We start from the raw sequence: 72,089 nt of genomic DNA, 5'->3' as shown, positions 1-72,089 counted from the left end.
ATATATATATAGATACTGGACCTCAATAGTGACTGTCGCCATGAAGCCCTAACCTCATATATATATATAGATACTGGACCTCAATAGTGACTGTCACCATGAAGCCCTAACCCCATATATATATATAGATACTGGACCTCAATAGTGACTGTCACCATGAAGCCCTAACCTCATATATATATATAGATACTGGACCTCAATAGTGACTGTCGCCATGAAGCCCTAACCTCATATATATATAGATACTGGACCTCAATAGTGACTGTCACCATGAAGCCCTAACCTCATATATATATATAGATACTGGACCTCAATAGTGACTGTCACCATGAAGCCCTAACCTCATATATATATATATAGATACTGGACCTCAATAGTGACTGTCACCATGAAGCCCTAACCTCATATATATATAGATACTGGACCTCAATAGTGACTGTCACCATGAAGCCCTAACCTCATATATATATATATAGATACTGGACCTCAATAGTGACTGTCGCCATGAAGCCCTAACCTCATATATATATAGATACTGGACCTCAATAGTGACTGTCACCATGAAGCCCTAACCTCATATATATATATATATAGATACTGGACCTCAATAGTGACTGTCACCATGAAGCCCTAACCTCATATATATATATAGATACTGGACCTCAATAGTGGACTGTCACCATGAAGCCCTAACCCCATATATATATATATAGATACTGGACCTCAATAGTGACTGTCACCATGAAGCCCTAACCTCATATATATATATATAGATACTGGACCTCAATAGTGACTGTCGCCATGAAGCCCTAACCTCATATATATATAGATACTGGACCTCAATAGTGACTGTCACCATGAAGCCCTAACCTCATATATATATATAGATACTGGACCTCAATAGTGACTGTCACCATGAAGCCCTAACCTCATATATATATATATAGATACTGGACCTCAATAGTGACTGTCACCATGAAGCCCTAACCTCATATATATATATAGATACTGGACCTCAATAGTGACTGTCGCCATGAAGCCCTAACCTCATATATATATATAGATACTGGACCTCAATAGTGACTGTCGCCATGAAGCCCTAACCTCATATATATATATAGATACTGGACCTCAATAGTGACTGTCACCATGAAGCCCTAACCTCATATATATATAGATACTGGACCTCAATAGTGACTGTCACCATGAAGCCCTAACCTCATATATATATATATATAGATACTGGACCTCAATAGTGACTGTCGCCATGAAGCCCTAACCTCATATATATATATAGATACTGGACCTCAATAGTGACTGTCACCATGAAGCCCTAACCTCATATATATATATATATATATATATATATATAGATACTGGACCTCAATAGTGACTGTCACCATGAAGCCCTAACCTCATATATATATATATAGATACTGGACCTCAATAGTGACTGTCACCATGAAGCCCTAACCTTATATATATATATATATAGATACTGAACCTCAATAGTGACTGTCACCATGAAGCCCTAACCTCATATATATATATAGATACTGGACCTCAATAGTGACTGTCGCCATGAAGCCCTAACCTCATATATATATATAGATACTGGACCTCAATAGTGACTGTCACCATGAAGCCCTAACCTCATATATATATATATAGATACTGGACCTCAATAGTGACTGTCACCATGAAGCCCTAACCTCATATATATATATATAGATACTGGACCTCAATAGTGACTGTCGCCATGAAGCCCTAACCCCATATATATATATAGATACTGGACCTCAATAGTGACTGTCACCATGAAGCCCTAACCTCATATATATATATATAGATACTGGACCTCAATAGTGACTGTCGCCATGAAGCCCTAACCTCATATATATATATATATAGATACTGGACCTCAATAGTGACTGTCACCATGAAGCCCTAACCCCATATATATATATAGATACTGGACCTCAATAGTGACTGTCACCATGAAGCCCTAACCTCATATATATATATATAGATACTGGACCTCAATAGTGACTGTCACCATGAAGCCCTAACCTTATATATATATATATAGATACTGAACCTCAATAGTGACTGTCACCATGAAGCCCTAACCTCATATATATATATATATATATATAGATACTGGACCTCAATAGTGACTGTCGCCATGAAGCCCTAACCTCATATATATATATAGATACTGGACCTCAATAGTGACTGTCACCATGAAGCCCTAACCTCATATATATATATAGATACTGGACCTCAATAGTGACTGTCACCATGAAGCCCTAACCTCATATATATATATATAGATACTGGACCTCAATAGTGACTGTCGCCATGAAGCCCTAACCCCATATATATATATAGATACTGGACCTCAATAGTGACTGTCACCATGAAGCCCTAACCTCATATATATATATATAGATACTGGACCTCAATAGTGACTGTCGCCATGAAGCCCTAACCTCATATATATATATATAGATACTGGACCTCAATAGTGACTGTCACCATGAAGCCCTAACCCCATATATATATATAGATACTGGACCTCAATAGTGACTGTCACCATGAAGCCCTAACCTCATATATATATATAGATACTGGACCTCAATAGTGACTGTCGCCATGAAGCCCTAACCTCATATATATATATATATATATATAGATACTGGACCTCAATAGTGACGGTCACCATGAAGCCCTAACCTCATATATATATATAGATACTGGACCTCAATAGTGACTGTCACCATGAAGCCCTAACCTCATATATATATATAGATACTGGACCTCAATAGTGACTGTCGCCATGAAGCCCTAACCTCATATATATATATAGATACTGGACCTCAATAGTGACTGTCACCATGAAGCCCTAACCTCATATATATATATATATATATATAGATACTGGACCTCAATAGTGACTGTCACCATGAAGCCCTAACCTCATATATATATATATATATATAGATACTGGACCTCAATAGTGACTGTCGCCATGAAGCCCTAACCTCATATATATATATATATAGATACTGGACCTCAATAGTGACTGTCGCCATGAAGCCCTAACCTCATATATATATATAGATACTGGACCTCAATAGTGACTGTCGCCATGAAGCCCTAACCTCATATATATATATATAGATACTGGACCTCAATAGTGACTGTCACCATGAAGCCCTAACCTCATATATATATATAGATACTGGACCTCAATAGTGACTGTCACCATGAAGCCCTAACCTCATATATATATATAGATACTGGACCTCAATAGTGACTGTCGCCATGAAGCCCTAACCTCATATATATATAGATACTGGACCTCAATAGTGACTGTCACCATGAAGCCCTAACCTCATATATATATATATATATATATATATATATATATATATATATATAGATAGATACTGGACCTCAATAGTGACTGTCACCATGAAGCCCTAACCTCATATATATATATATATATATATAGATACTGGACCTCAATAGTGACTGTCGCCATGAAGCCCTAACCTCATATATATATATATATAGATACTGGACCTCAATAGTGACTGTCACCATGAAGCCCTAACCTCATATATATATATAGATACTGGACCTCAATAGTGACTGTCGCCATGAAGCCCTAACCTCATATATATATATATAGATACTGGACCTCAATAGTGACGGTCACCATGAAGCCCTAACCTCATATATATATATAGATACTGGACCTCAATAGTGACTGTCGCCATGAAGCCCTAACCTCATATATATATATAGATACTGGACCTCAATAGTGACTGTCACCATGAAGCCCTAACCTCATATATATATATATATATATATATATATAGATACTGGACCTCAATAGTGACTGTCACCATGAAGCCCTAACCTCATATATATATATATATATATATAGATACTGGACCTCAATAGTGACTGTCGCCATGAAGCCCTAACCTCATATATATATATATATAGATACTGGACCTCAATAGTGACTGTCACCATGAAGCCCTAACCTCATATATATATATATATAGATAGATACTGGACCTCAATAGTGACTGTCGCCATGAAGCCCTAACCTCATATATATATATAGATACTGGACCTCAATAGTGACTGTCACCATGAAGCCCTAACCTCATATATATATATAGATACTGGACCTCAATAGTGACTGTCGCCATGAAGCCCTAACCTCATATATATATATATATATATATATATATATATAGATACTGGACCTCAATAGTGACTGTCGCCATGAAGCCCTAACCTCATATATATATATAGATACTGGACCTCAATAGTGACTGTCACCATGAAGCCCTAACCCCATATATATATATAGATACTGGACCTCAATAGTGACTGTCACCATGAAGCCCTAACCTCATATATATATATAGATACTGGACCTCAATAGTGACTGTCGCCATGAAGCCCTAACCTCATATATATATAGATACTGGACCTCAATAGTGACTGTCACCATGAAGCCCTAACCTCATATATATATATAGATACTGGACCTCAATAGTGACTGTCACCATGAAGCCCTAACCTCATATATATATATATATAGATACTGGACCTCAATAGTGACTGTCACCATGAAGCCCTAACCTCATATATATATATATAGATACTGGACCTCAATAGTGACTGTCACCATGAAGCCCTAACCTCATATATATATAGATACTGGACCTCAATAGTGACTGTCACCATGAAGCCCTAACCTCATATATATATATATAGATACTGGACCTCAATAGTGACTGTCGCCATGAAGCCCTAACCTCATATATATATAGATACTGGACCTCAATAGTGACTGTCACCATGAAGCCCTAACCTCATATATATATATATATAGATACTGGACCTCAATAGTGACTGTCACCATGAAGCCCTAACCTCATATATATATATAGATACTGGACCTCAATAGTGACTGTCACCATGAAGCCCTAACCCCATATATATATATATAGATACTGGACCTCAATAGTGACTGTCACCATGAAGCCCTAACCTCATATATATATATATAGATACTGGACCTCAATAGTGACTGTCGCCATGAAGCCCTAACCTCATATATATATAGATACTGGACCTCAATAGTGACTGTCACCATGAAGCCCTAACCTCATATATATATATATAGATACTGGACCTCAATAGTGACTGTCACCATGAAGCCCTAACCTCATATATATATATATAGATACTGGACCTCAATAGTGACTGTCGCCATGAAGCCCTAACCTCATATATATATAGATACTGGACCTCAATAGTGACTGTCACCATGAAGCCCTAACCTCATATATATATATAGATACTGGACCTCAATAGTGACTGTCACCATGAAGCCCTAACCTCATATATATATATAGATACTGGACCTCAATAGTGACTGTCACCATGAAGCCCTAACCTCATATATATATATAGATACTGGACCTCAATAGTGACTGTCGCCATGAAGCCCTAACCTCATATATATATAGATACTGGACCTCAATAGTGACTGTCACCATGAAGCCCTAACCTCATATATATATATATATAGATACTGGACCTCAATAGTGACTGTCGCCATGAAGCCCTAACCTCATATATATATATAGATACTGGACCTCAATAGTGACTGTCACCATGAAGCCCTAACCTCATATATATATATATATATATATATATATATATATATAGATACTGGACCTCAATAGTGACTGTCACCATGAAGCCCTAACCTCATATATATATATATAGATACTGGACCTCAATAGTGACTGTCACCATGAAGCCCTAACCTTATATATATATATATATAGATACTGAACCTCAATAGTGACTGTCACCATGAAGCCCTAACCTCATATATATATATATATATATATATATAGATACTGGACCTCAATAGTGACTGTCGCCATGAAGCCCTAACCTCATATATATATATAGATACTGGACCTCAATAGTGACTGTCACCATGAAGCCCTAACCTCATATATATATATATAGATACTGGACCTCAATAGTGACTGTCACCATGAAGCCCTAACCTCATATATATATATATAGATACTGGACCTCAATAGTGACTGTCGCCATGAAGCCCTAACCCCATATATATATATAGATACTGGACCTCAATAGTGACTGTCACCATGAAGCCCTAACCTCATATATATATATATAGATACTGGACCTCAATAGTGACTGTCGCCATGAAGCCCTAACCTCATATATATATATATAGATACTGGACCTCAATAGTGACTGTCACCATGAAGCCCTAACCCCATATATATATATAGATACTGGACCTCAATAGTGACTGTCACCATGAAGCCCTAACCTCATATATATATATATATATATATATATATATATATATATAGATACTGGACCTCAATAGTGACTGTCACCATGAAGCCCTAACCTCATATATATATATATATAGATACTGGACCTCAATAGTGACTGTCACCATGAAGCCCTAACCTTATATATATATATATATAGATACTGAACCTCAATAGTGACTGTCACCATGAAGCCCTAACCTCATATATATATATATATATATATAGATACTGGACCTCAATAGTGACTGTCGCCATGAAGCCCTAACCTCATATATATATATAGATACTGGACCTCAATAGTGACTGTCACCATGAAGCCCTAACCTCATATATATATATAGATACTGGACCTCAATAGTGACTGTCACCATGAAGCCCTAACCTCATATATATATATATAGATACTGGACCTCAATAGTGACTGTCGCCATGAAGCCCTAACCCCATATATATATATAGATACTGGACCTCAATAGTGACTGTCACCATGAAGCCCTAACCTCATATATATATATATATAGATACTGGACCTCAATAGTGACTGTCGCCATGAAGCCCTAACCTCATATATATATATATAGATACTGGACCTCAATAGTGACTGTCACCATGAAGCCCTAACCCCATATATATATATAGATACTGGACCTCAATAGTGACTGTCACCATGAAGCCCTAACCTCATATATATATATAGATACTGGACCTCAATAGTGACTGTCGCCATGAAGCCCTAACCTCATATATATATATATATATATATAGATACTGGACCTCAATAGTGACGGTCACCATGAAGCCCTAACCTCATATATATATATAGATACTGGACCTCAATAGTGACTGTCACCATGAAGCCCTAACCTCATATATATATATAGATACTGGACCTCAATAGTGACTGTCGCCATGAAGCCCTAACCTCATATATATATATAGATACTGGACCTCAATAGTGACTGTCACCATGAAGCCCTAACCTCATATATATATATATATATATATAGATACTGGACCTCAATAGTGACTGTCACCATGAAGCCCTAACCTCATATATATATATATATATAGATACTGGACCTCAATAGTGACTGTCGCCATGAAGCCCTAACCTCATATATATATATATATATAGATACTGGACCTCAATAGTGACTGTCACCATGAAGCCCTAACCTCATATATATATATATATATATAGATAGATACTGGACCTCAATAGTGACTGTCGCCATGAAGCCCTAACCTCATATATATATATAGATACTGGACCTCAATAGTGACTGTCACCATGAAGCCCTAACCTCATATATATATATAGATACTGGACCTCAATAGTGACTGTCGCCATGAAGCCCTAACCTCATATATATATATATATATATATATATATATATATATATAGATACTGGACCTCAATAGTGACTGTCGCCATGAAGCCCTAACCTCATATATATATATAGATACTGGACCTCAATAGTGACTGTTACCATGAAGCCCTAACCCCATATAGATATATATAGATACTGGACCTCAATAGTGACTGTCACCATGAAGCCCTAACCTCATATATATATATAGATACTGGACCTCAATAGTGACTGTCGCCATGAAGCCCTAACCTCATATATATATAGATACTGGACCTCAATAGTGACTGTCACCATGAAGCCCTAACCTCATATATATATATAGATACTGGACCTCAATAGTGACTGTCGCCATGAAGCCCTAACCTCATATATATATATAGATACTGGACCTCAATAGTGACTGTCACCATGAAGCCCTAACCTCATATATATATAGATACTGGACCTCAATAGTGACTGTCACCATGAAGCCCTAACCTCATATATATATATAGATACTGGACCTCAATAGTGACTGTCACCATGAAGCCCTAACCTCATATATATATATATATATATAGATACTGGACCTCAATAGTGACTGTCACCATGAAGCCCTAACCTCATATATATATATATATATATAGATACTGGACCTCAATAGTGACTGTCACCATGAAGCCCTAACCTCATATATATATAGATACTGGACCTCAATAGTGACTGTCACCATGAAGCCCTAACCTCATATATATATATATATAGATACTGGACCTCAATAGTGACTGTCGCCATGAAGCCCTAACCTCATATATATATAGATACTGGACCTCAATAGTGACTGTCACCATGAAGCCCTAACCTCATATATATATATATATATATATATATAGATACTGGACCTCAATAGTGACTGTCACCATGAAGCCCTAACCTCATATATATATATAGATACTGGACCTCAATAGTGACTGTCACCATGAAGCCCTAACCCCATATATATATATAGATACTGGACCTCAATAGTGACTGTCACCATGAAGCCCTAACCTCATATATATATATAGATACTGGACCTCAATAGTGACTGTCGCCATGAAGCCCTAACCTCATATATATATAGATACTGGACCTCAATAGTGACTGTCACCATGAAGCCCTAACCTCATATATATATATATAGATACTGGACCTCAATAGTGACTGTCACCATGAAGCCCTAACCTCATATATATATATAGATACTGGACCTCAATAGTGACTGTCACCATGAAGCCCTAACCTCATATATATATATAGATACTGGACCTCAATAGTGACTGTCGCCATGAAGCCCTAACCTCATATATATATAGATACTGGACCTCAATAGTGACTGTCACCATGAAGCCCTAACCTCATATATATATATATAGATACTGGACCTCAATAGTGACTGTCGCCATGAAGCCCTAACCTCATGTATATATATAGATACTGGACCTCAATAGTGACTGTCACCATGAAGCCCTAACCTCATATATATATATATATATATATATATATATATAGATACTGGACCTCAATAGTGACTGTCACCATGAAGCCCTAACCTCATATATATATATATAGATACTGGACCTCAATAGTGACTGTCACCATGAAGCCCTAACCTTATATATATATATATATATATATAGATACTGAACCTCAATAGTGACTGTCACCATGAAGCCCTAACCTCATATATATATATATATATATATAGATACTGGACCTCAATAGTGACTGTCGCCATGAAGCCCTAACCTCATATATATATATAGATACTGGACCTCAATAGTGACTGTCGCCATGAAGCCCTAACCTCATATATATATATATAGATACTGGACCTCAATAGTGACTGTCACCATGAAGCCCTAACCTTATATATATATATATAGATACTGGACCTCAATAGTGACTGTCACCATGAAGCCCTAACCCCATATATATATATATAGATACTGGACCTCAATAGTGACTGTCACCATGAAGCCCTAACCTCATATATATATATAGATACTGGACCTCAATAGTGACTGTCGCCATGAAGCCCTAACCTCATATATATATATATATATATATATATATATATATATATAGATACTGGACCTCAATAGTGACTGTCGCCATGAAGCCCTAACCTCATATATATATATAGATACTGGACCTCAATAGTGACTGTCACCATGAAGCCCTAACCCCATATATATATATAGATACTGGACCTCAATAGTGACTGTCACCATGAAGCCCTAACCTCATATATATATATAGATACTGGACCTCAATAGTGACTGTCGCCATGAAGCCCTAACCTCATATATATATAGATACTGGACCTCAATAGTGACTGTCACCATGAAGCCCTAACCTCATATATATATATATATAGATACTGGACCTCAATAGTGACTGTCACCATGAAGCCCTAACCTCATATATATATATAGATACTGGACCTCAATAGTGACTGTCACCATGAAGCCCTAACCTCATATATATATATATATAGATACTGGACCTCAATAGTGACTGTCACCATGAAGCCCTAACCTCATATATATATATATAGATACTGGACCTCAATAGTGACTGTCACCATGAAGCCCTAACCTCATATATATATAGATACTGGACCTCAATAGTGACTGTCACCATGAAGCCCTAACCTCATATATATATATATAGATACTGGACCTCAATAGTGACTGTCACCATGAAGCCCTAACCTCATATATATATATATATATAGATACTGGACCTCAATAGTGACTGTCGCCATGAAGCCCTAACCTCATATATATATAGATACTGGACCTCAATAGTGACTGTCACCATGAAGCCCTAACCTCATATATATATATATATATAGATACTGGACCTCAATAGTGACTGTCACCATGAAGCCCTAACCTCATATATATATATAGATACTGGACCTCAATAGTGACTGTCACCATGAAGCCCTAACCCCATATATATATATATAGATACTGGACCTCAATAGTGACTGTCACCATGAAGCCCTAACCTCATATATATATATAGATACTGGACCTCAATAGTGACTGTCGCCATGAAGCCCTAACCTCATATATATATAGATACTGGACCTCAATAGTGACTGTCACCATGAAGCCCTAACCTCATATATATATATAGATACTGGACCTCAATAGTGACTGTCACCATGAAGCCCTAACCTCATATATATATATATAGATACTGGACCTCAATAGTGACTGTCACCATGAAGCCCTAACCTCATATATATATATAGATACTGGACCTCAATAGTGACTGTCGCCATGAAGCCCTAACCTCATATATATATAGATACTGGACCTCAATAGTGACTGTCACCATGAAGCCCTAACCTCATATATATATATATATAGATACTGGACCTCAATAGTGACTGTCGCCATGAAGCCCTAACCTCATATATATATATATAGATACTGGACCTCAATAGTGACTGTCACCATGAAGCCCTAACCTCATATATATATATATAGATACTGGACCTCAATAGTGACTGTCACCATGAAGCCCTAACCTTATATATATATATATATATATATATATAGATACTGAACCTCAATAGTGACTGTCACCATGAAGCCCTAACCTCATATATATATATATATATATATATATAGATACTGGACCTCAATAGTGACTGTCGCCATGAAGCCCTAACCTCATATATATATATAGATACTGGACCTCAATAGTGACTGTCACCATGAAGCCCTAACCTCATATATATATATATATATAGATACTGGACCTCAATAGTGACTGTCACCATGAAGCCCTAACCTCATATATATATATATAGATACTGGACCTCAATAGTGACTGTCACCATGAAGCCCTAACCCCATATATATATATAGATACTGGACCTCAATAGTGACTGTCACCATGAAGCCCTAACCTCATATATATATATAGATACTGGACCTCAATAGTGACTGTCGCCATGAAGCCCTAACCTCATATATATATATATAGATACTGGACCTCAATAGTGACTGTCACCATGAAGCCCTAACCTTATATATATATATATAGATACTGGACCTCAATAGTGACTGTCACCATGAAGCCCTAACCCCATATATATATATAGATACTGGACCTCAATAGTGACTGTCACCATGAAGCCCTAACCTCATATATATATATATAGATACTGGACCTCAATAGTGACTGTCGCCATGAAGCCCTAACCTCATATATATATATATAGATACTGGACCTCAATAGTGACTGTCACCATGAAGCCCTAACCCCATATATATATATAGATACTGGACCTCAATAGTGACTGTCACCATGAAGCCCTAACCTCATATATATATATAGATACTGGACCTCAATAGTGACTGTCGCCATGAAGCCCTAACCTCATATATATATATATATAGATACTGGACCTCAATAGTGACTGTCACCATGAAGCCCTAACCTTATATATATATATAGATACTGAACCTCAATAGTGACTGTCACCATGAAGCCCTAACCTCATATATATATATATATATATATATAGATACTGGACCTCAATAGTGACTGTCGCCATGAAACCCTAACCTTATATATATATATATAGATACTGGACCTCAATAGTGACTGTCACCATGAAACCCTAACCTTATATATATATATATATATATATATATATATAGATACTGGACCTCAATAGTGACTGTCACCATGAAGCCCTAACCTCATATATATATATAGATACTGGACCTCAATAGTGACTGTCGCCATGAAGCCTTAACCTCATATATATATATAGATACTGGACCTCAATAGTGACTGTCGCCATGAAGCCCTAACCTCATATATATATATATAGATACTGGACCTCAATAGTGACTGTCGCCATGAAGCCCTAACCTCATATATATATATATATAGATACTGGACCTCAATAGTGACTGTCGCCATGAAGCCCTAACCTCATATATATATATAGATACTGGACCTCAATAGTGACTGTCGCCATGAAGCCCTAACCTCATATATATATATAGATACTGGACCTCAATAGTGACTGTCACCATGAAGCCCTAACCTCATATATATATATATAGATACTGGACCTCAATAGTGACTGTCGCCATGAAGCCCTAACCTCATATATATATATAGATACTGGACCTCAATAGTGACTGTCGCCATGAAGCCCTAACCTCATATATATATATATAGATACTGGACCTCAATAGTGACTGTCACCATGAAGCCCTAACCCCATATATATATATATAGATACTGGACCTCAATAGTGACTGTCACCATGAAGCCCTAACCTCATATATATATATATATAGATACTGGACCTCAATAGTGACTGTCACCATGAAGCCCTAACCTCATATATATATATATATATATAGATACTGGACCTCAATAGTGACTGTCGCCATGAAGCCCTAACCTCATATATATATATAGATACTGGACCTCAATAGTGACTGTCGCCATGAAGCCCTAACCTCATATATATATATAGATACTGGACCTCAATAGTGACTGTCGCCATGAAGCCCTAACCTCATATATATATATAGATACTGGACCTCAATAGTGACTGTCACCATGAAGCCCTAACCTCATATATATATAGATACTGGACCTCAATAGTGACTGTCACCATGAAGCCCTAACCTCATATATATATAGATACTGGACCTCAATAGTGACTGTCACCATGAAGCCCTAACCTCATATATATATATATAGATACTGGACCTCAATAGTGACTGTCACCATGAAGCCCTAACCTCATATATATATATAGATACTGGACCTCAATAGTGACTGTCACCATGAAGCCCTAACCTCATATATATATATATATAGATACTGGACCTCAATAGTGACTGTCGCCATGAAGCCCTAACCTCATATATATATATAGATACTGGACCTCAATAGTGACTGTCGCCATGAAGCCCTAACCTCATATATATATATATAGATACTGGACCTCAATAGTGACTGTCACCATGAAGCCCTAACCCCATATATATATATATAGATACTGGACCTCAATAGTGACTATCACCATGAAGCCCTAACCTCATATATATATATATATATATAGGTACTGGACCTCAATAGTGACTGTCACCATGAAGCCCTAACCTCATATATATATATATATAGATACTGGACCTCAATAGTGACTGTCGCCATGAAGCCCTAACCTCATATATATATATAGATACTGGACCTCAATAGTGACTGTCGCCATGAAGCCCTAACCTCATATATATATATAGATACTGGACCTCAATAGTGACTGTCGCCATGAAGCCCTAACCTCATATATATATATAGATACTGGACCTCAATAGTGACTGTCACCATGAAGCCCTAACCTCATATATATATATAGATACTGGACCTCAATAGTGACTGTCACCATGAAGCCCTAACCTCATATATATATAGATACTGGACCTCAATAGTGACTGTCACCATGAAGCCCTAACCTCATATATATATAGATACTGGACCTCAATAGTGACTGTCGCCATGAAGCCCTAACCTCATATATATATATAGATACTGGACCTCAATAGTGACTGTCACCATGAAGCCCTAACCTCATATATATATATATAGATACTGGACCTCAATAGTGACTGTCACCATGAAGCCCTAACCTCATATATATATATATAGATACTGGACCTCAATAGTGACTGTCGCCATGAAGCCCTAACATATATATATATAGATACTGGACCTCAATAGTGACTGTCACCATGAAGCCCTAAGCTCATATATATATATAGATACTGGACCTCAATAGTGACTGTCGCCATGAAGCCCTAACCTCATATATATATATATAGATACTGGACCTCAATAGTGACTGTCACCATGAAGCCCTAACCTCATATATATATAGATACTGGACCTCAATAGTGACTGTCACCATGAAGCCCTAACCTCATATATATATATAGATACTGGACCTCAATAGTGACTGTCACCATAAAGCCCTAACCTCATATATATATATATAGATACTGGACCTCAATAGTGACTGTCACCATGAAGCCCTAACCTCATATATATATAGATACTGGACCTCAATAGTGACTGTCGCCATGAAGCCCTAACCTCATATATATATATAGATACTGGACCTCAATAGTGACTGTCACCATGAAGCCCCAACCTCATATATATATAGATACTGGACCTCAATAGTGACTGTCGCCATGAAGCCCTAACCTCATATATATATATAGATATTGGACCTCAATAGTGACTGTCACCATGAAGCCCTAACCTCATATATATATATATAGATACTGGACCTCAATAGTGACTGTCACCATGAAGCCCTAACCTCATATATATATATATAGATACTGGACCACAATAGTGACTGTCACCATGAAGCCCTAACCTCATATATATATATATAGATACTGGACCTCAATAGTGACTGTCGCCATGAAGCCCTAACCCCATATATATATATATAGATACTGGACCTCAATAGTGACTGTCGCCATGAAGCCCTAACCTCATATATATATATAGATACTGGACCTCAATAGTGACTGTCGCCATGAAGCCCTAACCTCATATATATATATATATATATAGATACTGGACCTCAATAGTGACTGTCACCATGAAGCCCTAACCTTATATATATATATAGATACTGGACCTCAATAGTGACTGTCACCATGAAGCCCTAACCTCATATATATATATATAGATACTGGACCTCAATAGTGACTGTCGCCATGAAGCCCTAACCTCATATATATATATAGATACTGGACCTCAATAGTGACTGTCGCCATGAAGCCCTAACCTCCTATATATATATATAGATATTGGACCTTAATAGTGACTGTCACCATGAAGCCCTAACCTCATATATATAGATACTGGACCTCAATAGTGACTGTCACCATGAAGCCCTAACCTCATATATATATATAGATACTGGACCTCAATAGTGACTGTCACCATGAAGCCCTAACCCCATATATATATATAGATACTGGACCTCAATAGTGACTGTCACCATGAAGCCCTAACCCCATATATATATATATAGATACTGGACCTCAATAGTGACTGTCGCCATGAAGCCCTAACCTCATATATATATAGATACTGGACCTCAATAGTGACTGTCACCATGAAGCCCTAACCTCATATATATATATATAGATACTGGACCTCAATAGTGACTGTCACCATGAAGCCCTAACCTCATATATATATATAGATACTGGACCTCAATAGTGACTGTCACCATGAAGCCCTAACCTCATATATATATATAGATACTGGACCTCAATAGTGACTGTCGCCATGAAGCCCTAACCTCATATATATATAGATACTGGACCTCAATAGTGACTGTCACCATGAAGCCCTAACCTCATATATATATATATAGATACTGGACCTCAATAGTGACTGTCACCATGAAGCCCTAACCTCATATATATATATATATATATATATATATATATATATAGATACTGGACCTCAATAGTGACTGTCGCCATGAAGCCCTAACCTCATATATATATATATAGATACTGGACCTCAATAGTGACTGTCACCATGAAGCCCTAACCTCATATATATATATATAGATACTGGACCTCAATAGTGACTGTCACCATGAAGCCCTAACCTCATATATATATATATATAGATACTGGACCTCAATAGTGACTGTCACCATGAAGCCCTAACCCCATATATATATATAGATACTGGACCTCAATAGTGACTGTCACCATGAAGCCCTAACCTCATATATATATATAGATACTGGACCTCAATAGTGACTGTCGCCATGAAGCCCTAACCTCATATATATATATATAGATACTGGACCTCAATAGTGACTGTCACCATGAAGCCCTAACCTTATATATATATATATATAGATACTGGACCTCAATAGTGACTGTCACCATGAAGCCCTAACCCCATATATATATATAGATACTGGACCTCAATAGTGACTGTCACCATGAAGCCCTAACCTCATATATATATATATATAGATACTGGACCTCAATAGTGACTGTCGCCATGAAGCCCTAACCTCATATATATATATATAGATACTGGACCTCAATAGTGACTGTCACCATGAAGCCCTAACCCCATATATATATATAGATACTGGACCTCAATAGTGACTGTCGCCATGAAGCCCTAACCTCATATATATATAGATACTGGACCTCAATAGTGACTGTCACCATGAAGCCCTAACCTCATATATATATATATATATATATATATATATATATATAGATACTGGACCTCAATAGTGACTGTCACCATGAAGCCCTAACCTCATATATATATAGATACTGGACCTCAATAGTGACTGTCGCCATGAAGCCCTAACCTCATATATATATATATATAGATACTGGACCTCAATAGTGACTGTCACCATGAAGCCCTAACCTCATATATATATATAGATACTGGACCTCAATAGCGACTGTCGCCATGAAGCCCTAACCTCATATATATATATATATATAGATACTGGACCTCAATAGTGACTGTCGCCATGAAGCCCTAACCTCATATATATATATAGATACTGGACCTCAATAGTGACTGTCACCATGAAGCCCTAACCTCATATATATATATAGATACTGGACCTCAATAGTGACTGTCGCCATGAAGCCCTAACCTCATATATATATAGATACTGGACCTCAATAGTGACTGTCACCATGAAGCCCTAACCTCATATATATATATATATAGATACTGGACCTCAATAGTGACTGTCACCATGAAGCCCTAACCTCATATATATATATATATAGATACTGGACCTCAATAGTGACGGTCACCATGAAGCCCTAACCTCATATATATATAGATACTGGACCTCAATAGTGACTGTCGCCATGAAGCCCTAACCTCATATATATATATATATAGATACTGGACCTCAATAGTGACTGTCACCATGAAGCCCTAACCTCATATATATATATATAGATACTGGACCTCAATAGTGACTGTCGCCATGAAGCCCTAACCTCATATATATATATATATATATATAGATACTGGACCTCAATAGTGACTGTCGCCATGAAGCCCTAACCTCATATATATATATAGATACTGGACCTCAATAGTGACTGTCGCCATGAAGCCCTAACCTCATATATATATAGATACTGGACCTCAATAGTGACTGTCACCATGAAGCCCTAACCTCATATATATATATATATAGATACTGGACCTCAATAGTGACTGTCACCATGAAGCCCTAACCTCATATATATATATATAGATACTGGACCTCAATAGTGACTGTCGCCATGAAGCCCTAACCTCATATATATATATATATAGATATTGGACCTCAATAGTGACTGTCACCATGAAGCCCTAACCTCATATATATATATAGATACTGGACCTCAATAGTGACTGTCGCCATGAAGCCCTAACCTCATATATATATATATAGATACTGGACCTCAATAGTGACTGTCGCCATGAAGCCCTAACCTCATATATATATAGATACTGGACCTCAATAGTGACTGTCACCATGAAGCCCTAACCTCATATATATATATATATATAGATACTGGACCTCAATAGTGACTGTCACCATGAAGCCCTAACCCCATATATATATATATAGATACTGGACCTCAATAGTGACTGTCACCATGAAGCCCTAACCTCATATATATATATAGATACTGGACCTCAATAGTGACTGTCACCATGAAGCCCTAACCTCATATATATATATATAGATACTGGACCTCAATAGTGACTGTCACCATGAAGCCCTAACCTCATATATATATATATAGATACTGGACCTCAATAGTGACTGTCACCATGAAGCCCTAACCTCATATATATATATATATAGATACTGGACCTCAATAGTGACTGTCACCATGAAGCCCTAACCTCATATATATATATATATAGATACTGGACCTCAATAGTGACTGTCGCCATGAAGCCCTAACCTCATATATATATATATATAGATATTGGACCTCAATAGTGACTGTCACCATGAAGCCCTAACCTCATATATATATATATATATATATAGATACTGGACCTCAATAGTGACTGTCACCATGAAGCCCTAACCCCATATATATATATATAGATACTGGACCTCAATAGTGACTGTCACCATGAAGCCCTAACCTCATATATATATATATATAGATACTGGACCTCAATAGTGACTGTCACCATGAAGCCCTAACCTCATATATATATATAGATACTGGACCTCAATAGTGACTGTCACCATGAAGCCCTAACCTCATATATATATATAGATACTGGACCTCAATAGTGACTGTCACCATGAAGCCCTAACCTCATATATATATATAGATACTGGACCTCAATAGTGACTGTCACCATGAAGCCCTAACCTCATATATATATATATAGATACTGGACCTCAATAGTGACTGTCACCATGAAGCCCTAACCTCATATATATATATAGATACTGGACCTCAATAGTGACTGTCACCATGAAGCCCTAACCTCATATATATATATATAGATACTGGACCTCAATAGTGACTGTCACCATGAAGCCCTAACCTTATATATATATATATAGATACTGGACCTCAATAGTGACTGTCGCCATGAAGCCCTAACCTCATATATATATATAGATACTGGACCTCAATAGTGACTGTCACCATGAAGCCCTAACCTCATATATATATATAGATACTAGACCTCAATAGTGACTGTCGCCATGAAGCCCTAACCTCATATATATATATAGATACTAGACCTCAATAGTGACTGTCACCATGAAGCCCTAACCTTATATATATATATATATAGATACTGGACCTCAATAGTGACTGTCGCCATGAAGCCCTAACCTCATATATATATATAGATACTGGACCTCAATAGTGACTGTCACCATGAAGCCCTAACCTCATATATATATATATATAGATACTGGACCTCAATAGTGACTGTCGCCATGAAGCCCTAACCTCATATATATATATATAGATACTGGACCTCAATAGTGACTGTCACCATGAAGCCCTAACCTCATATATATATATATAGATACTGGACCTCAATAGTGACTGTCACCATGAAGCCCTAACCTCATATATATATATAGATACTGGACCTCAATAGTGACTGTCACCATGAAGCCCTAACCTCATATATATATAGATACTGGACCTCAATAGTGACTGTCACCATGAAGCCCTAACCTTATATATATATATAGATACTGGACCTCAATAGTGACTGTCACCATGAAGCCCTAACCTCATATATATATATATATATATATATATATAGATACTGGACCTCAATAGTGACTGTCACCATGAAGCCCTAACCTCATATATATATATATATAGATACTGGACCTCAATAGTGACTGTCTCCCCTTTATTATTATTCAAGATGGCCGCCTGCTGATGGTTGTGACATAGATCAGAGTCATAATAAGAAGGAAGAAGAGACGCACGCTACATGACAGATATTTGTGTGGTAACAGGAAGTTTTTGATGATTATTTCGCTGTCACTTCCTTTTCCACCGAGCGCATATGTTACCCGGCGTCAGCTCTGTGGCTAAAGATAATCGGTATGTAGGGATAGGACATAAGATGAGGAAGGAGGATGAACATATGGCAGCAGGAAAGTATGTGCCCCCCATGTGTATTACATGTATCGGAGGCTGGCCAAAATTTAATGGATCCTTTTCCTGATGATAGGTGTATGTGTACCCGTCCAGGTGACCCCTGCGCTTCCCTAGGGTGCTGTTAGTTTGGTGCAGTGGACGCGGGTACATTACACCCATCTGAAGGATGCCACACGTGAACAGACATTCAATATTAATACATGACCCCAATTATCTGCAGAGGAAACCTCAGTGTCAGAGCTGTACATAGAACAGAGGGGGGCGCATAGCAAAGCATAGAATGCCCCTCATTATGCTGCTGGTTTTTGCCACCCAAGACACAGGGGTCTGGTTTATGTGACCCCCCTGCTAACAATGCAGTTCCCCTGTAGAGAGGAGTCCTGCACCTTGTAGCAAAGGGAATAGGACCAACTAGGACTGGGCCCCCTATGTCCAAGGGCCCCATAGCAGCTGCCGGGTTTGCCTCTATAGTAGGTACGCCCTTGAACAGTGAGGCTGAGTTCATACACCCTATTTACGGACGTAATTCAGGCGTTTTAACCTTGTATTACATCCGAAAATACGGCTCCAAAGCGCCGGCAAACATCTGCCCATTCATTTGAATGGGCTTTACGATGTTCTGTGCCGACGGTCATTTTTTTTACGTAAAATGACGGCGCGTCAAAGAAGTGGCTGTCACTTCTTGGGACGTAATTGGAGCCGTTTTCCATTGACTCCATAGAAAAACAGCTCCAATTACGTCCGTAATGGACGCAGCGAAAACGCCCGCACATGCCATTACGTCTGAAATTCAGGAGCTGATTTCTCCTGAAAACAGCTCCGTAATTTCAGGCGTATCGGACGTGTACGTGTGAACATACCCTTAAAAAGTAACTGAAAGGGAATAATCTGATTATGTATATAAGGGGGGGGGGGGCAGCCATCACAGCGGTGGGAAAACAGCATTGTGAAACCCTGATAATTAGCAGTAAGGGTATGTTCACACGCTAGCTGTCATTTACGGCTGAAATGACAGCCTGTTTTCAGAAGAAAACAGCTGCGTAGTTTCAGCCGTAAAAGCAGCTCCTCGTAATATACGAGGCGTCTGTGACGCTCGTATATCTTGAGCTGCTCTTCATTGAGTTCAATGAAGAACAGCTCAAATTACGTTGCATAGAAGTGCCCTGCATATACTGTATATAAGTGTCCCGCATATAATGTATATAAGTGTCCCTCATATAATGTATATAAGTGTCCCGCATATAATGTATATAAGTGTCCCTCATATAATGTATATAAGTGTCCCGCATATAATGTATATAAGTGTCCCGCATATAATGTATATAAGTGTCCCGCATATAATATATATAAGTGTCCCGCATATAATGTATAGAAGTGTCCTGCATATAATGTATATAAGTGTCCCGCATATAATGTATAGAAGTGTCCCGCATGTAATGTATATAAGTGTCCCGCATATAATGTATATAAGTGTCCCGCATATAATGTATATAAGCGTCCCGCATGTAATGTATAGAAGCGTCCCGCATGTAATGTATATAAGTGTCCCGCATATAATGTATAGAAGTGTCCCGCATATAATGTATACAAGTGTCCCGCATATAATGTATAGAAGTGTCCTGCATATAATGTATATAAGTGTCCCGCATATAATGTATATAAGTGTCCTGCATATAATGTATATAAGTGTCCCGCATATAATGTATATAAGTGTCCCGCATATAATGTATATAAGTGTCCTGCATATAATGTATATAAGTGTCCCGCATATAATGTATATAAGTGTCCCGCATATAATGTATATAAGTGTCCCGCATATAATGTATATAAGTGTCCCGCATATAATGTATAGAAGTGTCCCGCATATAATGTATATAAGTGTCCTGCATATAATGTATATAAGTGTCCCGCATATAATGTATAGAAGTGTCCCGCATATAATGTATATAAGTGTCCCGCATATAATGTATATAAGTGTCCCGCATGTAATGTATAGAAGTGTCCTGCATATAATGTATATAAGTGTCCCGCATATAATGTATATAAGTGTCCCGCATATAATGTATATAAGTGTCCCGCATATAATGTATATAAGTGTCCCGCATATAATGTATATAAGTGTCCCGCATGTAATGTATAGAAGTGTCCCGTATATAATGTATATAAGTGCCCCGCATATAATGTATAGAAGTGTCCCGCATGTAATGTATATAAGTGTCCCGCATATAATGTATATAAGTGTCCCGCATATAATGTATATAAGTGTCCTGCATATAATGTATATAAGTGTCCCGCATATAGTGTATATAAGTGTCCCGCATATAATGTATAGAAGTGTCCCGCATATAATGTATATAAGTGTCCCGCATATAATGTATATAAGTGTCCTGCATATAATGTATATAAGTGTCCCGCATGTAATGTATATAAGTGTCCCGCATATAATGTATATAAGTGTCCCGCATATAATGTATATAAGTGTCCTGCATATAATGTATATAAGTGTCCCGCATGTAATGTATATAAGTGTCCCGCATATAATGTATATAAGTGTCCCGCATATAATGTATATAAGTGTCCCGCATGTAATGTATAGAAGTGTCCCGTATATAATGTATATAAGTGTCCCGCATATAATGTATATAAGTGTCCCGCATATAGTGTATATAAGTGTCCGGCATATAGTGTATAGAAGTGTCCCGCATATAATGTATATAACTGTCCCGCATATAATGTATATAAGTGTCCCGCATATAATGTATATAAGTGCCCCGCATATAATGTATATAAGTGTCCCGCATATAATGTATATAAGTGTCCTGCATATAATGTATATAAGTGTCCCGCATATAATGTATATAAGTGTCCCGCATATAATGTATATAAGTGTCCCGCATATAATGTATATAAGTGTCCCGCATATAATGTATATAAGTGTCCCGCATATAATGCATATAAGTGTCCCGCATATAATGTATATAAGTGTCCTGCATATAATGTATATAAGTGTCCCGCATATAATGTATATAAGTGTCCCGCATATAATGTATATAAGTGTCCCGCATATAGTGTATATAAGTGTCCCGCATATAATGTATATAAGCGTCCCGCATGTAATGTATAGAAGTGTCCCGCATGTAATGTATATAAGTGTCCCGCATATAATGTATAGAAGTGTCCCGCATATAATGTATAGAAGTGTCCCGCATATAATGTATATAAGCGTCCTGCATATAATGTATATAAGTGTCCCGCATATAATGTATATAAGTGTCCCGCATATAATGTATAGAAGCGTCCCGCATATAATGTATAGAAGTGTCCCGCATATAATGTATATAAGTGTCCCGCATATAATGTATAGAAGTGTCCCGCATATAATGTATATAAGCGTCCGCCATATAATGTATATAAGTGTCCGGCATATAATGTATATAAGTGTCCCGCATATAATGTATATAAGTGTCCCGCATATAATGTATATAAGTGTCCCGCATATAATGCATATAAGTGTCCCGCATATAATGTATATAAGTGTCCCGCATATAATGTATAGAAGTGTCCCGCATATAATGTATATAAGTGTCCCGCATATAATGTATAGAAGTGTCCCGCATGTAATGTATATAAGTGTCCCGCATGTAATGTATACAAGTGTCCCGCATATAATGTATAGAAGTGTCCTGCATATAATGTATATAAGTGTCCTGCACTTCTTTGCCGAGGCAGTCAATTTACGCGTCGTCGTTTGACAGCTGTCAAACGACGATGCGTAAATGACAGGTCGTCTGCACAGTACGTCGGCAAACCCATTCAAATGAATGGGCAGATGTTTGCCGACGTATTGTAGCCCTATTTTCAGGCGTAAAACCAGACATAATACGCCTCGTTTACGCCTGAAAATAGGTTGTGTGAACCCAGCCTAAAACTCTGCGCGATAATTCGTATTGTTATAAAATTATTATTACAATTACTCGTATTATACATCTAGGATTATTATGTTATTATTATTTGTATTATATATCTTGGAATATTATTATTATTTTATTATTATTTCATATTATTGTTATTACTATTATTATAATTTTTTATTTGTATTATTGCTAGTAGTATTATTGTTATTATTGTTTGTATTATTATTTTATTATTATTTATATTATTGTTATTATTTTATTATTTTATTATTATTTATATTATTGTTATTATTTTATTATTTTATTATTTTATTATTATTATTTGTATTATTGTTATTATGATTTGATGATCAAAAAGTTTTCTGGGAACGGCGTCATGTGATCCTGGAGTGGTCACATGTTTCGCTGGAGGGGCGGGGCCGTGGAGTGAGTGACGTCAGAGGGTGTACGCGGAAGTGTCGGGAGTGATGGCGGGGGAGCAGCGCTGGCCGAGGAGCTCCGGGGCGGCCCGGGATGTGGACCCCATGGAGCGCTTCATCTGCCCCATCTGCCTGGAGGTGTATCAGGACCCGGTGCGGGTCACCTGCGGCCACACGTAAGACCCCGGCGGATCACCTGACGCTGTGTTACATTGTATCATTCTGGGGCTGTTATGTATCTATATGTATCCCGAGTCCCCCTCAGTGTGTCTCAGGGAATGCTGGGAGTTGTAGTTTCATTACAGTTGGCGGGGGGCGGCTCCCAGGGACCCGCCTGCCCGGCCCCTGTCCTCTTATGTGAAGTGAAAGTGAAGGTCTGTGGTGACGTCTGCAGTCCTATGTAAGAGGTGATGGAGAGCGTAGTTGTCATTAGTCCCATCTTCATATCATCAGTGAATAATAAATATCAAGAAAAGATAAATAACGATCCCCATCATCCGCAGTCACGACTCCTCAACACTTCTACTTCTCTCATTGGTGACATTGGGGGCCCAACCGGCACAAGGGCCCGACCACAACCTCTGTGTCCCCTGTAACTACAGGCCCCAGTATAAAGTGTCCATGAACTCCTCGAAACCTCAGCAACAGAAGTGAGAACGATCTGACGTAAGATAAAAATGGCGTCATAAATAAAGTGGCGTTTGGTGCATTTTTTTTCTCTGCACTGTAATGAGGATGTAGCAGAGCTGGGAGGGTTCAGAGGCTATACATGGAAGGAGGATGGGAAGAAGACCTTATCATTGTATACAAGGAGTTCTCACATGAACGAGTCATTGCGAGGACCCGGCGACGTCACGTGAGGGAAGGACAGAAAGAGTTCTTTGCAGTAAGAGCGGTCGCACTATAGAATGTCGCCGAGAGCCGGTAATGGGGAATACAATGACATTGTTAAAGGATGAGACTAGAAAGGACTGAATCTATGACCATCTTCTCTGGTCCTCGGATCACCGGCCAATTATTACCATTCACTAATTTACAAGCGATCAGAACGATAATCTCTCCAGTCACGATGAAACCTGATCAAGTAGCTGCAGTACCAGGCACAGCCCCTAGGGATACACAATGAAGAGGACCCGGCGCTCGCAGGAGGTTGGATCCTACCGATCTAATATTCATGCCTAGCAACAGTCCTAAATCATGGAACACCCCTTTAAGCTGCCTGAAGATCCCCACATAATGTCATCTTCCATGTAGAGGGGTGCAGTGCGTGGGAGCTGAGCCGCAGACATGCGGGGAGGGGGAATCTCTGTCCGTCCCGTGGTCCTGGATGATCCGCTGTCGTATATTTTATGGGCTGGGATTATTGCGGCACTCCTTAGGGGGATTCACAGCGCCCCATGGTTTCGGGGTGCAGATGATCACTGGTGGGGACTGAAGTTTCATGCTCTGAATTGAAACCGAAAGTTCTGTGACTATGAGGAAGTGATGGCGGCTGACGCTTGGCGTGCGGGGTATTCTCTTATGTTATAGGAATATCAGACAAGGAGTAAGAATGAATGGACTGAGCGGCCGCAGCTGCTGCGACATTCTGGCTGTCCGTTCCGTGTATCCAGCTCTCTGCAGGCGCAGTCCGGGATGATGATCAGCTGCGGCCCCTTCCACACTGCGGTTCACGGCCTTCATTTGTTGTAAACGCCGGGAAAAGCTACCGTTAAATGGATGCCCATGATGAACACCGTGGCATCCGTCACCCATAAATCACATATACGTTTTTTCTACTGGATTCCTCTGGATAGAATGGCGTAGTTTAGTGCGCTATTCTATCCAGCAAAAAAAACGGTACTCCACGTATGGAGCCTGAAAGAACTCTCTCTGTAAGTCCTTGTGTCAGGACTTCATTCTATTCATCTGGTTCTTGGAACGCTGGGTGAAGACCAATGTGGCCCCTACATCTCCCTTCTGGGTTGTCATCCAGCTTTTCATGAGCCCTGAAAGGCTTCGCTGCTGATCAGAACATTATGGCGGCCATGTTTGTCGTAACGTCCAGAAGCAGATCTATTGAACACAGTGGTTGGACTTTGCGTCCGCGGATGACCTCTGACCTTGTGATTGTCTTCTCCCTCCAGGTGTTCCGCAGTCCGTGGCTCCCAGCATGCTGGGTGTTGTAGTCTCCCTACCACAGTTGAGGTCCACGGTTCTATCTAATGTCGTGGTGTCTTCTTTGTCTCAGCTCTTTTCGTTTTTGCTCCACAGATTCTGCTCCACCTGCCTCCAGCAGTGTATGAAGCAGAAAAGCCCCATCTGCGCCGTGTGTCGTTCTGCCCTGAGCCCCAGCAGGAAGGCCTCCGACCTGGAGAGGCAGATGCGGGACGTCCAGGCCTCCTGTAAAGGTTGTCATTTACAAGTGAGTGAATCAGATGGCGGTGTCCGTGTGCGCCAACAACGGAAATCTAATCTACTTACCGTGCCTCATTATGACATCTACACCAGTCACATCCAGAGCAGCAGTCACTATTCTGCTGGTTTCTTGGCTTTTTATGTGCCCGTACGTATTAGATGAATGTCGGCCTATTACCTATTGTGTATGGTGGTGTCCCCTGACGGCATATTTTGGGGGAAAGAAGGATCAGACATGTTGGGTTTCAATGTGCCCGGTCCTTTATTCTCACGTTGCATACACGTGAATACTCGTTGGGCGTGCGTATATATGGGAATCGGGTGGCATCACTGTCGGCCGAATTAGCATCCAGCTGACCGCTGTTTAAGGTGTATGGGCACCTTTAGGGCTCGTCCACACGCTGCAGTATTGCTGCGTTTTTTCCGGGCGGAATTTTAAATGGGAAAAACGCAGCAGAATACAGTACCAGCAAAGTGGATGAGATGTAACAAATGTCATCCGCACGCTGCGTAAACGTTCCGAGCCAAAATTGACCTGCGGTGCGTATTTTTCGGACCGCAACATGTCCATTCCTGCCGTGGAAAGTGTCCGGAGTTGCCGCGTTTTTCAGAGGAGACGTCACCATCTCCTAACACCGAGAAAAACGCCACAATTTACGCACCATTTTCTGCCGCAATGCAGGAAACGGTGCATTTTTGCCGCAGCCTTTGATTTTAAACTGAACTGCGGCAGAAATGTTTTGCAACAATTCCGTTGTGTGTGGACAAAGCCTTAGAGTTCACTCCGCAGTGGTGCATTGTGGGAAATTTAGGGTTTACATTGTTCAGTGTGTTTAAGCAGGCAAGCTGTTTTATTCTCCAATCACATCCACAGCTGCGTTTACAAGTCTACTATTGTGCCTTGCAAACAGACAGTAATTTATCTAGAGACCGTCCTGTAAATAAACAACTCAGATTTAACAGCGACACTTTATACGTCCGCGCAATCTACTGCATTCAGGTTAAAGGGAACCAGTGAATTTGCAGCTTTGGATGTGACTAGCGTATAATAAAGGCTGTAAGCGTACAGGATAAGTGTAGCGATATATTTACAGAGTTATTTAACCATTATAGGTAGAGATTATCTAAATGTAAAATGTCTTGAGCGGCTCCTTTAAATCCTAGGATGAGATTCGGGAGCGTCTCTCTCAGTGCAGCGGCGCAGTCAGAGCGGAGTTCCCCTTGAGACTGAGATAATTCAGATCATTAGTCGTGAGAAAGTTCTGGACTTTCCTCCTTGAGGAGTCACTTTTGGGGATTTCCAGCCGGTCTTGCAGCTTTCTTGTACGCCGCCGTCGCCTGAGAGATGTTTCCTGACAAGTCATGTGATCGTTTACTTCACAGATGGCGCTATCAAACATGCGCACCCACTCCGCCACTTGTTCCAAGTATGACAGCTACGTCATGGAGGGGATCAAGTCAGTGAAGAAGGAGCAGCCACCGGTTGTCAGGTGAGTGTCCTGTACGCCGGCGCCACCTCCTGCATAGCCAGAGCAAGGACACCCCATCCATCTATACCGGACGCCACCCCTTCCATATATACTGGATGCAGGCGCAGCGTCCCCATGCCTGCCTAAATATCCAGCTGTATATGGGGCGCTTTCTCGGCGACCTCATGCCTGCCTATTTACTGTATGTGTGCCCTCTGACTCAATGTCTATATACCGGACGCATGCTCTCTGACCCCATGTCTATATACCGGACGCGTGCTCTCTGACCCCATGTCTATATACCGGACGCGTGCTCTCTGACCCCATGTCTATATACCGGACGCGTGCTCTCTGACCCCATGTCTATATACCGGACGCGTGCTCTCTGACCCCATGTCTATATACCGGACGCGTGCTCTCTGACCCCATGTCTATATACCGGACGCGTGCTCTCTGACCCCATGTCTATATACCGGACGCGTGCTCTCTGACCCCATGTCTATATACCGGACGCGTGCTCTCTGACCCCATGTCTATATACCGGACGCGTGCTCTCTGACCCCATGTCTATATACCGGACGCGTGCTCTCTGACCCCATGTCTATATACCGGACGCGTGCTCTCTGACCCCATGTCTATATACCTGATGCGTGCTCTCAGACCCTGTTCCTGTATATCGGACGTGCGCTCTCTGACCCCATATCTATATACCGGACGCGCGCTCTCTGACCCTGTTCCTGTATGCCGGACGCGCGCTCTCTGACCCCATGTCTATATACCGGACGCGCGCTCTCTGAACCTGTTCCTGTATGCCAGACGCGCGCTCTCTGACCCCATGTCTATATACCGGACGCGTGCTCTCTGACCCCATGTCTATATACCGGACGCGTGCTCTCTGACCCCATGTCTATATACCGGACGCGTGCTCTCTGACCCCATGTCTATATACCGGACGCGTGCTCTCTGACCCCATGTCTATATACCGGACGCGTGCTCTCTGACCCCATGTCTATATACCAGACGCGTGCTCTCTGACCCCATGTCTATATACCTGATGCGTGCTCTCAGACCCTGTTCCTGTATATCGGACGTGCGCTCTCTGACCCCATATCTATATACCGGACGCGCGCTCTCTGACCCTGTTCCTGTATGCTGGACGCGCGCTCTCTGACCCCATGTCTATATACCGGACGCGCGCTCTCTGAACCTGTTCCTGTATGCCAGACGCGCGCTCTCTGACCCCGTGCCTGTATGCCGGACTCTCTGACCCCATGTCTATATACCGGATGCGCGCTCTGACCCCGTGCCTGTATATCGGATGCGCGCTCTCTGACCCCGTGCCTGTATATCGGATGCGCGCTCTCTGACCCCGTGCCTGTATATCGGATGCGTGCTCTCTGACCCCGTGCCTGTATATCGGATGCGCGCTCTCTGACCCCGTGCCTGTATATCGGATGCGCGCTCTCTGACCCCGTGCCTGTATATCGGATGCGCGCTCTCTGACCCCGTGCCTGTATATCGGATGCGCGCTCTCTGACCCCATGCCTATATACCTCATGCCTGTATGCCGGACTCGTGCTCGGTAATGAAGCTTCATTTTTGTTTTTTCTGCAGCGATGTCCCAAACCGCTTCACCTTCATGTGTCCGTATTGTCGGCAGCAGAACCTGGACCAGGAGGGATTGGTGGAGCACTGCAATAAATTCCACTTCTCTGACTCCACCCCAGTGGTAAGGCCTCGCGTTCCCGTCACCCTCTGTATACCCTCTGCCTGTCTTCTGCCACCTCACCGTATTCTTTTTCTTAGGTTTGCCCTATCTGTGCATCCATGCCCTGGGGAGATCCCGGCTACAGGAGCGCAAACTTCATGGAGCACATCCACCGCCGCCACAGGTTTTCATACGATACGTTTGTGGTTAGTAGATCTATATATTAAGACATAAGAACTGACGGTGAGAAACAGTGCGACATTCATTGGTCACGCTAAGGCCCTGTTCACATCACGTTTTCGCCCTGCGTTTAGTGTGCAGGTCGAGTAGGCTTCTGATATACAGGCTGAACGTCAGTACAGAATGGAATAGTGAAGTAGAATACGCTATTTCATCACGCCGAATCCCCGAATGTATACTGTGCGGTTTATGTCTCTTCAGCATGGGTGACTTCTACCCCTGTATGGCATTCATCACAAGTATACGTCATGGGCTTTTCCTGATGTATACGATACACTGATACCATTCTAGTCTATGGGTGATGTATACGAGAAGCGGATGGCTGGTTGTGGCATCCGTCACCCGTAGACTATAATTGTATTTGTTTAATGGATATATCATGATGTCGCCACTCCAGTTCATGACCTATCCGTTTAACAGATACCATTAAAGTCTATGGTGACTGATGCCACTGTCCTCCATCATAGCCCAAAAAACATAATGTGAACATGGCCTCATGTGGTCGTGCGGCTCCTTAAAGGGTGAATAAACGTTCAACAAACTTCTGACATGTCCCCAGATAAATGTAGGCTTAGTCCCAGTTCTGGGTGTATGTGCGGCGTAGGTTCCCATCTATAGAGGACGCCTTGTCGTGGCAGGTGGGCTCACACAATTTGATCAAAATGTGCGCTAAGAACCTCCCTATTGTAAGTAGATTTAGCAGTAATGCAGATTTATTTATATTTAGTGGCTTACGTGGCATTAGTGTTCGCAGGGTGCGGTCGCCATTTGCTTTTGTGATGTCATAGTGACATGTCAGAGGTTTGGATTGCTGGGGGTCCGAGCACTGAGACCCCCACCGATCGCTAGAAAGCCGATGTATCGGAGGACGGGCTCATAGACTTTATATTGACTCCGGTCACCGATACATTGATTTCCGGAAAAAGCCAAACAGACACGAAGCGGCCGAGCGATCACACGAGACCTTCAGCTGCTTCGTTCTAGCGATCGGTGGGGGTCTCAGGGCTCGGACCCCCAGCAATCCAAACGTCTGACATGTCACTATTATATCTCACTACGACATGTCAGAACTTTGTTGAAAGTTTAGTTACCCTTTAACAGAACTAACATGTAGAATGTTAGAGAACTTACAAGTGGCTGTCCACCATCTTAGTAAATACGGCGTCTGAGGTCACAGAATCGTCACCTGCAGTCGTACAAAAATCGCCTTCTTCCTCAATCTATCCAACGCCTTTCGTGATCTTGTGCTCGATAAGATATTGTTACATCTTCTGCTGCCCCCTGGTGGAATTATTGGTGAATGACTCGTCACTCTCGCCCAATTCAGACATAGAAATCCTGAGATTTCAGCTACAAATTTCTCACAATTTCTCACAATACAATTATCTCTGAAGATCTTATGTCTGTAATTTGTCAGGCATTTCATTTGAATCCTATCACTGCCCGGGCAAAATCATGTCATGTCTGATGGTATGAGCTAGAATCCAGCTGTTTACAGAGTGCTGGGTGTGTGATTTAGATGACGCTTTGCAGTCTGATGATCAGAACCTCTCCTGCTTGACATGGCAGCAATTTATTATATCTTCATATTAGGCAATTGCTCGAAATGCAATTCCCTGACATAATAGCCCTGAAGGGTCTTTAAACTCTAAATAGCAATTCATTAATAAAGTGTTAATTGTATGATAAAATACAGCAGGAAATAGCTCTCCCTTCAGATCCGTCAGCAGAATACAGACTACCCCTCACAAGGAATGGTATCCAGAGTACAAGCTGATATAAAACAGCCTGCACGATGCTGACAGGTTTGCAGATAGCCCATGGGGTGTTAAGAATCATGTTCTGTTACAATCTGATCACTCCTGCAGGTAAAGGGGCAGTAATGATTTCTGGAGAGTGGCTTTGTAGGCGCAGCTTAGTTTTTGGACATCCCCCTATACAGTATATTCAGGGTTTGTCACATTTTTGCTGCTCTGTCTCCCTCTAGTGGTGCACATGGTAATTACAAGCATTTTGCATTCCTGTTTCTCTCTCATGTAGGATTACAGCGCTGATGAAGACGCCATGATGCGTGAAGCTATGGTCCGATCCCTAACGGACAATTGAGAATAGCGGCGACCGAAGATTCCATACACGTTGTCTGACTCCACAAATTCTGCTGATCCTCCTGCTCCCTGCAGCCGGATGACCCTGTAACTGGACAGGCTGCTGACGAGCTGAAAGCGACTGTTCTCTTAAGACATTGAACTTGTTTCTTCAGCGCTCGGTGTGTCCAGGTGATGTCTGTGTATGTCAATCGTTTTCACCGTCGATCATGAGGAGGACGATGGTTTTCGCTATAGCTGAGGCCCCTCCCCTATATTCTGTTCTAATAACGGCAGTGTACAGGTCTCTGTGTGTTCATGTATTTTGTAGGCCGGGAGATAATGATACGGAGGTCTTTGTATAATGTATACCGCTGGATTTTATATCGGATTTCTTATCGCTTTCACTTTTTATTTTATTTTTAATTGATCGTTAGCGTTTTTTTTTTAACTCCATAGAATGTGGTCTCCAGTCTGAGTTCATCATGTGCGACCTCAGGGCGAGATCTATTCCACGTATTCAAGGCGGATTTTATTCTGCAGTTTCATGTAAAGATCTAATGTTTGTATGAACAGTAAGACATCGTCATTGTATTTAAAGGGGTTCTCCCAGCCGCACAACTACTGTCCGTGAGACGTTCGGGACTAGGGGACCCCCCCCCCTCTATTAGCTAAAGCCACTTTATTATTACACCCACTTATTTGAATGGCCATGTGTAATATATTCCCTCTGCGGCTGCCCTCGGCTTCACGTTTTGGGGCTACCTCTTCATAGTGCCTGCCCAATACATCCAACAACCAGTGGGGCATAGCACATGGTATAGTGTCCCAGGCATCTTCCTTCTAGTGATTGGTGGGTCTCCGCTCACAGACCTGGGGTAGTAACAGGGGATGTGGACGTCACAGTTGCACCCAGGTCATCCACATAGGAGGACAGTAGTGTTATAAATGGCAGGTGATAGATTGGGGGGGGGGGGGGGGGACCTTGGTAAAGATTTTGCACGAGGTCCGGGATTGTCAAATTTTGTCTTTGACATGTCCGAATATAGTTTAAAAATAATAATGAACGTCCCCTTTAAATCTCAGTTTAAACTCGTCCTGTAATTGTTGCCCCCTCTAAACTGTTGCAGCGAATAGGAAGCTTTGTTATAAATCGTACGTATTCTAATCCACGCTATTTATGATTTGTTTCTGTCTAGGTTTGTTGTATAATAAGTGGGGGAGGGGAGTTCTTCTTCAGGGCCGGAGTTGACACTGACACCTTCTCACTGGTCTCTTCCGCGATATGTCGCCTGCGCCGTCGGCTTTGTACCTGGAGATCGGGGATTTCTTCTTTATATTTGTAGCATCTTAGAATCTTTTGCAATAAATTTCGTTTCTGGGAATTGCTCAGCGCTGGGGGAGGAGCGTCAGCGAGCGGTGGACGTTGCGGCTGCTGGTGGTGGTTGTTGTTGATTTGAACGTCCCTCTTCGATATTTTGATCTCTTTTCTTGCCCGTTACGTTGTATCCCAGTCACTAAAGACTCGGGGTCAGGGTTTTGCTCGGAGGCAGAAACATGTTGGTTTCCCTTAAAGGGCAAGTGCACCTTTTAATGTATCATGTGACACATCTACCATTATTACGTAACGCGCGTCTATATTCCCCGTGGTGTCCGGCCGGTTTCCTCGTTTTGTTCTCCGCGGCTGCATTGGGGGTCGTGTCTCTGTTTGGAACATATTTTATGTCTTATTAATGTAAAGAAGGAAGAAAGGAACATCTGGATTTCCAAAACTGCTCCATCTAAAGCCCGTCAGCGCTGGGCACAATTTACTTTTTAAAAAAACTTTTAGTTACAGGTAAAGGTGGAATTAACCCTCCAATATTTAAAGAGATTACTGGTTACTAAATGTTATTCATTGTATAATGAAAAGTTCTGCAACTCTTCTAATAGACTTTTTGTGTTTTAATTCCTCACCATTTTAAAGATCTCTGTTTGCTGTCAGTGAGTGGGAACATTCTGGATGATATCCGGAGGCTGAATACCCATCCAGACGTAATGTTTCCCACAGCTGAGTTTGTTACAATGTGTCAGTGTAAACAGCAGAGCTAAAGGCTCATGAGCCACACACAATGACTTGCAGGTCTGATCTGATTGATGGTCCCAGAGCTCCTTCCCTTCTCCTGCGGACCAGCTATTTAATTATTGAACCAGTCGGCAGTTTAAGCGCCCCTCCCCCATTCAGATCCCGCTGATCACTGGAGGTGAGGACGGCTTGGAATGGGGTTCAGTTCCAGTGATGTTAAGACCTCGGCTGAGACCCCCATAGCCACTCCACTGGTGGACAGCACGGCCCGTCTTCCGGATTTTGTGACTTTTTTTTTTCTTAATTTAATTAATTATTTTCTTGGCTTATTCTGGGAACATTCCCCACAAATGTTGGGGACTCTGTTCACACTATGCAGTCAAATACTGTGCACTATTATTTTTTTCTAGTATTGACTTAATTAGCATTAAAATCAACTACATCTGTTTTTTCAAAACCTGCCCGTGTCACCTCCCGTGTCTCCCCCCTCCCGTGTCCTCCCGTCGCCCATGTCACATCCCGTGTCGCTCGTGTGTCCCCCCCCCCTCCCCGTGTCTCCAGGTGATCATGTCTATGTGTGGCGGTTGATTTCTCCCCTCCGGTGCTGAGCACTCGTCTTTTATTTGATTTCCCCTGTAGGGGGCGATGTACATGAATAGTAACAAATCAAATGACGATTAATATGAAACGTTCTCTGAGCAGCCGGACGTCACATTTCAGTTTTCCGCTGATTTCTCTCACTGCCCCGGGGATGGTTGACGTCAGAAAACTTCTCCGTACTGTCACATTATTTATGCAAATAAATGACTCAATGTATCAGCAATTTACACAAATTTTACAAAACAATGTTTGTAATTCTGAGCAGCAATAAAGCACTTAGAGGAATCCGTCATCTGTGTCCATTCCTTGTGTGCCCTCCGGGGGCTCCGCACCAGCAACACGTTCCATACAACACAGTCCGTCAGTGTGTCTCTGTCTACTACCAATTAGTCACTTCTTACCAAGATGGCTGCTGGAACCGCTGGATTCTAGGAAAGCTGAATGACAACCCCTATGTGAACTCAAAAGGGCTGATTCAGACGAACGTGGCGTTTTTGCGAACGCAAAACACACGGCGTTTTGCCTGCGCGAAAGCCACTTACCTGCTCCGTGAGGCAGCAGCATATGTTGTGCGGTTGTGTGGTTTTCGCTCAGCCGCCATCATTATGACACGCCATTTGGATGTTTGTAGCACGTGGTGCTTTTCTGGTTACATTCATCCTTTTCACAGCTGGTGCGCTGTTTCAGTCGGTTCGCACAGAAGTGCTTCCGGGCGACCTGCGTGGTTTTCACGCACCCATTGACTTCAATGGGTCCGTGATGTGTGATATACGCTGAGATATTGAACGTGACGCGCTTTTTACGCAGCGGACAAACGTTGCGCAAAAACCACGGACTGTCTGTACTGCCCCATAGACTTCTATTGGTCCATGCGAGCCGTGTGAAAACCACGCGGCCTGCACAGATGTAATTCACGTTCGTGTGAATCCGCCCTAATGCTCCTTGATAATCGGCTTTGTTCACACAGTGCAGATTTTTTATGCATGTATTTTTTTTTTTAAGCTAAAACCAGAATTGGATCCAGAAGAGGGGACCTAGAAGACCTTCCTTTATATGTCTCTTCTGTTTAGGTTCCATTCCTGATTTGGCTTAAAAAAAATAATTGCAAAATCTGCGTTGTGTGAACAAGGTCTTAGCGTGCACCTTGCTGCTTGTTCCTGGGATTCTCCCTCCGTCCAGACACAGAAATCTACACCTGTTCTGTATATTGATCCTCGGCTGACAGCAGGAAGTGTGGCCGCCGCCTCCCCAACACCTTCATTTGCATCTCATTGTTCCCCAATCTTTTGTGATCACCCCCCCTCAGTCTGCGGGGATAATGAGTGAGCGGCAGGTGCCTGGGACTTGTGGATTGACTTTGCATTTCATTCATATATGTGCGGGTGTTAAATGTTTCCAGGGGGGAAAGTGATGAGTTAATTTGGTTTCTTAAAGGGCCGGCTCGTTTGACGCTGCCGCTTCCCCCGCTCCACATCCCATGTGACTCCACAAGGTGTATCGGCTGCGTCACTCCGGTCATAAGATCAGCGCAGAATCATCTGTCCCATGAGGCCGGGGCTCCACGGCGACTTATCACATGCAATGAATCTGTTCTCCGCACTGAATCGCACGCGTGTATAATCACTTGCCGTTTTCTGAGATTTAGGGGAGGAAACTTTTTTTTAAGGTCAAAATATTAAAATGACTGTCGTGTAACATCGATGTTACATAATTTTGCACGCAATTTGCCAATTTTTCTTCAAATCAAATCCTGGATTAGTGTTTCAGATTGCGGCTGTATTGTTACGTCTATGGCGTCCCGTACTGATTCTGGAAGGAATACATTCACTGCGCCAACCTCATCCCGTAAACTGTAAGGCTCTGTGCACACACAAAATAAAAAACGGCTGAAAATACGGCGCTTCAAGGGAAAACGGCTCCTGATTATCAGACGTTTTTTAAGCCACTGGCAATTTTCACTGCGTTTTTTACGGCCGTTTTTGGAGCTCCTTTTCTATAGTCCATGAAAAACAGCACCAAAAACGTCCCAAGAAGTGACCTGCACGTCTTTTTCGCGGGCTTCTTTTTACGTGCCATTTTTGGGAAAGCGAGGTGTAAAAAAAAAAAAGCCCTATCGGAACAGAACGCTGTGTTTCAATGGGCAGATGTTTGTAGGCGTTCTGCTTCTGTTTTTTTCAGGCGTAAACACTCCGTAAGGGTCTGTTCTCGCTCAAAATAAAAAACGTCTCAAAATACGGAGCTGTTTTCAAGGGAAAACGGCTCCTGATTTTCAGACGTTTTTTAATCAGTCGCATTTTTCTATAGAGTCTATGAAAAACGGCTCCAAAAAATAGCTGAAGAAGTGACATGCAATTATTTTTCGCAGCTGTTTTTTACGTGGTCGTTTTGAAAAATGGCTGCGTAAAAACGCCCCATCGGAATAGAATTCCGTTTTCCACACTGATATCAATGGGGAGATGTTTAGAGGCGTTCTGCTTCTGATTTTTCAGCCGTTTTTTGGGGACGTTTACGGCCCAAAAAAAGAGCAGAAAACACTCCGTGTGAACATGCCTTAAGAGACGATGCGGTTCTCGCAAGGAAAGTAAACGATCAAGCCTCGAGTCGTTCTGTGCAGGTAATATTATTAGAAATGGTTTATATCACATTCCATAAATCTATGACACAAAACGGGTAATAACACCAGCGACGATGGTAAAGAATGCGACTAATAAACCCGCTGCGATGTATCGGAATGTTCCTGTGTTATTACCACTTTCATCCACCAGAGGGCAGTGGTGTTTGTCATTTTTTGGGGCACTTTCTCTTGGGAAGTCAAATGTCAGGATGTGATTCTCAAGTCAGAGAAGTTCTAAATATTACAAATCTCGTTCATCTCATAAGGAATGGAACAATTTTATTAGGAAACTTAAGATTTTAGGATTCCAGCCTGGTCATTGCCCTCCGCTCAGTACCAGTTGAGTTTAAGACCTGTGTAATCTGATACAGACTGGTTGCTAAGGACATTTGCCCTGATGACTGGTTGTTAGGGAGTTTATCCGTAGCAACCATCCTGTCTCAATTGCTCACATCAAAGCCGGCAGAGATGGGATGTAACATGGCAGCAGAGACACCGTGCCAGTCCTCACCTCAGTCATCTAATTGGTCTACAGAGGTATAATCTGTTAATCAAGATCAATTTTCCCAGTGCTTGTTGTACCACAGTTTTACCACTAGGTGGCAGGATCGCTGTAAGTTTTGCTGTACCTTTAACTTTGCCATTTAACTTTGGGCTGTGTCTCATGTGCAGGTTGATAAGTAAAGATAAAGGTTTAACCTGCAGTCCTATGTAAACCCACAACCAACATGTCATAACCAGTACCAAGTGACAAACTCAATACTGCTCTATATATATTGCAGATAAAAATTTATTCATGTTCATGAACAGAAATCTAAATGAGTCCCCTAATAAAAGTGAAGAGTCCAGTTACCTGTGCCCTCAGAACATCTCCCAGCGCAGCGTCCCGCGGTGAAGGGTCCGTCCGCTGCTGCAGGGGTTTCCTTGGGAAAGTTGATCCCTTTTATCATTGTTTGCGCTGCTGTCCGTGATTTGAGGGGACAGTTCAATAATGTTAAATTCTCCAGCGCTGATAGAAAATGGACTAGACCCACATACGTAAAATGGTTGGCCTTGTCCTCATTGGGTGGCAACAACCGGCACACGGCTCCCCCTACAGACACTTAAGGCTTTGTTCACATCTGCGTTGTGGCATCCGTTGAAAAACGTACAGACTGACGGATGCCAAACTGAAGGCAACGGAAGGTAAAATATGTTTGTTTTTAACGGATCAGTTTACTGGATCCATCAAAAAACTGATTCTTTTCTTTCAGTTTGTGTGCGTTTTTATCTTTGCATCTTTCTTGCTTTCATCTTACGGCTCTGTTCACATTTGCGGCTCTGTTAGGGGCCTCTGTCGCTGATCCGGCAGGTTTTGCTGGAGACTCACAGAGACCCCGACGGTAAGCCGACGGAATCCATTAAAGTCAAAGGGGCTCCGTGGGCAACCGGCGGTATCCATTGTGCAACTGAACCGTTGGCTCCGTCATTCCCTTGTTTTGCACCTATGACGGAGCAGAACATCGGAAAACACCAACGCAGGTGTGAACACAGCCTTAGTCTGCGCATGTGCAGAAAAAACCCGGATCCGTTAAACGTAACGCTTCACTGATATAAACGGATAACATCAGTTTGTATCCGTCATCTTCTCTTTGATGATAAAAAAAACCCCGGAAAGCTCCTTTCCGTCAGGTTTCTGTAATTTTTGATGGAAACAGCGCAGCAGAATACGGTATTTCTTCTGTCAAAAATAAACCGGAAATGTAACGGAGCCCGAGCCCAACTGATAAACAAATAAAACCCATTGAAATCCATGTTTTTTTTTTTTGATGGAAACGTTACCTCCCGTTCTTGTGCTCCTCTGACGGATCTGCCAGAGTGGAAGCCACAACGCAGATGTGAACGCGGCCCAAGGCTTTTACACGAGCCGATGATTGGTCTAAGGAGCGCACTTTCCAGCGCTTGTTCCCGATCATTCCCCCGTGTATATACGGCGCTGGGGAGACAACAATCGAGCACGTTGTTTGTAGGCTGAGCGGATCTTTTATGTGGTGGTTTAAATCCTCACTTGTCGGCCGCACATCTTTCTGTGTAAACAGGATCACGCCGGCGATCACAATCAGTACCGATGATCGATCCATGTAAACAGCGATAGCGCCAATTGGTTCTAGTTACAGCCAGTGTAAAAGTAGCTCAATCCAGGGGAACAGGCCGAGGGGCCCCAGCACCCGCCTCCCTCACAAGAGATGGAAAGTGGGCAAACAAGTGCTGGGCGGATGGAGCAGGATGCGGTGCTGCACGTTTTGGCTTTGGTGCCCCCGGCTATGTCTCTGATCGCTGATCTGTTTCACTCCTGCAGTTATCGCGTTGTATCATGAAGGCTTGTGTATGATTTATCCTCATAAGTCGGGGGGTTTACACTCCACTTGGTGATCTGGAATGTTCCTCTTGGGCTCCATCCAGGGGTCTACGCTGCCTGTATCTCTGCACTCAGATAAAGGACCCCGTCTTTTCCCAGCCACCCATGGACAACATGAGAGACTCTGCAAAGTTAAAAGTGACCTGCAGGAGCCGGGGTCACCTGTCCATACTGCAGGGTCACCTGTCCATACTGCAGGGTCACCTGTCCATACTGAGGGGTCACCTGTCCATACTGCAGGGTCACCTGTCCATACTGCGGGATCACCTGTCCATACTGCAGGGTCACCTGTCCATACTGAGGGGTCACCTGTCCATACTGAGGGGTCACCTGTCCATACTGCGGGGTCACCTGTCCATACTGCGGGTTCACCTGTCCATACTGCGGGATCACCTGTCCATACTGCAGGGTCACCTGTCCATACTGCAGGGTCACCTGTCCATACTGAGGGGTCACCTGTCCATACTGCGGGGTCACCTGTCCATACTGAGGGGGTCACCTGTCCATACTGCGGGATCACCTGTCCATACTGAGGGGTCACCTGTCCATACTGAGGGGTCACCTGTCCATACTGCGGGGTCACCTGTCCATACTGCGGGTTCACCTGTCCATACTGCGGGATCACCTGTCCATACTGCGGGGTCACCTGTCCATACTGCGGGTTCACCTGTCCATACTGCGGGATCACCTGTCCATACTGCGGGGTCACCTGTCCATACTGCGGGGTCACAGGAATGCGGAGAGGCAGGTGGCATCTGGCGACACGTGGGAGCCCGTCTGGGGCACCGTTCAAAAAGGGCAGGAGAGCTGGGGGGGGGGGGGCGAGATTAAAGAGAAACCCCACCCTCAACTGACCACAACTACATCAGCAGGTCCAGATCTGTGCAGATATTCCACAATATCATTATTATTTTCACTCTGATATTGTTATTGTTCCTGTGGGATTCCTTTAATCTGGCATCCTATAATCCAGACATTGTGATAATCCGGCGAGCGCAGAGCTGTAGGCGAGTTTTACATTTCACGACAGAACCGAGAAGACTGAGCAGAGACCCGGGAGGGACTTGAGGGGCTTCAGAGTTCTTTTCTAGAAGTTCTCGCCCTCATCGGGGTGTTTTCTAGACTTCTCCGTGACTGTCCAATAATATAAAATATCTGGCAACTATCGGGTCGGACTGTTACTGTATCAGACCAAACCAGCCGATTGTCATTCAACGATCGGAGAGATCAGGTGGGGGAACGGCGCTCGTTTGTTTAGATATGGAGAATTTGATTGGTTGAGTCTTCTGTACATTAAAACATAAATGGGGCAACTTTAGGGCGAGTCTAACGCACAAACCGAGACTGAACCCTCTAGAGAAATCTGTTGAATGCATCGTTATCCATACTTCTGGAATGGGATTTGAGCGGAGAAGTCAGTGTAGTGGAGGTAATACAGTACGGTGTAGCGGAGAAGTCGGTGTAGTGAAAAGTCGGTGTAGTGTACAAGTTGGTGTGGTGGAGGTAATACAGTACGGTGTAGCGAGCAGTCGGTGTAGTGGAGGTAATACAGTATGGTGTAGCGAGAAGTCGGTGCAGTGGAGAAGACAATGTAATGGAGGTAATACAGTACGATGTAGCGGAGAAGTCGGTGTAGAGGCGGTAATTCAGTGTGATGTAGCGGAGAAGTCGGTGTAGTGGAGGTAATACAGTACGGTGTAGTGGATAAGTCGGTGTAGTGGACAAGTCGGTGTAGTGCAGGTAACAGGCATTGGTCTTCTCCGTCCCCCGTGTCAGTGTATAAAGTCGCCTCTTTGGTCACTCTCTTGAGCTTCAGATCTTTTATTCTGGCACATGACAAACTCCGGGGTGTTGTTGTGTGTTCTCGTCATTGTGCCGCACAGCAGGCTCTGCTTCATTTACCCAATAACCAAGTGCAAATCATTGTCCCCAGAGTAAATAAGGGGCAGAACACAAGACAAAACAACACAGGGGCAAAGAGGGGACTGGGGGAAAGAAAACTATTTGGAGAGGGCCGGTTCCTGCATTGTCTCCTGGAGGAGCCGCCACAATGGAGTTTTGTGTTGGTGACAATGTGGGATAATTCCCTGAGACCCCTCGTCACCTCCCCCGTCCCTGCGCAGCGATCAGTGGTGGTGAACTTATTAGTGATGTGTTTTACTTCTGGATGGACAGGTTTTATGTCACTAGTGTTGGGTGACGGGTATGATGAGTGCTCAGGTATGATGGGTGCTGGGGTCTGATGGTTTCTCAGGTATGATCGGTTTTTCAGGTATGGTGGGTGCTCAGGTATGGTGGGTGCTCAGGTATGATGGGTGCTCAGGTATGATGGGTGCTCAGGTATGATGGGTGCTGAGGTATGATGAGTGCTCTGGTATGGTGGGTGCTCAGATATGGTGGGTGCTCAGATATGGTGGGTGCTGGATGCTCCGGTATGGTGGGTGCTCTGGTATTGTGGGTGCTCAGGTATGGTGGGTGCTGGGTGCTCAGCTATAGTGGGTTCTCTGGTATGATGGGTGCTGGGTGCTCAGGTGTGTGGGTGCTCCGGTATGATGGGTGCTGGGTTCTCAGGTATGATGGGTGCTGGGTGCTCAGTTATGGTGGGTGCTGGGTTCTCAGGTATGATGGGTGCTGGGTTCTCAGGTATGATGGGTGCTGGGTTCTCAGGTATGCTGGGTGCTCAGGTATGATGGGTGCTGGGTGCTCAGGTATGATGGGTGCTGGGTTCTCAGGTATGATGGGTGCTTGGTGCTCAGGTATGATGGGTGCTCAGGTATGGTGGGTGCTGGGTTCTCAGTGCTCCGGTATGATGGGTGCTGGGTTCTCAGGTATGATGGGTGTTCAGGTATGATGGGTGCTGGGTTCTCAGGTATGATGGGTGCTGGGTTCTCAGGTATGATGGGTGCTCAGGTATGATGGGTGCTCAGGTATGGTGGGTGCTGGGTGCTTCGGTGTGGTGGGTGCTGGGTGCTCAGGTATGATGGGTGCTGGGTTCTCAGGTATGATGGGTGCTGGGTGCTCAGGTATGATGGGTGCTGGGTGCTCAGGTATGATGGGTGCTGGGTGCTCACGTATGATGGGTGCTGGGTGCTCACGTATGATGGGTGCTCAGGTATGATGGGTGCTGGGTTCTCAGGTATGATGGGTGCTGGGTGCTCAGGTATGATGGGTGCTGGGTGCTCAGGTATGATGGGTGCTGGGTTCTCAGGTATAGTGGGTGCTGGGTTCTCAGGTATGGTGGGTGCCGGGTGCTCAGGTATGATGGGTGCTTCGGCGTGGTGGGTGCTGGGTGCTCAGGTATGATGGGTGCTTCGGCGTGGTGGGTGCTGGGTGCTCAGGTATGATGGGTGCTTCGGCGTGGTGGGTGCTGGGTGCTCAGGTATGGTGGGTGCTGGGTTCTCAGGTATGTGGGTGCTCAGGTATGATGGGTGCTGGGTGCTCAGGTATGGTGGGTGCTGGGTGCTCAGGTATGGTGGGTGCTGGGTGCTCAGGTGTGCTGGGTGCTCAGGTATGCTGGGTGCTCCTGTATGGTGGGTGCTCAGGTGTGCTGGGTGCTCCGGTGTGGTGGGTGCTGGGTGCTCAGGTATGCTGTGTGCTCAGGTATGGTGGGTGCTCAGGTGTGCTGGGTGCTCAGGTATGCTGGGTGCTCAGGTGTGCTGGGTGCTCAGGTATGCTGGGTGCTCAGGTATGATGGGTGCTCCGGTTTGGTGGGTGCTGGGTGCTCAGGTATGCTGGGTGCTCAGGTATGATGGGTGCTGGGTGCTCCGGTGTGGTGGGTGCTCTGTCAGGGCCCCGGCTCGGGTGGTATCGCTGTTGTGCCGCCTCCAGCCACGTTCTTTCGTTCTTTGGTTTCCCTTCATTATTACAGGGAGAAGTTTCACCAAAATCCACAGCTCCCGGCACCTGCTGAAAGGAGGGGCGGGTGGACACGCCTCCTTCTCGCTGATTGGCTATGAGCTGACAATGTTTATTTACATGGGAGGTCCCCGGGCCGGAGGCTGCATATTAGGGAGCGCAGCGCGGATCAGGACAGTGCCGAGACCCCGCTCCGCCTGCAGCCTCTTCCCGGCACCATGCCCCGATCATTCCTGGTCAAGAAACACTTCTCAGCCACCAAGAAGCCCAACTACAGTGAGCTGGAGAGCCAGACAGGTAAGGAACTACAACTCCCAGCCTGCACGGCCAGTGAGAGTCATACAGAAATGTATCCTGCAGATTAATAGCTCGTTACAGTAATGAAGCAGTAAATGTAACTTTATATAGTTTATCTGATGAGGTTATAGAGGGAGCTGCCGTCTCCTGGAACAGTCATGTGACCTGCTGTATGTTCTTCTCTCCTGCAGTTTATATATCTCCTTTCCTGTATGACAAGTTCTCCATCCCTGTGATCCCCCAGCCGGAGATCCTGAGCACAGGAGCTTACTTCCCCCCTCTGGTCTGGGATACTGGGTTACTTACAACATTCTTCACCACTGAGCCTGACTACAGCAAATCTCCCATCTCCACATCCAGCGATGACTCCAAACCTCTGGACCTCACCTCCTTCTCCAGCGAGGACGATGAAGGGAAGACCTCGGACCCCCCTAGTCCTGCCTCGTCCGCCACAGAAGCTGAGAAGTTCCACTGTAACCAATGCAGCAAGTCTTACTCTACGTTTGCTGGACTCTCTAAGCACAAGCAGCTGCACTGCGACTCTCCGACCAGAAAGTCTTTCAGCTGCAAATACTGTGAGAAGGAATACGTCAGTTTAGGAGCCCTAAAGATGCACATCAGGAGCCACACGCTGCCCTGCGTCTGCAAGATCTGCGGCAAGGCGTTCTCCAGACCCTGGCTCCTCCAGGGACACATCCGAACACACACAGGTAAGGACCTGCTCCCACCTTCTGGATGTAAATGGCTTTCTATGTGGTTTGTGGCGGTGCAGCAAGTCTGACGGTCTGTCTGATCGATCCCGCAGCCCTGTGATCTTAGTCTTGTGGTGCGTTATTGCATTAGTCTCCTAAACCCCTCCACGATCACTATCAATGACCAAGGCCACTGTACATGCTGGTCGCTGACTGCTATTTGGGCAGGGTGTTCTGCTGCACCTGTTGTACAGTTGCAGTGAGGCCATGTGTCCGTCCGTCCCCCAAATCACAATACACCTTCATCCCCAGCACAGGCGGCTCTGATTGTTGTCTTGGATGGGTTGGATTTCGCACCCTCTTCAAGTGTTAAAGACTTTTGCAAGGCGTTCATTGTGTAAGTTGGGTGACTCGTAGACAGTTCCCTGCGTCTGCACGTTAGCATTTTATACAAAGTGTAAACGACAATTTAATTAAGCAATTATCTTCCCATTTTAAAGCGCATACACACACACACACACACACACACACACACACACACACACACACACACACACACACACACACACACACACACCCCTGCACATGTGGCGGTGGCCACGGATGGGTGCAAGTTCTTTCTGTTCATATGACAACTGAATTTTTCTCATTTTCTTGGTCATTAATTAGATTTTCTTCTCCTTTTGTGAACAGGTGAGAAGCCGTTTTCCTGCACACATTGTAATCGGGCCTTCGCTGACCGCTCTAATCTCCGCGCTCACCTGCAGACCCATTCAGACGTCAAGAAATATCAATGCAGAACCTGCTCCAGGACTTTCTCACGCATGTCCCTCCTTCATAAGCACGAGGAGTCGGGCTGCTCCGGGAACCATTGATTGTTTCTTCTGCACAAGTGACTGTTAAAGATGCTACAAAGGGTTATCAGGGGTCTCCCCAAATCAAGTGCCTTGGCTGAGTGTAGCGGGCATGCTCGCGTGGTTTTGGGGTATCTATGACACTTATATAATGCTCTTAGGTGCTGAAACGAGCTCCCGGTGTTCCAGAGCCTTATTCCGATATCCCGGGACACCTGCTCCATGCCTGTACACCACGAAAACCGGCAATATTCCACTGTGACTTATAATATTGTACAATTGCTGGAAACCTGTGATTCACAAAAATTAACCCAGCAGGTTGAAAAAAAATTCCTTTTTTTTATGGAAGCAGAAAAGGGCTATTTCCTCCTATTTTTTTTTTTTTATGAAGGACTGAGACAAAGTGTTCAAATGCATTCATGTTTTTGTGATTGTATATAGATAAATATATGCCAAGAAGGTGTTACTATGCAATGATGATGATGATGATGATGATGATGATATCCCACTTACAGGGCAGCTGTTGGGCCGCAGCACAATGAGCGCAGCAGTAACAATGATCCGGGAAGAGCGAGCCGCTTGCGGTTACCAAACAACAATTGTGTTTACTGAGCTCTCCAGCACCTGTTAATGCGACTCTTAAACCACCGCCTTTCATGAGCTCTCGCATTAATAGCGAGCAGTTGTCAGCCGATACAATGGCTGCTTGTGAGCGCCGGCCCACGGACAGGTGGACGCCAAAAAAAAATCCTATTTATCTACAGGAAAAAGGTGTCGGTTCATGTTCTCTCTCCCCATATAACCCGTACAGATGAATGTTTACATTTCGATGGTACACTGGTATTTATATTTTTTTTATCTTCCACATTTTGTACTGATGAAACTTTTATAGTTAAACACAATTTATTTGATATTAAATAAAAACAAAAATTTAATTTATAAAACGTTGTTTCGCTCTTTTCTTGGTGTTCGCGGTGTAAAGACCCGGGCGGGTTGGGTTCATGTCTCGCCCCTTTTTTGTCATTTCTAGAACATGTTATTTTTTAGTGTAATATGATGTATAATTTCTATATTTCCTTACCACAAAGTGATTGGTACGTGTAGCCCATTGCAGCTACTGACCCAATATCTATACCGAAACGGTGACTTCTTGCTCGTGATAGAAATTTTAGGGGCATGCTGTGATTTGTAGTCCCGCAGCAGCAGGAGGGACACAGGTCGCCCCTACATTGCCAAAATTTTAGCCTGAACCAATTGAGCCGTTATATTGGGAAGTCCCGCAGAACAATACATTGTGTACACCTGGTCACAGTAGGAAACACCTGCTCTTCTTAGTGTCTTGTAGCCAATGTTCACTTCATGGGCAGGTGGAGCGGCCGAGCAGCGTCCCAGCCTGTGATCAGCGGGAAAAGTGACGCGAGACAATAAAGACGGAGATTCCCTATAGTTCTAAGTTCCTTCTTCACGTTCTTTTCCATAAAGTTTATAGGGACACGCGGGCGTATCTGTCTCTACCAGAACAGGTGGCGCGGCTTACAGTGATTTATGTACGATGCCTCCTTGGTGACCGTGTGATGTCTGCGCAGACTTTCTTCCGGTCCAAGCTGCAATATATTTTCAAACAATGGGCCAGATTTACTATTGGGGTTTTCCAGAATTCTGGCCTGAGTTGCACCTTTTTTTTGTGAATGAAATGCGCCAAAAAAAAAAACAGATGTTTGACTTGTTCAGTGAGTGGGTGTGGCTTAGGAAAAAGGGCGTGGCTTCAGATGCACGATCATTTTGGTCTACAGTAAGCCCAAGAAGTGTCACAAAGTTAGAAGTGTCTGTAGGGGCGCAAAATATATCCTCCCTGTGATGAATTTGGCGCATCTCGTCTAATTCTTAGCTGTCGTATTAATAAATCTGCCCCTATGTCTCATGCTGCATCTTCAGTGTCTTATATGAATGTGTCCAAACGAGACTCCATTGATCCGTGACCCCAGAGGTGGTAAAACCCGGGACAATTGTCTGTGTCTGTTTGTGTATTCTTTATTTGGCTGATACGTTAACAACTCAGGGAGGTGTTGACCTGGGGGGGGGGGGGGGGGGTCACTTGCTGCTGGGCAGGTTTCGGTAAATGGTCGGTCTCTTACAGAGAATAGATGTAGCTGGCAGCTATTATATGGCCAGACCTGTAATCCAGCCTCCCAAGAAAGTGATGATTAGAACAAGATGTTCTGCAGCAGCTTAGAACCTTTCAATGGAAGGAATGCAGCAATTTTATCCTTGGATCATGCGGACAGGGGGCTTTATAAGATGAGACCTCTGGCCCCGGGCATCCTGCTGGCCTTGAGATGATCGTGTTGGGGGCACGTCACTCGCTGGACACGGCCTAAGGCGTCGCGGTGTCTTGTATTCTCCTCGCAGGTTAACAGCAGAGTGTAGAAAAGGTAATTGGTCGCTGACTACTTGTTCATCGCCTCCAGCCGGAGCTCAAGGAATTCTTAAGATGTGTACAAGTTTTATTGGAGATGGTTCTAGAAGGTATTTACTACTTCAAAAAATCAAACCATAAACATCCACAATCTGAAAAGTAAAAGGATGAAATTGCAGCAAATATGTAATATTCCAAACCAGCACCGGGAGCAGCAAAGTATCAATTATAGAACGCAACGTAGGTTATACAACGCATTATTTTATTAAATACTTGGGGTTCAGGATAATGACACCGACACTTGGGGTACAGGATAATGACACCGACACTTGGGGTACAGGATAATGTCATCGACACTTGGGGTACAGGATAATGATACACCGACACTTGGGGTACAGGATAATGATACACCGACACTTGGGGTATGGGATAATGATACACTGACACTTGGGGTACAGGATAATGATACACTGACACTTGGGGTACAGGATAATGATACACCGACACTTGGGGTACAGGATAATGATACACCGACACTTGGGGTATGGGATAATGACACCGACACTTGGGGTACAGGATAATGTCATCGACACTTAGGGGTACAGGATAATGTCATCGACACTTGGGGTACAGGATAATGACACGCTGACACTTGGGGGACAGGATAATGATACGCTGACACTTGGGGGACAGGATAATGATACGCTGACACTTGGGGGTACAGGATAATGATACGCTGACACTTGGGGGTACAGGATAATGACACGCTGACACTTGGGGGTACAGGATAATGACACGCTGACACTTGGGGGTACAGGATAATGACACGCTGACACTTGGGGGTACAGGATAATGACAAACTGACACTTGGGGTACAGGATAATAATACATTGACACTTGGGGGTACAGGATAATGACACGCTGACACTTGGGGGTACAGGATGATACACTGACACTTGGGGTACAGGATGATGACGAATACCTCTCAACCATCCCGGATCCAGCGGGACAGTCCCGGACACTGGGTGGTGTCCTGCTGTCCTAGATGGCCGGTGATATGTCCCAGTCCTTAAGACGCAGATACAGTTCAAACCAATGTAGTGACGTCATCGCACCTGTTTCCGCTGAGCCTGTTTCCGGAGGAGACCTAGTTGTGGGAATGGGAATAAATTTTATTAGGTACTATGGGGCATTATACTGGGTAAGGGAAAACTATAGGGGCATTATACTGGGTGGGTGGGGGGAGCTACAGGGGCATTTACTGTTTGGGGACAGCTATGGGGGTATTATACTGTGTGGGGGCACTATAGGAGCAATATAATGTGTAGGGGCAGCTATGCGAGCATTACGCTGTGTGGGGGCAGTTATGGGGGCATTATACTGTGTGTGCAGCTATTGGGGTATTAAACTGGGTGTGGGGGCAGCTATGGGGAGCACTATACTATGAAAGGGCACTGCCGGAGCATTATACTATGAGGGGGCACTGCGGGAGCATTATACTATGAGGGGGCACTGCAGGAGCATTATACTGAGGGGGCACTATGGGAGCATTATACTCTGAGGGGGCACTATGGGAGCATTATACTATGAGGGGACACTGCGGGAGCATTGAGGGGGCACTATGGGAGCATTATACTATGAGGGGGCACTATGGGAGCATTATACTGAGGGGGCACTATGGGAGCATTATACTATGAGGGGGCACTATGGGAGCATTATACTCTGAGGGGGCACTATAGAAGCATTATACTATGAGGGGGCACTGCGGGAGCATTATACTGAGGGGGCACTATGGGAGCATTATACTATGAGGGGGCACAATGGGAGCATTATACTATGAGGGGGCACTATGGGAGCATTATACTATGAGGGGGCACTGCGGGAGCATTTTACTGAGGGGGCAATATGGGAGCATTATACTATGAGGGGGCACTATGGGAGCATTATACTGAGGGGGCACTATGGGAGCATTATACTATGAGGGGGCACTATGGGAGCATTATACTCTGAGGGGGCACTATAGGAGCATTATACTATGAGGGGGCACTGCGGGAGCATTATACTGAGGGGGCACTATGGGAGCATTATACTATGAGGGGGCACAATGGGAGCATTATACTATGAGGGGGCACTATGGGAGCATTATACTATGAGGGGGCACTGCGGGAGCATTTTACTGAGGGGGCAATATGGGAGCATTATACTATGAGGGGGCACTATGGGAGCATTATACTATGAGGGGGCACTATTGGAGCATTATACTATGAGGGGGCACTTAGGGAGCATTATACTATGAGGGGGCACTATGGGAGCATTATACTATGAGGGGGCACAATGGGAGAATTATACTATGAGGGGGCACTATGGGAGCATTATACTGAGGGGGCACTATGGGAGCATTATACTATGATGGGGCACTATGGGAGCATTATACTATGAGGGGGCACTGCGGGAGCATTATACTATGAGGGGGCACTGCGGGAGCATTATACTGAGGGGGCACTATGGGAGCATTATACTATGAGGGGGCACAATGGGAGCATTATACTATGAGGGGGCACTATGGGAGCATTATACTGAGGGGGCACTATGGGAGCATTATACTATGATGGGGCACTATGGGAGCATTATACTATGAGGGGGCACTGCGGGAGCATTATACTATGAGGGGGCACTGCGGGAGCATTATACTGAGGGGGCACTATGGGAGCATTATACTATGAGGGGGTACTATGGGAGCATTATACTATGAGGGGGCACTGCGGGAGCATTATATTATGAGGGGCACTGCAGGAGCATTATACTGAGGGGGCAATATGGGAGCATTATACTATGAGGGGGCACTATGGGAGCATTATACTATGAGGGGGCACTATGGGAGCATTATACTATGAGGGGGTACTATGGGAGCATTATACTGAGGGGGCACTATGGGAGCATTATACTATGAGGGGGCACTATGGGAGAATTATACTATGAGGGGGCACTATGGGAGCATTATACTATGAGGGGGCACTATGGGAGCATTATACTGAGGGGGCACTATGGGAGCATTATACTATGAGGGGGCACTATGGGAGCATTATACTATGAGGGGGCATTATGGGAGCATTACACTATGAGGGGGCACTATGGGATCATTATACTATGAGGGGGCATTATGGGAGCATTACACTATGAGGGGGCACTATGGGAGCATTATACTATGAGGGGGCATTATGGGAGCATTACACTATGAGGGGGCACTATGGGAGCATTATACTATGAGGGGGCATTATGGGAGCATTATACTATGAGGGGGCACTATGGGAGCATTATACTATGAGGGGGCACTATGGGAGCATTATACTGAGGGGGCACTATGGGAGCATTATACTATGAGGGGGCACTATGGGAGCATTATACTGAGGGGGCACTATGGGAGCATTATACTATGAGGGGGCACTTTGGGAGCATTATACTATTAGGGGGCATTATGGGAGCATTACACTATGAGGGGGCACTATGGGAGCATTATACTATGAGGGGGCACTATGGGAGCATTACACTATGAGGGGGCACTATGGGAGCATTATACTATGAGGGGGCATTATGGGAGCATTACACTATGAGGGGGCACTATGGGAGCATTACACTATGAGGGGGCATTATGGGAGCATTATACTGAGGGGGCACTATGGGAGCATTATACTATGAGGGGGCACTATGGGAGCATTATACTGAGGGGGCACTATGGGAGCATTATACTATGGGGGCACAATGGGAGCATTATACTATGAGGGGGCACTATGGGAGCATTATACTATGAGGGGGCACTATGGGAGCATTATACTATGAGGGGGCACTATGGGAGCATTATACTATGAGGGGGCACTATGGGAGCATTATACTGAGGGGGCACTATGGGAGCATTATACTGAGGGGGCACTATGGGAGCATTATACTATGAGGGGGCACTATGGGAGCATTATACTATGAGGGGGCACTATGGGAGCATTATACTATGAGGGGGCACTATGGGAGCATTATACTGAGGGGGCACTATGGGAGCATTATACTATGAGGGGGCACTTCAGGAGCATTATACTATGAGGGGGCACTATGGGAGCATTATACTATGAGGGGGCACTATGGGAGCATTACACTATGAGGGGGCACTATGGGAGCATTATACTGAGGGGGCACTATGGGAGCATTATACTATGAGGGGGCACTATGGGAGCATTATACTGAGGGGGCACTATGGGAGCATTATACTATGGGGGCACAATGGGAGCATTATACTATGAGGGGGCACTATGGGAGCATTATACTATGAGGGGGCACTATGGGAGCATTATACTATGAGGGGGCACTATGGGAGCATTATACTATGAGGGGGCACTATGGGAGCATTATACTATGAGGGGGCACTTCAGGAGCATTATACTATGAGGGGGCACTATGGGAGCATTATACTATGAGGGGGCACTTCAGGAGCATTATACTATGAGGGGGCACTATGGGAGCATTATACTATGAGGGGGCACTATGGGAGCATTACACTATGAGGGGGCACTATGGGAGCATTACACTATGAGGATTGTGTGTTTTGCGTAATATTTTTTTTTTAAATACTGTAATGCGCTTTGCACCAGTTGTGTTTTCACTGTATTTCAGCGGTATAAACATCACACTGACATTCAACCCTTTCATTTTGTGTGAACAGCTCCTGGGCCGGCCAATGTGTCTCCATGGTAACAGACTCCCTATGTAACCTGATCCTCCAGCCATACTCCCCCCTACTTCTAACATACAGAACGTATATAACCACGAAGCAGGGGACAGATGGAAGAGTAACATACTGAAGGCTCAGACACATCGATCTGCATAGGAGCTGTAGACACAAAACGGGAGATTTTTTAAATTAAGACTTATTGCTGTTGCTTCATTTATTTATTCTAAACATGGTTGTAACAGGGACGTTATCTTGACATGACTACGAGGGCGGAAATATAGCAGAGACATAAGGCCTACAGTATAATACAAGAGATCCGCTCTACGTTCCGCCATTCTCCGACATCTGAGGTGACCGGCAGAGCGCGCGCCGCCAGAAACGGCCGATGTGACCAGAGCTCCGCAGCCCGCCACTTCTCCGCGTTCCTATTGGTGGAAGGCGTCAGTGACGTCATTGCGTCTTGACGGCCGCTTTTCTCAAGGCTTGGACGGTCAGCGGCGGCTCGGTCTGAGGAGAAGCAAGATGGCGGCGGCGGGCAGGTGTGTGAGGGGCGCTGCTCCGTGGTGTCTGCTGAGGATTGTCCTGACCTTTCTCTGCTCTATGTCCGTGTATATCTGCGGGGGTCGGTCTCTATAATGGGTCCCCTGCACGTCTCATACTCTGACTATAATGACCGGGTCCGTACTCTGGTTTTCTGTGCTGTCAGATTACCACAAATTACACTTTTCTATGTATAAAAGGCGCCAGAAGCCACAATTTGTGTATGAAATTGCGACTATTGTGTCTCTTACGTGTCCCCCTTGTCACTAAGCCTGGCTGACAAAAGGAGCGGGACCGCGGGGGCCACCGATGTGTTTATCAATGATAGAATTATACACAGAGACGTGCGCCAGCACCTGTGGGCCTCACTCTGGGCCGTAGCGAGGTCGAGGCTCGTACATTGCCCTCCCGGATCGGACTACTCCCCCCATCAGACATAATAAATATTCATACCCCTGCTCATCTCCCCTCGGCTCTCACTACCGCCCGCGACTGATACAACGCGGTGTCCGGACCTCGTATGAGCCGCGGCGCGCTGAGGAGACGGTGAGGTCAATATCGTATTATTGTATGGGTGGGAGAAAAGAATGGCGCACGGCTGGTGGGAAGTTACGACTAAGAGACCTGCGCCTGCTCGTAGATCTGTCAGCGGAGCGAAGACTGACGTATGAGACGCCCCGATGACCTTTGTTAAAACTAACCGTAAAACCCGTCCTCCATCGCAGCCAATCCCGGTGCAGCTTTTATTTCTTAGGCCGCCATCACTCGCACTAGTACGGGCTGCGTCAGGTGTGGGATGTACGCAGATATTCTCCCAGCTTCAAGTCGTATGGAGAAGCGGAGGTGTCCGGAGGTGTAGCGGAGGTGTCCGGAGGTGTGGCGGAGGTGTCCGGAGGTGTGGCGGAGGTGTCTGGAGGTGTAGCGGAGGTGTCCGGAGGTGTAGAGGAGGTGTAGAGGAGGTGTCCGGAGGTGTAGAGGAGGTGTGGCGGAGGTGTCCGGAGGTGTAGCGGAGGTGTCTGGAGGTGTAGCGGAGGTGTCTGGAGGTGTAGCGGAGGTGTCTGGAGGTTCTTATGTGCACAATGTGGTCAGAACAGCATCCAAAAGACGCATCCGGTTCTACGGCAATTTGGTTAATTTTTCAATGTAGTAAAAACTGCAACTAAATTGAAAAAAGCCCAAAATTGCGGTAAAAACGGATGTGGTTTTCAGATGTGATTTTACAATGTATTTCTAACCCTTTGGCCCCATGCACGCGTCCGTAGTTTTTATCCACAATTATGGATTTGTAATAACTGATAAAATACTGACCGTTCATTTCTATGCGCCACGGACACCTTCCTGTATATTTACGAGTGTGGCCGGGCCATAGAAATGAACCTCAAAAAATAGGCCCTTTCCTATTTTTCGCATTTACGGACCGTGTTCCTATACTTAAGCAGGGTCCGTAAATGTGTGACGCGGCCCGTCCGTGCAGTAGTTACTGACCATAAATACTCACGGACATGCGCATGTGGGGCCTTAGGATGTATTTACATGAGTCGTTTATTTTCCAAGTTCTTTTTTTGCTATTTTTTTTTGGTATTTGGCTAAATTCGTTAAAAAACCCTCCTGCAAATAGATGCTTAAAGTAAATCCACTAAATCCACACGTTGTGGAATGGTTTCTGATTTTTACTGAAGATTTGCAGTAGGTGAAACCTGCAGCAAAATCTGAATAAAAATCTGCATGTAACACACAGATTTTGCCACAGATTTGCGTCTGTTGAAGGGCTTGTCCACACGTAATGGAATTGCTGCAGAAGATTTCTGCAGCATTTCCACAGAAACTAGCAAAAATTCAGCTGCGGAAAAAACGCACCATTTCCGGCCAGTTCACACATTTCGTAAATACTGCAAATTTTCTGCAACGGAATTCGTTGCGGAAAATCCACAGCATATACAATAGCAGCAAAGTGGATGAGGTAAAACAAATCTCATCTAAACGCTGCGTAAATAGTGAGCGGAAATACATCTCAAATTGACCTGCAGGGGGAACTTCATTCCGCAGCACGTCAATTGTCTTTACTAAACGCTGCTTATTTGTTGCGGGATTTCCCCATTGAATTCAATGGGAATGTAAATCCTGCATCAAATAGCAGTTCTGTTTTTTTTCGGCGGATTTGAGGCGATCCCGCTGCAAAAAACGGAACTCAGATAAAAAAAAAAATAATTAAATTCAGGCTTCGCTCACATCTGCGCTGGGGTCCCGTTCTGACGTTCCATCGGAGCTTTCCGTCAGAACGGGACCCTGAACGGACACAAACTGACACGAACGGAAACCAGATGTTTCCGTTTCCATCACCATTGATTTCAATGGTGATGGATCCGGTGCTCGTGGTTTCATTTTGTGTCTGTTGTGCACCGGACCCGTCGTTTTGTGTGAAGCAATAGCGTAGCCAACTGATTGCGCTGTATAAATTGACATACTACGGGTTAAAAAAATCGCACCGCAGGTCATTTTATGAACTTTCTGAACGTTTCTCAGCTGATTTTTCCCGCAGTGTGCATGAGATTTGTTCAGATCTGATCCACTTTGCTGCTAACGGAATACGCTGCAGATTTTCTTCAATGAATTCCGTTGCAGAGAATCCGCCCAGTGTGAACATACCCTAAAAATGTACAATTAGTTCTCTCTTAATCGCGGTACATTTGTGCAGACCACGAGCACGTCTCACGTATGTACAGAGTCCTGAACATGAATAATCACCGATTTCTATCTTGAATGTTTTGGATCTATTTCTAAGAAAACAAGAAAAATATATTTTCCGGGTTTCCGCGCTCAGAAGTAAATTCAAGTGAACTGATGTTTCCTTGTTTTTATAATTGGCGAGTCGTTATTATTTGGCACGCTCTCATTCACATGTTGATTTATTTAGAATTTTACTTCCCTGCATTCCCTGCATAAAACATGAGGATCTTTGGACAGATCTGCCCAAAACTTTCAACAGGGCAGTATTTTAATTTATTCCTTTAATAAGGAGATGTAGTGATTAGCCGACTAATCAAAAAGGAATCCAAACCAAGAAAGCCGCAAACGAAGGCGTGCAGATCTCACCGCAGGTACTCTGCATTATAACAGCACTTTTTTCGGTTTCTGAGGCTGCGCTCACATGGGAACGTGACAAATAAACGCGCATAAAATCTGTCCGTGTGCGTTGCATTTTGCACCCGTGTGCTTTGCGTGCGCGGCATGTGTGTTTCACGCACTTAAAAATAAATTTCTTTTTTTTTTTCAATGTAATTGATGTGTCGGACATCGCACCGATGTTCTGTCCGGGGTTTTCACGCACCCATTGACTTCAATGGGTGGCTAGCTGCGTGCAAACTCAAAGTTACGCATATGTGAATAGCCCCATTGAAATCAATGGGTCCGTGTGCTGTGCGTCGTTTCCTCACAATTTTAACTTTTGATTTTCTTTTGAACGTTCAAGGCTCCGCTGTCATCATATAGCTTGGACATTTAAAGGTTTGCCATACACAATCGAGGAAAGTTAACCTATAATTAGAACGGTTATTTATGACAAAGTTATGATCATTTTTAGTTTTATGCTAATTTGTTCTAAACGCCCAGGAGGACGTCCAGTCACAATGTGATCTCGCGAGATCACGTGCTGTTAAACAAGCTGGGCATGAATGAAGAGAAGTGAATGACGCTGATTGGTCACACTTTTCTTTACAACGCACACTTGGTGAAATGTGAAAAAAACGCCCAGTTGGGCATTAAGAATAAATTGGCATAAAATGAAAAATGATTATAACTTGGTCAAAAATAACAATTTTTTTAACTAACAAACAAAAACAACAACTTATCTACATTAAAGCGCATTTTAGATTCGGTAGGAGATGGGGAATTTCTAAACTGGTGACAGAGCCTCTTTAGGGTCCATTCACATGAGCGTGAATCTCGTTCGTGTGCAGTGCGTTGAAACATCACACAGCACACAGCACACGGACCCATTGATTTCAATGGGGCCATTAACACACGCGAGAGTCCGTTGCGTGAAACTCACTGCATGTCCCATATTGGTGCGTTATCACGCACCTACGTGCCCGTTTCAAGTCAACGGGTGCGTGAAAACCACGCACCGCACACGGATAAACATGCGTGTGCGGTGCGTGATTTGCGCATCAATTCAATTGAATATATATATATATATATATATATATATATATATATATATAAAAATGTGCTTTGTGAGTGCGTGAATAACACATGGCCCTCACAAAGCACACGCATAACGCAACACACACGGACCAGAGTCACACGCGTGTATCTGATACGCTCGTGTGAATGAGGCCTTAAAGTGTCTTGGCCGTTCTCTGGTTCTTGTCAGGTTTCATTGTGAAATAGAATGGGCGCTGCAATGTCTAATCACATGGTGCAGCTCAGGTGTTACTCAGGAGACTATTGAGCCCTGCTGATTCCTACCACATAAGACTGTCTTGGTTTCCCCCATTGTTCTGTAATCTCTTCTACTTTCATCTGCACTTGATTCTCCCATTGTCACTTTCTTCTCTTTTGTCCCCTATTCTCTCTTCCTACCTGTGGCATTCAGTGGGCACCTGCTTGCGGCCTAGTTTCCTGCACTCGGGGTGATTGTGGACCTGCCGCCATTGTGAGCAGTGATCTTGTGTGTGTTCGTTATTCTGACCCTTTCTACTTGTACAGTTTTTCGCCTCCTGATCCTGGAGGACGGAGTTCACTAATCTGATTTTATTATTCATCCTGTTCATTGTGTACGAACATTTTGCATAAAAACTTCAGCGATTTGTCTGGGAAAGTTTTAATATATTTCCTTTATAACAAGTTTGAAGCATGAATCCTACCTCGTATCTCGGGAGACCAGTAAGGGTATGTGCACACACACTAATTACGTCCGTAATTGACGGACGTATTTCGGCCGGAAGTCCCGGACCGAACACAGTGCAGGGAGCCGGGCTCCTAGCATCATAGTTATGTACGATGCTAGGAGTCCCTGCCTCGCTGCGGGACAACTGTCCCGTAGTGTAATCATGTTTTCAGTACGGGACAGTTGTCCTGCAGCGAGGCAGGGACTCCTAGCGTCGTACATAAGTATGATGCTAGGAGCCCGGCTCCCTGCACTGAGTTCGGTCCGGGACTTCCGGCCGAAATACGTCCGTCAATTACGGACGTAATTAGTGTGTGCGCACATACCCTTACTATAGAGGTTTACTTATGACTTTTTTTCGTGGCTCATAATTATAACTTTTATAGATCTCTGCAAAAATCCCTGGTCCAGTAACAAATGTTTATATGCGTTGACATTTGTTTAGCCTCGGCTTATATAGGTTAAATAAAGGGTAATCGGTTATTTGTAATGTATTTGAACATCTTCAACATTTAAAGGGGTTTTCCAGCTTCTGACAAGTGATGACCTATCCACCGGATAGGTCATCAGTACATGATCTGCGGGGGTCTGACACTTGGGGCCCCGCAAAGATCAGCTGGTCCGGTACTTTCGTGCACCGGACGTACAAGCCGGAAGTAGTTAGCGCTGGCCACGGAATAGCGGCGGAGCGGCAGTATTCAAGTGAATAGGTGCAGTTCTGCAGCACGGCCGCTACGCAATGTATGGAGCCGACTGCCACAACATCCGGTGCCTGCAGGCCACCCGAGCGGCTTATCGGTGCGAAGTTCTGTCGTCGGATCCGCACCGATGACCTAGTGATGACCTATCTGGTGGATAAGTCAGAAGTTGGACAACCCCTTTAAGATACGGACCAGAATTGTTCCACGCAATGTAATATCGTTAATACAAAATTTCTGTAGATAAGTGGTGGTCACCAGCGATCAGTCAAAATATTAAAACGTCCCTCAAAAATGTTGATGGATCTTGATTGATCAGATGTTTTAGAAATATATAATGTGTGTGTGGTTATAGGCTGTATTTATATGGGACTTTAAAAGTGTCCCTCCATTTATACTGTCCCGTCTGAAGTATTGATGTGGAGAGATGTTCCTGTACGCTGGGCAATAGAATTTGTTTTACCCATGCACGATGCTCTCCAGGCGCTGTCTGGCTGCCACGGCAACATTACTGCTCAGCGTGCAGGAGCGTCTCTTCAAACCCGAAGTTAGTACGAACGGGAGGGTATAACTGAAGGGACACTTTAAGGCTCGGTTCACACCTCGTGTATCAGTCGCGGAATCTGCACCGGAATTTCCTAGTACAATGTAAGTAAATAAAGTTTTATAGGGTAGCTAAGTGTCTGACATGTCATAGTGATGTGTCAGAAGTTTTGATTGGTGGGGGTCCGAGCACTGAGACCCCCACCAATCGCTGAAGCAAAGCGGCAGAAGCGCTCATGTGAGCGCTCGGCTGCTTCATACCTGTTCGGCTTTTTCCGGAAATCAATTTATCGGAGCACGGAGTCCATATAAAGTCTAGGACCCCGCACTCCGATGCATCGGCTTTCCTGAAAAAGCCAAACCGATACGAAGCGGCCGAGCGATCACACGAGAACTTCTACCGTTTGGTTTTAGCGATTGGCAGGGGTCTAAGTGCTCGGACCCCCCACCAATCAAAACTTCTGACAGGTCACTATTATATCTCACTATGACCGGTCAGAAGTTTAAACCTTTAGTCGCTTGCAGCATAATAAATCCACAGTGGACTGTAGACGTGCTGCGGATATTAAAAAGCCCTAACTGTTTCAGAAATGCTGCCGATCACCGCGGTTCTGATCACAATGCATGGATTTAAGTACAGATTTCTAGTCTGGTTCTTCAGTGCATTAGGTGACGTGTGAAGATCGTCTTTAGTCTACAATTGAGCAGATATCCGATCATTTTTGACAACTAATAGTCTGAATAACGTGGTCGGCTTTTTTCCTTAAAAATAATAAATAAAAACGTCTTTACACTTTTTAATTTTAGACCAAAGCCAAGTCCTGATTGATGGTCCCACACACTGACCTTCCACAGCGCTTCCGTCCGTGTGCAGGGCAGCAAAAAGTAAGTGCCTGACCACTGGGTTTCTGGATTATCCGCTTCCAAATTAAGTGAAGAATATTTGTGCTTTGTCTTGAGATATTTTTCTAGGATGGGAGTAGGAAAGAGTTCTTGTATCCTGTCCGCCAACAATGGGAGAGATGTCTCAAAACTGGTGCAAAGGAAAAGTGGGTAATGGTGGCAACCAATCCGATTCAATCTCTTGAGTTCCTTTGGGAAATAATAATTACACCCGGTTGCTTCCCTACGGCACCATTTTTCTTTTGCACCAATTTTTAAATCTCTGTTTTTCTGATCACCATTTACACACGGCTGCGTTTATAAAGATGTTTTTTGCATGCAGTAGATTTAAAAATGAGATAAACTGATGTTTTGATCTGATGGATGGGACATCGGCGCTTGGTGATTATTTTTTAGATCAATCATTCTGGTCTGGATCGTAACGGCAATCAGTGACCCAGCGTTAGGGGGGGACAGTTGAGTCTCCGGCTGTTAAAGGAACACGTTGTGAACTGTAATGTCACCTCATCTGTGGCTGATTGTAACTAGGGGGGGGGGGGGTTATTTAAAAAACAAATAAACAGGCACATTCCTAACCCAGCAGTGAATTCCTGGCACCACGTAATGATGTTCTGTGTCTCTGCCGAGATATTTATAGCCCATTACCAGTAATGCCCTGAGCTGTCAAACTAATTTGCTGGATTACTTATTGGCTCTTAACCCCTTAGTGACCACCAATACGCCTTTTCATGGCGGCCCAGTCTTAAGTCCTGCAAGGTGTCCTGTGCAGGCTGGAGCCGGGGCTCTGCTGTCTCATGACAGCCGGACTCCTGCTCCATCGCCCGCGAAAATGCCGCAGTCAATAGCGACCGCGGCATTTAACTTGTTTACAGAGGGAGTGAGCTCCCTCTGTCACCCATCGGCGGCCCGCAAATGCAATCACGGGTCTCCGATGGGGTGTCATGGCAGCCGGGGGGCCTGATAAAAGCCCCCAGGTCTGCGCTGGGCATATGCCTGTTTGGACGCGCCGGAGGCACATCCTAGTAGATTGGCTGTCAGATTTACACTGACAGACAATAATGCTCTGGTATACGAAGTATACCAAAGCATTATAGCAGCGATCTGAAGATCGCACAGTAAAGTCCCCTAGTGGGACTAAAAAAAAGAAGTAATGTGAAATAAAGATTATTAACCCCTTCCCGACACCCGCCGTATATATGGAATATGGAGCGGCTCACGGGCTGAGACCGCTCCATAGAGCCAGTGTGTGGGCTGTGTGTTACAGCCGACTCTTCCGGGTAACGAGCGCGCTCCCGTTCGAGAGCGATCCCGCTTGTTTAACCCGTTAAATGCCGCATTCAACAGCGATCGCGGCATTTAAATGACTAAAAACGGGGGTGACCCCCTGTAACGTCCCAACGCCCCCCCGCGCTGAGAGATCGGGGGGAGCCGTTGGTTGTAACGGCTGCCTGGGGGCCTGACGAAGTCCCCCAGGTCCGCCATCTTTGTACTCCTATGAAGCCCTGCCTCAGGGCTTCATAGGAGACTGTCAGAATCGCGATATACTGCAATACATTAGTATTGCAGTATATCGTGCAAGCAATCGAACGATCACTGGTTAGAGTCCCTTAGGGGGACAAGTAAAAAAAGTAAAAAACAGTAAAAAAAAAAATTTTTTATCAAATAAAAAAAATTTTCAATTAAAAGCTAAATAAAAAAAAACCTTTTCCCATTTTCCCTCAAGCCCAATGTAAAAACATAACATAACTGGTATCGCCGCGTCTGTAAAAGTCTGAACTATTACAATATATCATTTAGTCCGCACGGTGAACGCCGTAAAAAATTAAAAGCCTCAGAATTGCTGTTTTTTAGTCCCTCCTTCTCCCACAAAAAATGAAATAAAAAGTCTCATGTACCCCAAAATGGTACCAATATAAACTGCAGCTCGCCCCGCAAAAAATAAGCCCTCATACCGCTAAATCGACAGAAAAATAAAAACGTTAAGGCTCTCAGAATGTGGCGACAACTCAGATTCAGTTTTTTCCTTGTAAAAGTAGTAAAACATAAAGAAAACGATATAAATTTGGTATCGCTGTAATCGTATTGAACCGCAGAATAAAGTTAACATGCCGTTTTTACCGTATGGTGAACGCTGTAAAAACAAAACAGCCCAAAAGGTTGAGGAATCGCTGTTTTTTTTCAATTCCACACCACATATATATATTTTTTTTAGTTTCCCACTATATTATATTAAAGTTCTGGTTAGGGACTCGCAAGGCACTGGGGACCCTTGACGTTGGGTTGCGAGCTTTGCGTATTTTGGCCAAAATAACAACTAATACCCCATGTTTCATGGATATTTCTTACTACGTATACTACACTTTTTTTCAGGACGCAGCCGGGTCTTATATGCTGGGAGGGCATGATGTGCTGGCGTTTGGTTTGGAATGCAGAGCAGCCCGCTTTAGCTAACACTAGCGGCGTTACAAATAGGCTGTTATTCGGCAAGATACGCCATGCCTGACGACCAGCACATTATCCCTCCACGTATTACACATAGTACTGACACCCCATGTACTATTCACAGCACTGACCCCTATTCATCACATTTATTTATTCATTTATTTTTATTACATTATTACACAGTTCTGACACTTTCATACATACATATTTATTTTTTACCATCCATTCACACCCTAGCACTACACTGACACTCATTTATCACACACCTTTGAGCACTTAGTCCGCCACTCCCCTCAAGACTAGTGGAAGGGGCTATCACTACTTAATGCACACTCCTTCTGCAGCATTCTTTGACCCGTCTGCGTCCTGATGGGAACGGGTTTTCACCCACCCACCTACCTAGTGAGTATGGCCTTTTTTGTGGTTTTGATATTTATGTCCCATTTTTTCTGTTTATATTATATGGTAGATAAAATGGTGCTGTGAAAATCTACAACTCGTCCCGCAAAAAACAAGCCCTCATACGGCAATATTGATGGAAAAATAAGAGTTCTGGCTTTTGGAAGGTGAGGAGGAAAAAACAAAAGTGGAAATCCGAAAAATGGCTGCGGAGGGAAAAGTGACAGTAAAAAAAAAAATAACCATTTTTTTTCATAAAAAGTGTTTTTAGTAAGTAAAAGTGTAAAAAATAAAAGTACACATATATGGTATCGCCGCGACCGTAAGGACGCAATTAATAAAGTTAATATGTAATTTAAACCGCTAGGTGAACACCGTAACAAAAACGAAAAAACAATGGCGAAATATCAAATACACGTGGATTCGATCATCTGGTCCCTGGTTTTCTCACTCTTTTCTGGTTGGATCAGCTCTTGTTTTTGATGAGAAATCTGTGAATACAACATGATTGGATATACGGTTGTGTGACTTAACCCTCGTCTTGACTTAGCACTGCAATGCATTTTATGTTTCGACCTCCATTTTTATGTCTCGTCTACAATTATTATATGTTAAAGTAAAATTCCGCTAATCCTGCATCAATAGAATAAAAATAATGAAGTTAGGTGATTATTGTCTTCTGATTTGATCTGGTTTATAAAACTGGTCAACGTTAATAATCCCACCATAAAAGATGATCCTTTATGGGACCAAAATGTCTTCTGTCCTATGGAAATATGTTCCATTGATCGTAACGGCTTAAACCACGGGTGCAAAAAAACGGCGAGCCGTGCACCTGCGGCTGTGATCGGCGCTCCTCGCTAGGCTGAAGACGGACTCATAGACGGTTCATGTGAACGCTCTTCTGCCTAACAAGGAGCGCCGATCACAGCTGGAGTGGTGGGGAGCTCGCATGAGCAATTCTGTACCTTTGTTTCAGCGACTGTGAGGCTCTTAGCACCAGAGCACCAGGACACCAGAGCACCAGGACACCAGAGCACCAGGACACCAGAGCACCAGGACACCAGAGCACCAGAGCACCAGGACACCAGAGCACCAGGACACCCACCGATCAAAACAGATCAGACGTTTTTTGAAAGTGCCGATACTCTTTAAATAGAAAAAAAAACCGAGGCTGTATTATTCTGGCAAGTTCTTGTTCTTTTTATAATTTTTTTTTTCACCTTACTTGATCCTGTAAAACGCAGAAGAAAATGAAAACCAGATATATTTGCAAGGAAATGTGAGAGTTGGCAAACAAGTACTAATCACAAAATAATAGCCCCTCTTGTCCCACTTCCACAGATAAGCTTCTGACGACAGCACGAAAATGACAGCGTTATTACCACATGTAAGGCCGAGAACAAGATGAGGTCATATAACATCCAGACCACATCTAAGATGGGACTTTTATTAGTTCAGCGTGTCTGTCTAGGAGATTGTTCCAAGTACAAAAGGACTCGCGTTTAAATCTATTAGGAGAGACTCTGGGAAACATCAATCTTTGGTGAGAAGGATTTCATGATTTGGTGAGCGGATTGTGTAAATGGCCTTGATGACGAAGGTAATGGATCACGGAATTTATCGGTCGGCCATTTTGTCCTTCAGGCAGCCGGCACTTCCTGGAAAGCCTGGTCTCTAAGGGGAGGGAAAGAGCGACATTGCCCATAATACCATGTGGCCATAACCCACGTGGCATGCTGTGGAGCGCGATCGTCAAATTGCTTGTTTATGGCCGCGGGGTGTCTCGTATAAATCTTCTCTTTACCTGGAAAATCGTGAGGCTGTCAGTGAATAGACCTTTACGGTTCACGACTTTGCAGGTCACCAGCGCTCTTACTCACAACACCGTGCGGCTGTTAACCCGCCATCCGTACCAGTGTTCGTTAACCTGATCATTCAATTATACGGTCTGTCGCCAGGGGAGGCTTCAAGAAGCTTCTGCTGGAGAAATGTAGTATCACATGGCGCCAATTAAAATAAGTGGGGAACCTTGTAATACATAGAAGTGCCGAGGCCCGGAGTCGTTCTCCTCTCAGCGGCCCTGCTCTGACTGTTGGAGGGGCGACCTATCTGTCTGGCCTAATGTGCCCTAATGGTTTAAAAAAACAGATGCATTTTTTTGAATGAGCATCCGATTCATCATCTGTCATTACAGGGGGTCTCAATCATTTTATAAATAAAGTTGTGTGGTCATAACGCTAAATGTTACTTTCATTTCTTGTGATGCAGCTAGCAGTATAAACTTTAGGCAATTTCAGTCCGGTTGCCGTGGTGATGTCCGTGGACATCTATTCGCTCCTTAATGACCGGCCACCGTCTTTTGACGGCAGGCGGTGCATATTCTCCTGTGAGCGCTCATCCTCTAAGCAGGAGCTGAATAAAACTGGGGTCGGAAAATATTCGGACCTCGGCTGTTTAACCCTTTGATCACCGCGGTCCGTGACCAGATCACAGGGAATTGCCCTCGTTGACCGCGTCACTGGAAACCTGGTAATATGATCCTAAAGAGCAGGGAATCCCTCTGCAGTGGACCTAGGAAGGACCCCAGGGCTGTGACCATCCCCATGAGAGTAACGCAGCAAAATACGCACCATTTTCTGCGGTAAAAACCGCAGGATAAGTTGAGGCTTTTCCGCAGAGGAATGTCTGCGAGTTTGAACACAATTGCTGCAGAAGTTTTTTGCAGCAATTCCGGTACGTGTGGACAAAGCCCTAAATGAGTGGAAAAAAACGTTCAAAAATTGACCTTCGGTTCAGGTTTTTAATCCGCAGCATGTCCATTGTTTTTGCATTGAATTTAATTGGGAGATAAAAACCGCAACAAATAGCAGATGTTGTGTTTTTTTGCGCCGAAAATTTGGCCGCAAAAAATGCGAATCAGAAGAAAAAAATCTTATACTTACCCAGAATTATCTGCTTCTTCATCCAGGCCAGCCCCCTGGGATTATGTTTCATCCCATGTGACTACTGCAGCCAATCACAGGCTACAGCGGTCACAACGGGGATAAAACGTCATCCCAGGTGGATGATGCGCAATCATAATACGTGCAGTTTTCCGCAGCATAATCTGTTGTGGTTTTTTAGTCGGAATTCCCTATGGCTCCAGGGCAGATGCATTGTGTGCTTTTACGTATTGTATCCACCCTGTGTGAACATAGCCTTGGAGTATACATAAGACTGGACACATCTTGGGAGCCCGGCAGACATAACGTTTTGGGATATTTTTTGGGAAAATTTGTATTTCTGGTCACAAAAAGTCAAATGGTCTCAAGTGTTTTATCCGACTATAGCGCTCTGTGTTTGCAACTATTTCATGTGTATCCTGTCATTCAGTGTCCTGAAACCTGTACAGACCTTAATCTTGTCCCAGCTGATGGTTTGCTACTGTTGTATCTAATCCTCCCAGCAGCACATATAGTTTGTTACAATGTATCAGCCTGCAGTCCAGCCTATTTGGGTCAGAGGATTGCCTAGATTGGACACAATGATAGCAACTGACAACAAGCAGAGATCTTGAAAATGGTAAAGGATTAAAAGACAGAAATTGTATCGATGCCGGACCCGCATTATTTTCAGGCACTTTTTTATTTGAAAGAACGTGTTGAAAATCTTTTATAAATGAGTCGTTCTTGGCGCGCCTCTGAGGCCCCGCTTCATATCTCTATGGATTTATTCTAATAAAATTGCCATAAACGTTGATATATCTGCCGGGAGGTATATTGGAAAGTTGCAGCACATTTCCGTATTCATTGATAAATCTTCATCCATTGAGCCTTCAGCTCTCTCTTTTGACCTGTACTTGTTAATGATGGTGTTGGATTATTTGGAAAGTGTTTGCTGTTGAATCAGCCACGAATTGGACGATTTGAAGACTAAACAAACTTCATCCTATAAACAAAACCGACCAGTGATTCATTCTGTATCTTCTATTCAGTTAGAAGGAAATCTCCAGATGAGAACATTGTGGTTATATAATCATCTGAAACGCAACCCCAGCTCGTATGACCCACAGGACACCGCAGCATCTGGAGCGTGTGTCACAGCTGGAAATGTGTGGCAATTCAGTCCTGACTGTACCTGCAAAGTATATTCAACATCCGGGACTCTTACAGGTGCTTCCCAAAACTGCGTGTTAGTTCTCGTAATCCAGTGCGGTTACATTAGTAGAGTATTCCGAGATTATCCGCAAAATTGAGAGAAAGTGACGAAAGTCGCCAAAGTCCTTGTCCTAGGTGATGCTCTGCCATTGTCTACAGTAAATACACCCGAGTTCAGGGCTGGACGTGATGGCTCATCATTCTGAACTTTACCACTTGTCTTATACCCTGCTAGATTTTGTCCAAGAGTGGCTGTATAAGGCCAATACTGCAGCTTTAGATGTGTGCAGAGCAGTGTGCAGCGCCTATACGGAGTCCCTTCAGTTCTATGCTATGTCTGTGCCGCCGTACGTTACCTCCCTACAGAACCGGATTACAGGAGTATTCTAGGGTAGAAGATCCTCATAATATGTCATCTGATGGAGCATGAAAGAAAACAAATCTCCATGTATGAAATTGAAGGCCTATGGAGGTACAGCATGGGTTAATAGACTTGCGTATTAGGCTTCGTTCACATCTGTGTCAGGACTCTGTTCATGCGTTCCGTCTGAGCTTTCAGTCAGGGGAACCCATGAACGGAATCCAAACTGAAACAAACGGAAACCCATAGGTTTACGTTTGCATCACTATTGATTTCAATGGTGACCGTTGCGGTGTTTCCATTTGTCACGTTGTGTAAAGGTTCCCTTGTCTGGACGGAATAAATAGCGCAGTCAACTACGGTATTGATTCTGTCAAAACTACGGAACCCTTAAACGACTGTGACAAACGGGAACCATTTGCACCGGATTTGTCACCATTGAAATCAATGGTGATGCAAACGGAAACCTCTGGTTTCAGTTTGGATTGTGTTAATGGGTTCCCCTGACAAAGCTCCGGCGGAACGCAAGAACGGAGCACCAACGCAGATGTGAGCGAAGCCTTACGGCTCCATACAGCACAGAACCTGTACACAGCCACAATACAGCCGTTTACACGAGGCTTTAGTGTCATGAATTGGTTTTGAGCTGCAGAATGTATTTTGTTCAATCTCTTCTCTCCTCCACAGGGTAAAGAACAGGTATTTCTGTCATGTAAAGCTTTGTATGGCCCAACAAGTGGTCGGACATGAAGACTTCCCGAGCAGGTATTAAGGTCTGATTCTGTGCAGGGGGCTATGTGACACCCCTGTGTGGCTCCATTTAGTTTGTCATATACTTTATAACAACCGTAACCATTAATGATTGTGAGAAGGGTCACAGAATAGTCCTAATAGTCAATAATTTTCACATAGGTGCTAAAGGGACTTGTGATCAAACAGAACCGAAAGGTTTATGGGATGAAGTACAGTATGAGCGGTCTGCCTCCTAGCGGTCTGCCTCCTAGCGGTCTGCCTCCTAGCGGTCTGCCTCCTAGCGGTCTGCCTCCTAGCGGCTGCCTCCTAGCGGTCTGCCTCCTAGCGGTCTGCCTCCTAGCGGTCTGCCTCCTAGCGGTCTGCCTCCTAGCGGTCTGCCTCCTAGCGGTCTGTCTCCTAGCGGTCTGCCTCCTAGCGGTCTGCCTCTGGCCTGAACCAATTGAATGAAGTTTTATATATTCATGCAGTAAAGGCCCATGTAATGCTCTGGCTTCCTATTCTAGATGGTAACGAAGGGCTCATGCACACAAACCTATTATGGCTCTTGCAACCTCTGATTTGTATGGCGCTGTAATAAACCACCTATAGACTTCTCCATTTCATACAGAGATTTTCTCTGTTCAATTCTCAGGTCGACAGAGATAAAATGATGGCGTGTTCCATCAGGTGCCTTATTGCAGAGGTATCCACAGCATTTCTCCTAGGGGAGAATTACCGCTGCACAGTATATAGAAGCCTTTACGTTCAGTCCCCAAATTCTGTCTTGGAGTCTATGGAGGTAAATTGGTTATATATGTCCCATGTCTGATTTATGTTCTGTTAAACTCATCCCTGGTCTCAATCTGCCTTTAGACATGAGATTCTTGTTGGCAGATCCTTCTGATTGCAGCTGAACCTGCTGACTATGTAAGGCTCTGTTCACATTGGCGGTTTTCAGGTTCTGTTGCTGTATTGCTCTTCTTTCCGTCTAACCTACTAAAATTTCCTAAAGTACCTCATTAGTAAATGGGATCTATCGGGATTGTTTGGGACCCATTTGACCATTGATCCATCAAAGTTGTCATGTCTCTGTTAAAAAAACATGCTATGACCCCGCAGCCTGAGGAGCTATCATCTTGGCGACATGCGCTGCACATTTACGGCACTAGCGCTGTGTAGTTGGTTCCAAGCGCAGTAAAGTTTTGGCACAGGGGTGATGCCGGCATAGAAGCTATGCTTGCACCGTCCACAGCGGGTGAAGATATATAGAATATATATATCACAGCTGACACAATAATGGAGGACCCGAGCGTTTAACCCCTCTGTTGCCACGGTCATTATGGCATCTAAGTGTTTAGACAAAGGAAAGAGGCTGTTTCTAACCATATCGGCGACCCTGTGACGAGACTGCCGATGGGTTTTCAAGGCAGCTGGGGGCTTAAAGAAGGGCTCCAGGTCTGCCATCTTTGTATGCCTCTGGCAGGGCCAGCATAATACTCCGCTATATTGGTATTTCAAGGAAGAAAAAAAATATAATCCTTTTGCCTTTACACAATGAATGACGTTAAAAAAACAAAAACAAATGGTTTACTTTTTGACCATCCCGCCTACCAAATGAAGGAATAAAAGTTAGAGGCTCTGTCACCAGATTTTGCAGCCCCTATCTGCTATTGCCTGTGATCGGCGCTGCAATGTAGATTACAGTAACGTTTTTATTTTAAAAAAAGCATTTTTGGCCAAGTTATGACCGTTTTTGTATTTATGCAAATGAGGCTTGCAAAAGTACAAGTGGGCGTGTATTATGTGTGTTACATCGGGGCGTGTATTGTGTGTGTTACATCTGGGCGTGTATTAAGTGTGTTACATCTGGGCGTGTATTATGTGTGTTACATCGGGGCGTGTATTATGTGTGTGTTACATCTGGGCGTGTATTGTGTGTGTTACATCTGGGCGTGTATTGTGTGTGTTACATCGGGGCGTGTATTGTGTGTGTTACATCTGGGCGTGTATTATGTGTGTTACATCTGGGCGTGTATTAAGTGTGTTACATCGGGGCGTGTATTATGTGTGTGTTACATCTGGGCGTGTATTGTGTGTGTTACATCTGGGCGTGTATTGTGTGTGTTACATCTGGGCGTGTATTGTGTGTGTTACATCTGGGCGTGTATTATGTGTGTTACATCTGGGCGTGTATTAAGTGTGTTACATCTGGGCGTGTATTATGTGTGTTACATCGGGGCGTGTATTATGTGTGTGTTACATCTGGGCGTGTATTGTGTGTGTTACATCTGGGCGTGTATTGTGTGTGTTACATCTGGGCGTGTATTGTGTGCGTTACATCTGGGCGTGTATTATGTGTGTTACATCTGGGCGTGTATTGTGTGTGTTACATCGGGGCGTGTATTATGTGTGTGTTACATCTGGGCGTGTATTGTGTGTGTTACATCGGGGCGTGTATTATGTGCGTTACATCGGGGCGTGTATTGTGTGTGTTACATCGGGGCGTGTATTGTGTGCGTTACATCTGGGCGTGTATTATGTGTGTTACATCTGGGCGTGTATTATGTGTGTTACATCTGGGCGTGTATTATGTGTGTTACATCTGGGCGTGTATTATGTGTGTTACATCTGGGCGTGTATTATGTGTGTACATCTGGGCGTGTATTGTGTGTACATCTGGGCGTGTATTGTGTGTGTTACATCGGGGCGTGTATTATGTGTGTTACATCTGGGCGTGTATTATGTGTGTTACATCTGGGCGTGTATTGTGTGTGTACATCGGGGCGTGTATTATGTGTGTTACATCGGGGCGTGTATTATGTGTGTACATCGGGGCGTGTATTATGTGTGTTACATCTGGGCGTGTATTATGTGTGTTACATCGGGGCGTGTATTATGTGTGTTACATCTGGGCGTGTATTATGTGCGTTACATCTGGGCGTGTATTATGTGTGTTACATCTGGGCGTGTATTATGTGTGTGTTAGTTCTGGGCGTGTATTAAGTGCGTTACATCGGGGCGTGTATTATGTGTGTTATATCTGGGCGTGTATTATGTGTGTTACATCTGGGCGTGTATTATGTGCGTTACATCGGGGCGTGTATTATGTGCGTTTCATCGGGGCGTGTATTATGTGCGTTACATCT

The 72,089-nt window shown here is 43.7% G+C and overlaps 2 protein-coding genes and 2 long non-coding RNA genes across 4 annotated transcripts; 3 read left to right on the top strand and 1 right to left on the bottom strand.

Annotated features, from left to right (window-relative positions):
* The first annotated feature begins 24,889 nt into the window (after positions 1–24,889).
* RNF114 (ring finger protein 114) lies at positions 24,890–35,747 on the top strand. The gene is made up of 6 exons (XM_075847022.1): positions 24,890–25,068; positions 27,146–27,296; positions 28,673–28,779; positions 30,373–30,487; positions 30,565–30,672; positions 32,747–35,747. Exons 1-6 carry the CDS (start codon positions 24,941–24,943, stop codon positions 32,810–32,812), a joined length of 675 nt encoding a protein of 224 aa, XP_075703137.1. The 5' UTR covers positions 24,890–24,940; the 3' UTR covers positions 32,813–35,747.
* An 8,753-nt stretch (positions 35,748–44,500) lies between these two features.
* On the top strand, positions 44,501–47,109 carry SNAI1 (snail family transcriptional repressor 1). The gene is made up of 3 exons (XM_075846845.1): positions 44,501–44,619; positions 44,811–45,329; positions 46,005–47,109. The coding sequence occupies exons 1-3, from the start codon at positions 44,541–44,543 to the stop codon at positions 46,184–46,186; spliced, it is 780 nt and encodes a 259-aa protein (XP_075702960.1). The 5' UTR covers positions 44,501–44,540; the 3' UTR covers positions 46,187–47,109.
* On the bottom strand, positions 46,795–54,174 carry LOC142666693 (uncharacterized). The gene is made up of 3 exons (XR_012851719.1): positions 53,598–54,174; positions 49,564–49,728; positions 46,795–48,733 (listed from the first exon to the last, which is right to left on the bottom strand). It is a non-coding gene; the product is annotated as an uncharacterized LOC142666693 (long non-coding RNA).
* LOC142666692 (uncharacterized) lies at positions 53,708–64,367 on the top strand. The gene is made up of 4 exons (XR_012851718.1): positions 53,708–53,837; positions 60,775–60,852; positions 63,782–63,981; positions 64,079–64,367. It is a non-coding gene; the product is annotated as an uncharacterized LOC142666692 (long non-coding RNA).
* Positions 64,368–72,089: the final 7,722 nt, after the last annotated feature.

Source organism: Rhinoderma darwinii, chromosome 13 (assembly GCF_050947455.1).
Source record: "Rhinoderma darwinii isolate aRhiDar2 chromosome 13, aRhiDar2.hap1, whole genome shotgun sequence".
Taxonomy (NCBI): Eukaryota; Metazoa; Chordata; class Amphibia; order Anura; family Rhinodermatidae; genus Rhinoderma; species Rhinoderma darwinii.
The sequence above is the reverse complement of the archived record's forward strand: the minus strand, read 5'-3'. Positions and strand labels throughout refer to the sequence as shown.

What these genes read in the sequence shown, in the direction of transcription:
- SNAI1 (XM_075846845.1), top strand. Translation starts at nt 44,541, where the DNA reads ATGCCCCGATCATTCCTGGTCAAGAAACACTTCTCAGCCACCAAGAAG. An exon ending in TGAGCTGGAGAGCCAGACAG is followed by an intron (nt 44,620 to 44,810) that starts GTAAGGAACTAC and finishes TCTCTCCTGCAG; the next exon opens with TTTATATATCTCCTTTCCTG. An exon ending in ACACATCCGAACACACACAG is followed by an intron (nt 45,330 to 46,004) that starts GTAAGGACCTGC and finishes TTTTGTGAACAG; the next exon opens with GTGAGAAGCCGTTTTCCTGC.
- RNF114 (XM_075847022.1), top strand. Translation starts at nt 24,941, where the DNA reads ATGGCGGGGGAGCAGCGCTGGCCGAGGAGCTCCGGGGCGGCCCGGGAT. An exon ending in GTAAAGGTTGTCATTTACAA is followed by an intron (nt 27,297 to 28,672) that starts GTGAGTGAATCA and finishes TTTACTTCACAG; the next exon opens with ATGGCGCTATCAAACATGCG. An exon ending in TTTCATACGATACGTTTGTG is followed by an intron (nt 30,673 to 32,746) that starts GTTAGTAGATCT and finishes TCTCTCATGTAG; the next exon opens with GATTACAGCGCTGATGAAGA.